Source organism: Rattus rattus, chromosome 2 (assembly GCF_011064425.1).
Source record: "Rattus rattus isolate New Zealand chromosome 2, Rrattus_CSIRO_v1, whole genome shotgun sequence".
NCBI lineage: Eukaryota > Metazoa > Chordata > Mammalia > Rodentia > Muridae > Rattus > Rattus rattus.
In genome coordinates this window covers 171845470-171917558 of record NC_046155.1, presented here as the reverse complement: position 1 = coordinate 171917558, position 72089 = coordinate 171845470, and the positions used below count along the sequence as shown (strand labels likewise).

The 72089-nt window shown below is 45.2% G+C and overlaps 1 protein-coding gene and 1 pseudogene across 1 annotated transcript; both read left to right on the top strand.

The window, feature by feature from the left end:
* Positions 1 to 17712: 17712 nt before the first annotated feature.
* On the top strand, positions 17713 to 18250 carry LOC116893400 (annotated as a pseudogene).
* Positions 18251 to 25098: 6848 nt separating this feature from the next.
* LOC116892580 (hereditary hemochromatosis protein homolog) lies at positions 25099 to 52745 on the top strand. The gene is made up of 6 exons (XM_032894360.1): positions 25099 to 25210; positions 35394 to 35486; positions 44839 to 45102; positions 45298 to 45570; positions 46876 to 47400; positions 51714 to 52745. The coding sequence occupies exons 1-5, from the start codon at positions 25120 to 25122 to the stop codon at positions 47364 to 47366; spliced, it is 1212 nt and encodes a 403-aa protein (XP_032750251.1). The 5' UTR covers positions 25099 to 25119; the 3' UTR covers positions 47367 to 47400; positions 51714 to 52745.
* Positions 52746 to 72089: the final 19344 nt, after the last annotated feature.

The window sequence follows — 72089 nt, the reverse complement described above, 5'->3', positions numbered from 1 at the left end:
CCTGTAATACAGGAGTATTGAAATGTTGACCAGGTTTGCAAAAAATTCCCAGCATGAGCTGTCAGGAAAGCACCTATGGCACTGTGCCAGACCAGCAGAAACGCATGGGAACTCCTCCTCCGCATGACACCAGCACCACGCCACACCCATCACAGGTTAGAACAGAGCCTACATTCTCAGACCTCAACCTCTGTCTTAGGATTTCCATTGCTGGGAAGAAACACCGTGACCAAGGCGACTCTGATGAAAGCTAACGTTTAATTAGGGCTGGCTTATAGTTTCATGGATTTAGTCAGTCCATTATCAGTATGGCAGGAAGAGAAGCAGCTGACAGGCAGACATGGTTCTGGAGGAGCCAACAGTTCTACATCTTTTTTTTTTTTTTTATTAACTTGAGTATTTCTTATATACATTTCGAGTGTTATTCCCTTTCCCAGTTTCCGGGCAAATATCCCCCTCCCTCCCCTTTTTATGGGTGTTCCCTCCCATCCTCCCCCATTGCTGCCCTCCCCCCGACAGTCTAGTTCACTGGGGGTTCAGTCTTAGCAGGACCCAGGGCTTCCCCTTCCACTGGTGCTCTTACTAGGCTATTCATTGCTACCTATGAGGTCAGAGTCCAGGGTCAGTCCATGTATAGTCTTTGGGTAGTGGCTTAGTCCCTGGAAGCTCTGGTTGCTTGGCATTGTTGTTCATATGGGGTCTTGAGCCCCTTCAAGCTCTTCCAGTTCTTTCTCTGATTCCTTCAACGGGGGTTCCGTTCTCAGTTCAGTGGTTTGCTGCTGGCATTCGCCTCTGTGTTTGCTGTATTCTGGCTGTGTCTCTCAGGAGAGATCTACATCCGGCTCCTATCGGCCTGCACTTCTTTGCTTCATCCATCTTGTCTAATTGGATGGCTGTATATGTATGGGCCACATGTAGGGCAGGCTCTGAATGGGTGTTCCTTCTGTGTCTGTTTTAATCTTTAGCCGGCACAAAACATAAGGACACAGACAAAGACAGATGCTATCTCACCTCCAAGTGGGTCTTCGGAGACGAGGGTGGTCGCTGATCCCGGACGAGCCCCCAAATGAAAGACCCCCAGAGTGGGGAGACCCTCACTCAAGTCTTGGGATGACGCGACCCCCCAAGAACTCACGTGAGACTGTCCTTGCTGTAATAAACATGAGGTTTATTGATAGGAACCAGTGCACTGGGGTCAAGACTTGTATCCCACTCAGGGGCAGTGGAGTTCGACCCCGAGAGGCTGGGAGAAAGGGTATTTAAAGGGAGAAACCACAACCCAAGGAGGCAGGGATGGCGTCAGAGTCGAGAATACCAGTGAAATATCATAAGGAGGAGCTTCCTGTTTCTCAAGATTGTTCTCTAAGGGCCTTATCTTAAGTCCTTTTATCTAGTTCCTGGGAGAGTAGGCTCAAGAAATGTGACCTTTTACTTACAGGTAGAGGGCAGGATCTGGAATTTGAGGTATTTAGGGCTTTTTTAAACTTCTGACTTCTTAGCTGCATTTTTTATTCTTTCAGTTCAAGTGAGTGCTACTGCCTAAAGTTACCAGATTTAGAAAGTAAAGGAAAACTGTGGAGAGCCTTGGTGGGCCACTTTCTTCTAGACACTTGATGGGAATTTGGCCAGGACAAAAGAAGTAGGCTCAGGGTGGAAATCTGATTTTGGGCCAGGACTCAGAAAATAGGCCCAGATTAAGAACATTTGCATTTGAGTTAATGCAAAGCTCAGAGAAGGCTCAGTGGAGACAGAGGTGTGTGGCACCTCTTGTCTTGGTCATCCTGACCAGCCCCTAGAAAGGTATTTATAGGATTTTGTTTATTGTCTTGTTTGTTCCTTGACCCAGAACTGATCTTATTATTCTGCATGTAATTGAAGTGGTATAAAAGCAGATTGGAAAACAATAAACCCACTTCAGTCTCAGAACTGGCTGGAGTCAAGTTATAATGTTGTCTGTCTTTTTTCTTTTTAATCCTCACTCTTGCCCTGAAGAACCTGTTGACTGACTGAGGTGTCTTGGTCAAAAAGCATAAAGGTATCAAAGATTGTATTAGTCAGCTTTTGTGACCATAACAAGATCACTTTGACCCAGAAAGAAGTCTCTTAGTTGGGAAGAAATCTGAGGCACAGGATTCAGCCATTCCAGTTCAATGCTAGGTGACATATTTTGACCCCACTGAGATCCCTGGTGTCAGATTCTCCCAGACACAGGGAGATGTTTATAACAATGTGTCATTTGCTATAAACAGAAAGAAAGAAAGAGAGAGAGAGAGAGAGAGAGAGAGAAAGAAAGAAAGAAAGAAAGAAAGAAAGAAAGAAAGAAAGAAAGAAAGAAAGAAAGAAAGGAGAAAGAGAAGGATGCTCAAGACAAACAGGTGCTAGTGTAAGATTCAAACTCAAGGACAAAGGCCGCTTTAGGGAAACACCAGGTGGCTGGGACTTTAACACCCTGTCCAAAGAATTTAGGATAACACTTTGTTCCAGGAAATGAACTAACCTTGAAGAGGGAAGAGCCCTTAGCTGTCCCCCATCCGAGTACCAAAGATACCTCTCCATTAAGGAGTGTACATTGTGCATCATCAAGGACCAACTTGTGCTGTTGCCAAAGGCTGTCCTCTACAAGTGTATAAAAAATGTGTGCTTTTGTCATTTGGGGATGCCTCTGTCCCAGCTACAGGGTCACCCCTGTGCACTGGATCATTAAACCTCTTGCTTGATTGCATCACTCTCCGTCTCCGTGTTTTCGTGAGTGGGACCTCTGGGACATAGGGCTGATCAGGTCCTACACTAGAGAAAGAGAAGAATGCTCAGGACAAACAGGTGCCAGAGCCTCCGTTATTGCTCAAGACAATGACCCCTCCTGGGGCATTCAGGCAAGTTTCTACTTAGTATTTTGAATCTTCAACATCTTTTCTCCTTGAATCTTTAGATATTTGTATTTTATATGTATGGGTGTCTTGAGCATATATGTGTGTATATATCGCATCCATCCTGGAACAGGAGTTACTGATGGCCTTGAGCTACAACATGAATGCTGGGAATTGAACCCACGTTCTCTACAAGAGCAAGTGCTCATAACTGCTGGGCCATCTCTTTAGTCCTGAGTCTCCAACACCATCAATGAACATGTCTTAGTGCAGGAATTGATCCATAAGATTAAGGTTCTCATAGTCATATATAATCCTTATCATAAGGTCCAAAGCCACATTAATATTTTCATTTAAATTCACTTCATTGTCCAGAAAAAAAATAATAGCTTGCCTTTGTAACTCTGAACCTAAAAGAAAGACTAAGAACATGGGTGAATGTGGATGACTGGCAGCAATAGAGGACTCAGATACAGGGCCATTATGATACAACTGGGAGTCTGGTGTCAGGAGCAGACTGGGAGAATTGAATGTTTTTAAATATATTTTTGAAATTATGATACATTTATATCATTTTCTCCTACACTTTCCACCCTCTATACATTCTCCCATGTACCTTCCATTCATGTATTTCAATTTCATACCCCCTTCTTATTTCTCTCTCTCTCTCTCTCTCTCTCACTCTCTCTCTCTCTCTCTCTCTCTCTCTCTCCCCACCTCACACACACACACACACCCCACAAATATGTATTCCTAAATACAAGTTGGGGTTTGAAAGAACAGGCTCTGATCAGTTCCTGTATTTATGAGACAACAGCCTCAAGGAGAGAGCATACTTGGAGGACTTTAAGTCTTCACTGCAAATCTTCTACCCTCAGTCATTGTATGACCCATCCTGTATCAGTTCCATGTCTAGAATCATGTCCAGGAAAGGATAATTCAACTCAATTTGTAATTGAAAATCTTATAGACAAAGTAAAAAACAATGACAGTAAATTAGAACGCTGGAAAGATCAAGTGAATAACAGGGCCACTTGGCCAGGGCATGTTCGCACAAGACTGGAGATGGAATGAACGACTTTCAGTTCCAACCTGGGCCTCAGGAAGTGACCTTCTCAAGAAATCCCAAGAGCTTAGTGATGAGCAGTCTGCCAAGAAAATCTCTTTGCTGTCTCAGACATGGGGGTGGTGTAGCCACAGATGACGACTCTGGAAATGGAACAGTGCAGCAAAGGGATAAAACACTTTCATTTTAGTTTTTATTGTTTTTGGAATTTCATACAGGAGTATTTACATAATTCATACCCTTTCCTCTCCCAATTCCTTCTGTGCCCTCCATTACCTCTCCAATAAAGAATCTATTCTATCTGTGTATTTTACATTATTATGCATATTATATAATATTATATAACATATAATATTCAGTCTTTTTAGTGTTGCTAGCATGTTCATAGGTTTAGGGTTGGCCACATGGGATTGGATAACTGTAGGGAGCGGCGCAGCAGCTGTATGATAATGAGGTGAATCTGCCGCCCTCCTAACAACAGTACTGAGCATGCGTGGGGTTTTGCACCTGGCATCAGTCTGGCTGGGGCGTTACTATGTTAATGGAGGTTCATGCAGGTTCATGCCGCGCCAATCTCTGGAGGACAAGTAGCTGGGATGGCAGTGGGGTGACTGGTGCCCGACCAATCCCTGCGGTAATACTGAGAGCTGTAACACTTGGAGCTGTAACACTTGGAGCTGTAACACTTAGGGCTGGCTGCCGCCGCCTCCCTGTATCAACAAAGAAGGTGTCCTGCAGTAAAGGCTGTTGAGAAGAATCCAACCGTGTTGCGTCTTCCTTGCCGGCCGAGGTGGGCGCGACAAAGTGGTGGCCCGTACGGGGACGAGGACATCCTCGTGGATCTCAGAACTCTTCAGCTTCAGGATGAGCGACGTCGGAAAAATTCCCGGATAAGGGAGGTAAGATAAATAAAGTTCTCTGGAGGTAAGCAGAGACGATGGGAGCCTTGGGTTAGAGGCTAAAAGGTCTGCGGTCTGCAGCAATGTTTCAAGTTGATCCTTTGTGGGCAGGATTTATAATTTTGTTTCTTTTTTTCTTTGTGTGGGATAGAGAAGCCACAGACAGCAAGCTTAAGCCCGGACCAAAACCTCTTTGGCGAATGGTCCGTGCCTGCTTAGAGGATGAACGATGTGAGGAAGCTGTTAGGACAGGCCAGAGAGTCCTTGCAGAGCAACAAGAAAGTATGTCGGAGGGAGAAAAGGTCTCGAAAGAAAAAAAGAAAAGGAGATAAAAGGAACAGAGAGAAGGCAGAGATAAAAAAGGATAATCAGGACCAGGAAACAAATAAGATATATTCTTCTTTAAAAGCCTTGACCTTAGAAATGTCAGACAATCTAGAAAGCATCACCAACAGCTTAGAGAAAGTGAAACTAAAGGTAGAACCATCGGGTCCGGGGCCTCCTGCAGAGCAATAAAAGGAAGCGCAGGACTCGACCTCAGTTCCACCACCAGACTCCTATTGACCCCTGGAATGGGAACTCAGGTGGTGGATATAGATTTTAAAGGCCCCAGTAAGCAGAATTCAGAAGGATCACAGAAATTGAAAACATGTGCAAAGATAAAGATTTTGTAGTGGTAGTGGTCAAAAGGGGACAAGGTAATAATGGTAAAATGTTCTTGTGTATATGTTCTTTTAGAGTTATGTTAAAATCTAGAGAAGCAAAGTCGATTCTCATAGATGCTTTTAGTCTTTGGACCCTGACTAGAGACAGTTTACACCCTGGACAAGAGAGAGAATGGGTTTGAGAAAAACAGTCCTCCGAACTCTCACAGATGCTTTGGGAAAAGAAGGAAATGAGCTTAAACTTTTTTGGAGCTCTCCCAACAGAACGTCTTGCCTCCTTGCTGGCTCCTATTGGAGAAGTGCTTATTTCTGGTTCTGGGTTCTTTAGGTAGGATGTCTGGGTCCTTTTGGTGGAACACCATCTAGTTCTTTCTGTGTCTATTGTTTGTCCTTGGTGCACCAAGCTGTGGATATATGTCAATTTATGTCTGGGTTTTGCTTCTCGTTGCTTGAATGTTTTGTGTTTCATGTTTAAAAGAAAAAAAAAATGGTTAAAACTTTAAATGCTGGTTGATTCACCCACTGATGTAGCTTTAACTCCTTTCAAGAAAGGAACAAATAAATAAAAAGTTTCAATTGGCTTAAGTCGGCTGGGCAAGCTCCCCAGGGGGCTGGCTAAATGTTTATACTAGCCGCCCTAGAAGCAGCCTATACAAAGGTGGTTAAGGTGCTTGAAAACAATCAATTGTTCATAGCACCTGAAAAAGTTCAAATGGGCCAAATGGGAGAATATTTAGGAACAAAAATCACTCCTCATAATATTTCTCCTCAAAAAATCGAATTACGAAAAGACCATTTAAAAACATTAAATGACTTTCAAAAATTACTAGGAAGCATAAATTGATTCTCACCCTATATTAAAATGCCCAATGATTTACAACCACTTTTATGAGATCCTGAAAGGGATTCTCAGCTTACTTCACCCCGTGTTTTAACTAAGGAAGCTTTTGATTATCCTTGAGGAAAGAGAAGAGATTAGAAAGGCAATACTAAAAAGGTACAAGGAAGAGGAAGATCTGCTTTTGTGTATACTGAGAACTTTTTCAAACCTACAGGAGTATTATGGCAACAAGGTCCACTTCTTTGGATATATCCCCATATTTCTCCCTAATAAAACTCTTGAATATTACCCTTCTGCTGTTGCACAGCTTGCTGTGTTAGGCGTTAAATCTTGCATTCAGCATTTGGTATTTCACCAAAGAAAATTATTATACCATATACAACTGCTCAGATAGAAACATTGTGTGTGCATTAATAGATGATTGGGCCATATTTGTTTAACGCTGTAGTTTTGATGGAGAGTTTGACAATCATTATCCTAAGGATCCGTTGCTACAATTTTTACTGAACATCCAGTGATCTTTCCTAAGATCACTGCCTCAGAGCCTTTTGTCTGGAGCGTTAGATATTTATACAGATGGCTCCAAAACAGGTGTAGGTGCCTATATGGTTGATTCTCAGGAACCAGTATTAATTCAATATGGTCCAGGTAATTTCAAATTACAGAATGTAAAATTGTATTGGAAGTTTTCAAAAGATTTCATGATTCTTTTAATTTAATTTCTGACTCTGCTTATGTAGTTAATGCGTGCGCTCACTTGAAATTGCAGGGCCAATTGGGTTAAACTAGTACTGTATGTCAAATTCTTTTAGAATTACAAAATTTGATTTGGGCCAGAAAAAATAAATTTTTTCATACAACATATTCGAGCTCATACTAATTTGCCTGGTCAATGACCAGTAATAACGCCCTAGTGGATGCTAGTACTGTAGAGAGTTTATTTTTCATGCTGCTCGTTGACCTCGCTAGAGAATTTCATCAAAAGTTTCATGTACCTGCCTTTACTCTTCAACAAAAATTTAAAATCTCTAGAGCTGCAGCTCGTGATGTGGTGTTACGTTGCCAAAATTGTATTCAATTTCACCACCCTCCTCATGTGGGGATTAACCCTCGTGGTCTGATCCCATTAAAACTTTGGCAGATGGATGTCACGCACATATCTCAATTTGGAAATTTAAAATATGCTCATGTTTCTGTTGATACATGTTCTGGTATTATACATGCTACTCTGATGACTGGTGAAAAGGCTCGTAATGCCATTAGTCATTGCTTAGAGGCGTGGGCAGCCTGGGGAAAGCCTGATAGTCTCAAGACAGACAACGGGCCTGCCTACACTGCAAAGTCCTTTCAGGCATTTTGTCAGACAATGCAGGTCAAACATACTACAGGATTACCATACAATCCCCAAGGTCAAGGAATTGTGGAAAGAGTACATCGTACCTTAAAAGAGCTTATAAAAAAACAAAAAGAGGGAATTGCCAGTGGCCGAACACCAAAAGAACAACTTTCTTTAGCTCTTTTTACTCTAAATTTCTTAATTTTGGATGTGCATGGCCGCTCTGCCGCGGATCGCCATGCTGCTACTACACCTATAACTAATGCAGAAGTAAAGTGGAAGGATGTCTTAACCGATAATGGTGTGGCCCAGATCCCGTGATCTCTAGATCTAGGGAGCTGTTTGTGTTTTTTCGCAGAATCAAGAAAATCCAATTTGGGTGCCTGAGACTCAAAATTGCCTTCTGCTCTTCCTGAAGATGAAACTACGAACCCTACTATTACTGGGAATGGTAATCCAGGTTGATTCACTCATCTTGTGGGCTATTGCCAGATCCTGGTCAGTATCCATGCCAGTTCACTGCAATTCTAATGTTTTGCCAAACTTTTCCACTACCTCCTGTTTACGTGATGTTCCCTGTATAGTGCCAACTGGAGAAATGCCCCAACGGTATGCCGCCACTAACGTTTCTCTGTTGCATACCTTATGTTTTACCATTAAAGACTCATCCCTACCCTGTATTTGGTTACGTAGAGCCACATTAGCTAATTGGTTGAATCCTATAAGTGACAGCGCAATGAACACCGGGATTATCCTGGCTGCTTTGTCAAATCAGGGAGTCTCTTCACCCAGCGAGGACATGTCAGTCGATAATTCTGCTGATCTGAACATTACAACACTAATTGTGATGCATAATTGTAGTGTTCCATCACGCCCAGGGCAAGGTAACTATGCACAGAATAGCTCACCATCGTGAGAGTCTTACCTGCTTGCCCCCCCATCAAGGGTTTCCACCTAATTTTACCCCATGTCAGAGTCCATTCCATAGAACAAAACAATTCCTATCCGGGATTTGAATTTTCCCCTCCTCTTGGCCATGTACAGTATGATTGGGGGAAAATAAGACTGTTTCTGGCCTTGGTTTCAATGGGTGTGTCCAATGAGCAAGGGCATACATCCCTGACCCCCTTTTGCTAGGGTTGATGGGTGAGAACTTCACGCCTGTATAATGTTTCGCTACCAGAAAAAAATGATACCAGGTTGACCAATGTTCAATATAATAACCTCTTGGAACATAATACTGCCACTAGTACTTCAGTATGTGTTAGATCACCCTTTTCTTTCTGATAAGCACTAATGTCAGTAATGGTGTTTTAAATTGTAAATAGCTCTGATGTAGTCTGCTATTTAGCTGAATGTTGGGATGGCAACAATGACACTGCAGTGATGGTCAAGATTCCCTCCTTTGTGCTAATCCCAGTGGAGGCAAAACCCAGATAGCTTCCTATTCTTAATTTGTGAGAACTAAAAAGAGATTTTGGAATTACGGCCATAATTTCAGCCATCGTATGTCTGCTGCTGCAGCTACTACAGCTGCAATATGACCAATCAAATACAGACGCTGAGACTGTCAATCAGATTGTAGAAAGAACTGCAATGGCGCTTAGAGATACAAGAAGAATTTAATACTCATTTGGCATCTGGCCTCTATTAGCCAATCAAAGGATAGATTTAGTTCAAGAACAAATTGAAGCATGTATCATATGACACAGCTGTCTTCATGCTTCCTCCCTAAGAGGTTTATGCATTACCCTTGCAAGCTAATTTTCAGCATTCTCAACAGAGCAAAGAAATCTCAATTATCTGAAAGGAAACTGGTCCATGAAAGCAGAGCAACTATCAAGACAATTGTTGATGCAGATTGCTGTCCTCAACAGACTAGGCTGGACCCCATCACAATTGAAGACTTTACCTCATGGGTTACCAATGCTTTCTCCTTTTTTTAAGGAGTGGGCGGCATGTTTGCCTGGGGAGCTATTGTCCTCCTGGGATGTGGAGGCGTCTCGGCTTATTGGCCGCTTAAAAGGAACATGCCAGACACAAAAAGCGTTGTTTACCAGGCTATGACCGCCATTGACAATGGTGCTTCTCCCAATATATGGTTGGCCTGAAAGATTAAGAGTCCGCCTAGATCATTTTTGTTTCCAGTCATGGGGGTCATTGTATCCAGGGGACGGGCAACTTTCTCAGCTCGACCAACCTAAGACACGTCGGGCCCGTGGCTTATAGGGGTGACCCAACGACGGGGCCGAGTCATCGGAACATGACAGGAGCAATGACAAGATTGACGTGATGATGACCAGTCATTTTATTAAACAAAAGGGGAGATGTTGTATGATAATGAGGTGAATCAACAACAGTACCTGAGTATGCGCGTTTTGCACCTGAGCCAGTCTGGCTGGGCGCATTATGTTAATGGAGGTTCATGCAGGTCATGTCGTCAATCTCTGGAGGACAAGTAGCTGATGGCAGGGGGTGACTTCAGCCCCACCAATCCCTGAAAGGATATTAGCATGGTTCAAAAGGAGAGCGGTTTTGTCAAGCCGCACAGTAATACTGAGAGCCTGAGCGCCGGTAATACTGAGAGAGCCACTTGAGCTGTAACACTTGAGCTGTAACATCTTAGGGCGTCACTGCCTCCCTGTATCAACAAAGAAGGTGTCCTGCAGTAAAGGCTGTTGAGAAGAATCCAACCGTGTTGCGTCTTCCTTGCCGGACGAGGTGGGCGCGACAGATAACCAATCAGAGAACTTAATCCCAGGGGAAACCTGATTTTTCCCTCTCTCTCAACACTTACTGATTACTGACAGCTCTTTATCTAGTCCATACGAATCTTTTCCCACATACGGTGGCATGTCAACTGATGCCAGTCAGGTTTGTTGGACAAACATGGTTGAGAATTAATGGAAATACCTGCTCATAGGCATCCTGATTCTCTGGTTCTTACAAACTACTCCTCCTCTTGCTGCTCCTCCTTTTTTTTTTCTCTTCCTCCTCCTCCTTTTCTTTCTCTTCCTCCTCATCCTGCCCCTCCTTCTTCCCTCACTCTTCTTCCTTGTTCTCTTCTTCCCCTCTCTTCCCCTCCCCTCCTTCCCTCCTTCCCTTCTTCCCTCCTCCCTTCTTCTCTTTCTCCATGACACTCCCTTAGAGCTAGGATTGCACTGTAGCTGTGCAGCCCACAATCACTTAGTCTTCACATTTTACAAATTTTGAATCTCTGTATCTTCTCCAACTGTTTCAAAAAGAAAGTTCTTTCATGGGGCATGAGCGAGAGCTTTGGGTATAAGGAAAAGGTTTCAGAACACTAGAATTATATTGGTTTAGGAGAATGGCCGCAGTAAGTCTTCTTCTGGTGTCTATGGCTTTCACAATATTACACAGCCCAGCCCTAGGTGAGCTAACATCCCCCATCATTCTGCAGACCCTCCTGGCTATCTCTAGAAAGGTGGACTGTATGACAGTTACCAGTAAGGAAAATGGAGCACTTTGAAATGCTTCAAGCAAAGACACTGACCAAATACGGTGATGGACAATCACATAGGCAAAGATCGTGATCACATCATAAATCAAGGTGGCATTGCCCACATGGATGGAGCCACTCTGTCTAATGAGTCACTCAGCTGTTCAGACTCCATAGCACCACTGTACACTGAGACATCCTCATGTGGGCAGCACTTCAAGGCCAGCTCATTTGTGTAACAATGTCCTCTGAATCAAAACACACCATCAGGAAGAAAGCTTGATCTTACTCAGATCTAAAGAGAAGTTCCTCAAGACTAGAAAGAAATTAACTCACAAATCTCAGGAAGTCCCTGAAACCTTCTGCATTCACAAGGTCCCTTGCCCTCCCAAGGCTGTATAAGGGACAAGAACTTCTGGGGAGGAGAATCCCAACTGTTGAGCTTGCTCAGAGTCCTGAAGTGAGCTCCAGGCTTCTAACGTCTGAGAGTTCCAACTTTGATTGGGTTGACTTTTGGTATGCAACCATCTTTGTGTCACACATGCTCCTATAGGTGACCCACCATTCCTTCCTCCTGTGATGACAAAAAATCCATTGGTTCACCGAGATAGATTCAGTGGTACCATTACTGTTGAGGCCTGCTCCCCTAGCACAGATGTAATCATTTTGTTCCATGCCTGACAGTCATTGGCACAGAAAAACAGTTTGACTCAGAGCAGGGTCAAGCTGCCCCACATACCCTGTTGTGTACTGTATGTTCTGAGCATAGTGAATGTTATGAAATTCCACAACCATAAACTCCACTTAGGACCAATCAGAACAGTTAGAACTGTTCCATCTAGCTAGCCAAACACCAAGCAGCACTTCCTGCACCTGCACATGAGCTCATTGTGGGGTTTGTGGGGTTTTCTTCCTTTATAAGCTGGCCCCGACATGTGTTCCACATTCCACATCAGCTCCCAAAGGCTATGACCCTGACAGATCAGTCTTGGGGTGTGCATTCAATAAACTATCCCTATCTAACTGAGATTGATGTTCATGTGGTTTATAAAGTGATTGCTGAACCCCCAACGATTACTTTGGTTTGCCTTCAGTACCCCACATGGAGTGAGTGTTGTGTGCTCACATCTCCCAGGTATGAAGTCACACAACAGTCTCCATTCCCCTTTTCCTGTTTCTTCATTTCAGTTCCCAGAGGAGCACCAGGATAATAAATATGGTGGACTCAGATGTGATGCTGACAAAAACATCTCCCACCTGTACTCTCATCACACACACAGGGATGTCCCCCTGGACCCACCTCTGCTTTGGTATGGAAGTCAGAGGTCAGAGCTAGCATAATACAAATGCTGGCTCCATCACACAAGGGTTCCAATGCCTCTTGCTTTTACCAAGAACCTCTAGACTCCCATCCAACTTATAGTAATAGTTGTTGATGGAGTGGGAATTTAACCACTGGGGTCCTGTATAAGCGAGCACGGAGCAAAACACAAACAGTGGCACAGGCCGCTGAGGCAGGGAGTCAGAAAAAATACTGTCCAGGGTCTAAGTTCCTAAATCTATCACTTGTCAACAAGAGGTGAACAACTAGGTGTCGGGGAGCTGTGTGCTCTCTCTCTCTCTCTCTCTCTCTCTCTCTCTCTCTCTCTCTCTCTCCCTCCCTCCCTCCCTCCCTCCCCCTCAGGGCTCCTAGTTCACAGTGCTTCATGCTGTGCTACCATTATGCCCTGTTTATTTCTGCTTCTTCCAACTGGATCTGCTGTCAAATCCTCACTGTTTACTACTACAGACATTTCTAGCCCTGAGGGAAAGGATTTAGCTTCCAGGTAAGAAGGCATTCCCCTGGGCATGAAGTTCAATTGGGGGGAACTACCAGGCAATGCACTTTTTTTTAATATTTTTTATTAATTTTTTATTAAGTATTTCTTATTTACATTTCGAGTGTTATTCTTTCCTTTCCCGGTTTCCGGGCCAACATCCCCCTAACCCGGCCCCCTCCCCTTCTTTATGGGTGTTCCTCCCCATCCTCTCCCCCATTGCCGCCTCCCCCAACAATCACGCTTCACTGGGGGTTCAGTCTTAGCAGGACCCAGGGCTTCCCTTCCACTGGTGATCTTGTTAGATATTCATTGCTACCTATGAGGTTGGAGCTCAGGTCAGTCCATGTATAGTCTTTAGGTAGTGGCTTAGTCCCTGGAAGCTCTGGTTGCTTGGCATTGTTGTTCATAAGGGGTCTCGAACTCCTTCAAGCTCTTCTAGTTCTTTCTCTGATTCCTTCAACGGGGTCCTATTCTCAGTTCAGTGGTTTGCTGCTGCATTTGCCTATGTATTTGCCATATTCTGGCTGTCTCTCAGAGAGATCTACATCCGCTCCTGTCGGCCTGCACTTTTTGCTTCATCCATCTTGTCTAATTGGGTGGCTGTATGTATGGCAGGCAATGCACTATTAAGAATCTAAAATAGAAGCTGGCTCCAGGGTCATGAGAGCAGGAGAGCTGTCCCTAACCCTCACCATCTACAGCATTCAGGAGAGCTGGCCCCATATCTCCTAGGGACAGCACAGTAGAGCAAATACTGGTGGCAGGGGACAAGATGAGGCAAGCCCAAGGGCATGAGCACGGAAGAGCTGGCCCTCTTCCTTGATGCTAGTCTGCCCTGAGGTGGCATGGACAAGGGAGAGAGAACCCATTTTGCCCCTTTCAGCAGGAAGGGGAGCTGGCCCTTAGATCTTGAGAGCTGGCTGTGGTGCTGAGTGAGCTAGCTAAGTCAGTGCTGGAGAGCTTCCCCTGGTGCTTGGCAAGCTAACTGACTCAGCCACCAGCCAGGCTCAGATCCAGGTCTTTGTGAGCTGACTCACCCCAACATCTACCCCATCTATGGACACCTAGAGCATATGAAGGTTGAAGTATTGAAAGAGTTGAAGGATCTCCATGACACAGGGCAACAACAGGATATCCAACCGAAGTCCCAGATGAGGATCTAGTACTAATAGTGTAACCTGAAGCCAGTCATCCTCAAACCAGACGGATGACTCAATGCAATGAGCATTTGCAAATAAAGATGTGTGAACCAAAGGGCATACTGTGTGATACGCTACACCTGTCATGAACATACTTTGGGGGTTGGCTGGTTTAGTTTGGTTTTCTATTTTTGGTGTTTTATTTTGAGGGGGACAGGTTGCATGGGTGGAGGGTAAAAAGGAAGGGATGCAGAGATGAGTGGGATGGAGGTACAGGATGGGAAATTCACAAAGAATCAATAAAAATTTAAGTTATTTTATTTATTTACATTCAGGTCATTACCCCCTCCCCAGGTCCCTTCCCACAATTCCTCATCCCATTCCTCTTCCCCCTTGCCTCTGAGAGTGTGTACACACACACACACACACACACACACACACACACACACACACACACACACACCCCCCTAAGCCTCCCCTTCCCAAGGACCTCAAGTCTCTCTGGGATCAAGCACCTCTTCTCCCACTGCGGTCAGACCAGGCAGACTTCTGCTACCTATGTGCCAGGGGCCTTGGACCAGCCCGTGTATGCTCCTGGTTGATGGCTCAGTCTCTGGGAACTCCCTGGGATCTGGGTTAGTTGAGTCTGCTGGTCTTCCTATGGGGTTGCTCTCCCTTTCAGCTTCTTCAGTCCTTCCCCTAATTCAACCTTAGGGATCCCCAACTTCAGTCCAACGGTTGGGTGTAAGTATCTGCCTCTGTCTCAGTCAGCTGCTGGGAGGGCCTCTCAGAGGACAGCCATGTCAAGCCTCTGTCTGTAAGCACACCATAGCATCAGTAATAGTGTCAGTCCTCAGTGCCACCCAGGAGCTACAACCCAAGTTGGGCTGGTCACTGGACCGCCTTCCCTTCAGTCTCTTCTCCATTTTGTCCCTGCAGTTCTTTTAGACAGGAACAATTCTGAGTAAGAAATTTTGACTGTAGGTTAGTAACCCTGTCCCTCCACGTGAGGCCCTGTCTATTTACTGGAAGTGGACTCTTCAAGTTCCTTCTCCCCAGTGTTGAGCATTTGGGCTAAGGTTACTCCCAATGAGTCCTAAGAGTCTCTCACCTCCCTGGTCTCACTTTCTAGAGGGGCCCCCCAACTCCCACCCACCAAGTCTGCTTATTTCCATTCATTCTCTTGGCCCTCTGGGCTTCTCTCCTCCCCTCTCTGACCCAGGTCCCTCCCTCCCTTTGCCTCCTGTGATTATTTCCTTCCCCGTCTAAGTGGGATTGAAGCCTCCTCACTTGGGCCTTCCTGTTTGTTCAACATCTTATGGTCTGTCGGTTGTATCCTATGTATTCTGTAGTTTTTGGCTAATATCCACTTATCAGTGAGTGCATACCATGCATGTTTTGTATTGTTTTGGTTTGTGGGGGGGATGTTTAATTTTCTGCAGTTCTTTATACGTCCTACATATAAATCTTTGTCTGCTGTCTAGTTGGCCAAGACTTTCTCACTCCTTTAATCTGAACCGTAAGGAGTCTGAGGCAGAAGGATGCCAGTTCAAAGCCAGCCTGTGCTTCTTCACCAGACCGTACTAATAATTTTTTTAATTGAGCGTTCCAGCATTGGGAGAGCACTGAGATGGTACCTGGTTGTGACCTGACACAGTTTCAGTCTCTCAGGAGGACTGCATCAGAAAAGAGAGCAGTCACTTCTTCCCATCAGTAGGGTGCAGCATCAGATGGAGCCTTTCCAGGTGTTCCAGTTCTCATGGGTGGCTGGCTGTGGTCAGCTGACCTACATTCACAACAGATATGTGGCCAGATGCCCAGGGCAGAAAATCTGAGACTGATTGCACGTAGCCTGTGTCACTGGTCCTGGGGGAAGATAGATAGCATTGCTACAACACAGAACAACAAACCACTGTACTCCACACGTTTACCTCTCCATCTGACCACTGCACACTCTTGTAAACAGTGTGGAATGGAGCTGAGAATACAGCTCAGTGAGAGAGCATTCATGAGGCCCTAGGGTCAATGCCCAGTGTCACAAATAAAGATAAGAATGTGGGGCTGGGTATATGGCTTAGATGGATCCTCTTCCAGAAGACCTAGATTCAACTCCCAGCACCCACATGGTGGCTCACAACCATCTGTAACCCCAGCCCCGGGGGATTCAATGACCTCTTTTGCACTGCTGGGGCACCAAGCACACACACATAGTGAATTTACCTGCATTCAAGCAAAGCACCAATATACATAAAATAAATTTAAAATCTTTAAAAAAAAAAAGAAGCAGAAGGGGAAGCAGGGGAGGAAGAAGAGGAAAAGGAAAAATAAAAGTGTGGAACCAGTGTTCAGGCAGCACCTCACTGCAGACAGTGAAAACATGGACACGAAGCAATGCTTCTTTTATTCTTTCCTTTTAAAATATTATCACACATTCATTGTACAGAACAAGCAACTCAATGGTGTCATTTTATTGCATTTTACCCCATTGCTCTCTCTTGTCTTCTCCCCACCCCTGGCCCCAGTCTTCTGGTGATTAGCACACAGCTGGTTTGCCAAGGGGAATTAAGTAAAGGGTTTATAAGGTGCCAGCAGAGGTGACCAGGTCAAAGGCTCAAAGCTTGTTAACTCCTTGTGAACTAGAGAAAAAAAAATAAAGGAAAAGAATTTAAATCTTTTACAGAGGCAATATGCACGCGTGAACACACACACACACACACACACACACACACACATTCTGGCTAAGCTTGACCATTTGTCTCAACTCTATGTGTTCTTGCACACTTACATACATACACATGTATTTACACACATACGTATAGATAAACAGACATATGCTTATATACATTTGGTGGACAGGGCTGAGCCCAGAATACCACATTTGGATGGATGGGTGGGTAGGTGGGTGGCTGGAAGGATGAATGGATGGGGCAGATTTTTTCCTTTCTCTGTCCTTTTAATAGTCAAAAGTTCTTAGAAACTTACCTCATAGATAAAATGCTCCACAAAAGGAGAGTTACAGAAGGATGCTGATATGAAGTCCAAAGCAGTGTGTCATTCTCTGACCTCGCAGTTCTGTGATTATAAGTTCAAGGCCACAGCTGCACATGGACCTGCTTTACCACAGTGCACAGCTGTGGCTTGATCCTGGGATCTGACCTAGAACGAACGGTTTTTCCTTGAACACTATTATTCGGAAGTCTATTTCTCTTTTCAGTGTAATTGTGAAAGCTTATTTTACAATTGCTTATTATGCTGCCTTTACTTCCTATTGTATGAGGAGTGGGCACATTCTATTCTGATTCTAACTTTATTACATCTTTCTGGCAAAACAACTAAGACCATCTCTTAAAACTTTCTGCCTGCTTTTGTACGTTTGCTGTCACAGCACAGGTGTGAAAAACACCCATGATTGAAAGCCAAAATGGGGGCTGGAGTGATGGCTCAGAGATGGCTCTGCTCTTCCAGAGGTCCTGAGTTCAATTCCCAGCAACCACATGGTGGCTCACAGCCATCTATATGGGATCTGATGCCCTCTTTGGTGTGCCTGAAGACAGCCACAGTGTACTTATATGTAATAAATAAATAAATATGGAAATGGACAACATTGTCCTACTTGCATGTAGATTCATGCAAGTCCACCACAACCAGCCACCTAATCTACAAATGTGGCGGAATTGACAAATGAACCATCAAAAAGTTTGAAAAGAAGGCTGCCGAAATGGGAAAAGGCTCCTTCAAGTACACCTGGGTCTTGGACAAGCTGAAAGCTGACCGTGAGCATGGTATCACTATTGGCATCTCCCTGTGGAAACTTGAGACCAGCAAATACTTTTGATACCCCAGGACACAAAGACTTCACCAAAAACATGATTACAGGCACATCTCATGCCAACTGTGCCACCCTGATTGCTACTGCTGGTGCCGATGAATTTGAAGCTGGTATCTCTAAGAACGGGCAGACCCGGGAGCATGCTCTTCCGGCTTACACCGTGGGTGTGAAACAGCTCATTGTTAGTGTGAACAAAATGGATTCCACTGAGCCACCCTACAGTCAGAAGAGCTATGAGGAAATCGTTAAGGAAGTGGGCAGCAGCATTAAGAAGCATGGCTACAACTGTGACTCTACTATACTTACAGGTCCTGTCGTTCAGAGATAATTGTATTGGTCTCACATCCATGCCAAATTCACATGCTTGCTACTTGGGACCACCTACCTGCTGAAGCACAGCCAGACTAAAAATAGAACCAAAATCTCTGAGGAGCTGCTTGGGGACTCACTGAGAGCCTGGTGCATTCATTTGCTTCTCAAACACCGAGTCAAAATTCCCACTGGATTTGTGTTTCCCTCTTTACCTTGGTAATAATTGTTTTTAAAACTCACCTTTTACTGTTTAGGTATGGTCCAAAGCTCGGGACCTGCTTGAGGGTTTTGAAACACCTTCCACATAGAACTACCCAATAATGAGAATTGCTGAGTGGAAGCTTTTCAGTACAGACCTCCTCGCTCTCATCACCTTCTGTCAGAGTTCCTGGATTGAATGTGTAGCCCGGGACGATCCTTCTTCCAGAAGCATCAGGAGGTTGGGCACCCTGGCTCGGAAGCTCTGCCGCCTTGCTTCGGCCTCCACAGGTTGTACTACAACCCACGGGGAGACAAAGAGGAACAATACTACACTATTCATGTCTAAACTACATTTTCATCACAGGCAATCAAGATGGAGATGACAAAATAACAGTACAACACATTACAGAGTGTTTCTTTGCACAAGGGACCCCCCCCCACAAGCGAACTAACAAGCCAACAAGAGCACTGTCTTTCCGCCTATTTCGTGAGTCTCAGGGGTCTTCCCTAAAACTATATCCTTCTTTTCATTCTCACTAGCATGGATTCTGAAGACTCTCTTCTTTGGATCATATTCCAACTTCATGCTCTTCACTAAATAACTAAAGAACTTTAAACTACAGAATTTAGGGTTGGGCAGGTTGAGGGCATGGTGAGCCCTTAAAATTTCCAAGGTGTGGAGTTTGAGGAGCCTAGAAATCGCCGAGTGTTTTTGGTTGGCAGACTGCACACAGGGGATAGATATCTCTTGCAATAGGATTTTCCTCTCTTGCTTTCCAAGAGACGTTTGCTTGAGTTAGAACGTTAAGCGGTGTTACAGAATCTTCATGCTGAGAGATCTTGGCGCAGGCTCCTGAATTTTTTATGGGTTTTCCCCCACCCACCATTACCCTTCCTGAGTCACCCCTATGAGATCACTTGTATAAATACCAGCCAAAGTTTCCAGAGTCTTTATGACTGAGGCTCCTGCTCCCCTTCCACCTCCTACAGTGCTACAGCAGAGACAGACCATGGTGGCTAGGGTCTTAGGTAAAGAGATAGTAGCCCAAGGGAACATAGATGTTATAGCATCAGTCTTTACCACTAAACCTCAAACATGTCTTTCTTACCAGCTGCATTCTCAGCTCCACGCCTGTACCCCAACCCCGGTCAAACATCCTTGCTAGCCTCCCAACTGTGCTGCAAGCCTTGTGTCTGTGACTTTTAAAGTCACCCAAGAGCCTTCCCTGCACTTCCTCACAGGTCATCCCAGACCTGCACCACCACTCAGGGTCAATCTCAAACCTACCATGAGCTGTCTGCATCAAATAAATGACTCGGTGGCACCGTCTTGTGGCCTCCATCCTGGCTGCACCTTACACATCCTCCTTTCCTCCATTCTCTGTCTGGGCTGCAGCCCTGGTTTCTGCCCTCCTGCACTCAGCAGGAGCCACAGGCGAAAAGGACCACACAGTGAGGAGGAAGAGAATGGCTATGGATGGGGGTCCTAAGCTGGCCCGTGTAGATCATCCAGCTGCCCCTCTTCCCAGATACTGGTCTACTGTTTTGCCAGCCAGCAACAGATGTGGAGACCAGATGTATAACCCCTTGACGAAGTGCTGTGACAATGACACCACCCTCACTATGCCTACTGGCCCTGTTTCCAGCATTGCTGTCTGGCGTCCCAGAATCAGAGCATTATTGTTAGGTTAATGGTCTCAGGCATGAAGTCCAATTGCAGAACCTCCCCCATCTACACAATTTGTGCCAAGGTGAGTTTTCTGGAGAAGGCAAGGACAGACAGAGCATGTATGCTATTGGTACAGAGACAGGCAGATAGATCAGTGGAACAGAATTGAAGACCCAGAAATGAACCCACACACCTATGGTCACTTGATCTTTGACAAAGGAGCTAAAACCATCCAATGGAAGAAAGATAGCATTTTCAACAAATGGTGTTGGTTCAACTGGAGGTCAGCATGTAGAAGAATGCAGATCAATTCATTCTTATCACCATGTACAAAGCTTAAAGTCCAAGTGGATCAAGGACCTTCACATAAAACCAGATACACTCAAACTAATAGAAGAAAAAGTGGGGAAGAGTCTCAAACACATAGCTACTGGGGAAATTTTCCTGAACAAAACACCAATGGCTTATGCTCTAAGAACGAGAATCAACAAACAGGACTTCATAAAACTGCAAAGCTTCTGTAAGGCAAAAGACACTGTCATTAGGACAAAATGGCACCCAACAGATTGGGAAAAGATCTTTACCAATCCTACATATGATAGAAGGCTAATATCCAAAATATACAAAGAACTCAAGAAGTTAAACTCCAGAAAGCCAAATAACCCTATTAAAAATGGGGTACAGAGCTAAACAAAATATTCTCGGCTGGATTATTAAATGGCCAAAAAGCACCTAAAGAAATATTAAACATCCTTAGACATCAGGGAAATGCAAACCAAAACAACCCTGAGATTCCACCTCACACCAGTCAGAATGGCTAAGATCAAAAACTCAGGTGACAACAGATGCTGGCAAGGATGTGGAGAAAAAGGAACACTCCTCCATTGTTGGTGGGATTGCAGACTGGTACAACCACTCTGGAAATCAGTCTAGAGTTTCCTCAGAAAATTGGACATTCCACTACCTGAGGACCCAGCTATACCTCTCTTGGGCATATACCCAAAAGATGCTCCAACATACAACAAAGACACATGCTCCTCTATGTTCATAGCAGCCTTATTTATAATATCCAGAAGCTGGAAAGAACCCAGATGCCCTTCAACAGAGGAATGGATTCAAAAAATGTGGTACATCTACACAATGGAGTACTACTCAGCTACCAAAAACAATGACTTCATGAAATTCATAAGCAAATGGAATGAACAAGAAAATATCATCCTGAGTGAGGTAACCCAATCACAGAAAAACACACTTGGTATGCACTCATTGATAAATGGATATTAGCTCAAAAGCTGGAACTAAATAAGATGCAATCCACAGACCACAGGAAGCTCAAGAAGAAGGATGACTAAAATGCCAATGCTTAAAAGGGGGAAAAATATCCATAGGCAGGGATATAGAAGCAAAGTTTAGAGCATGACTCAAGGAAGGGCCATTCAGAGCCTGCCCCACATGTGGCCCATATATATACAACAACCAAAACTAGATAAGATTGGTGAAGCTAAAAAGTGCATGCTGAAAGGGACGGATAGAGATCTCTTCTGAGAGACACATCCAGAGCACATCCAATACAGAGGTCAATGCTAGCAGCAAACCACTGAACTGAGAACAGGACCCCCTTGGGGGGAATTAGAGGAAGGATTGAAAGAGTTGAAGGAGCTTGCAACCCCATAAAAACAACAATGCCAACCAACCAGAGCTTCAAGGGATTAAACCACTACTGCAAGACTATACATGGACTGACCCAGGGCTCCAACTGCATATGTAGCAGAGAATAGCCTTGTTGGGGCACCAGTGGAAGGGGAAGCCCTTGGTCCTGCCAAGGTTGGACCCCCGTACAGGGGAATATGTTGGGGGCACTAAGGGGGATGGATGCGGGGAATACCCATATGGGGGAGGGGGAGAGGATAGGGCTTATGGACAGGAAACCGGGAAAGGGAATAACATTTGAAATATAAGTAAAGAAATATATCTAATAAAAGATAAAAAGAAAAAGAAAAAAAGAAAAAATCTCAAGTTTAATCCTCCTGGCCCATGCACATGGTCTCTTCACCTCTTCTCCTCCTCCTCATCCTGGTTTCTTGGGACACTGTGACTGAGATCAGAAGTCCTGCCCTGTTGTAGTTAACTGGCTGATCAACTCTTTATCAACCAATCATAGGTGGCAGAAAACAACTTTTACATAACATTGAGACTACCTGGACTGCAACCAGATGCCTGGGCATAGAAATCAGCTTCTGATCTTTTTCCGGGTGGAACCATGGAGGCTGTACCAGAGAAGAAAACGAAGGTGTGCCTAAAAACCCTTAAGAAAAAGTGAAGGAATTTCGCAGAGTTGAAGGTGAAGCGTCTGAAGAAGAAGTTTGCCCTGAAGACGCTGCGAAAGGCAAGGAGGAAGCTCATCCATGAGAAGGCAAAGCACTCTCACGAGGAGGGCAGGCAGATGTACCGGACTGAGATGTGCATGGCTAGGATGGCAAGAGAGATAGGAGCGTCTATGTGCCAGCAGAACCAAAATTGGCATTCGTCATCAGAATCCGAGGTATCAGTGGAGTAAGCCCAAAGGTGCGTGAGGTGTTGCAGCTGCTTGTCTGGGGCAGATCCTCAATGGCACCGTTGTTAGGCTCGACAAGACTCCAATCGACACGCTGAGGATTGTGGGATGGTACATTGCATGGGAACACTCCAACCTGAAGTCAGTAAATGCGCTCGTCTACAAGCAAGGCTATGGCAAAATCAATAAAAAGCAGATTGCCTGGACAGATAATTCCTTGATTGCAAATAACTTCCTGTGACCCTTCAAATTATCTTCCCCATGAGGTGGAAAGAAGAAAAAGACAACTCTCTTTGTAGAAAATGGAGATGCTGGCAACAGGGAAGACCAGATAAACAGGCTTATTAGACGGATGAAGTAAGGTGTCACCCACGGTGTTTTTTATAATCTGGTCAGTTAACAAATAGTCACAGCTTGGCAAATTGAAAAAAAAAAGAAAGAAAGAAAGAAAGAAATCAGCTTCTGAGTACACAGTACACAAAACTATGCCCCAAACGACTTCCATCCCAGATCTGTCTCATCTCCATACTGGCTTATGGCTGTACCAGCTAGCACATGGATAAGGGAACCAGATAGAGCACCCTTGGAGCAATGTGAAATGACATCATTCTACCAGGAATGGTACTCGTTTTGGTAACCGGCAGCATCACCGGGCTATCTTCGCAGCATGCTGTCTGAAGTCCTAGGATTCCCCGAATCAGTGTTGCACAGCTCAGAGTCTCGGGCCCAAATCCTGATGGCACGTCCTCTCCCATTTCTAGTGTCCAGGCCCAGTTGGGGACTCGTATTCCTAGCCAGACTTGTAGAGAATGGAGCAGGGATAGTGTAGTCGAGTATCCCCGGAAGTCTCTGCTGAGACCCACCTTCACATCCCTGGATGACCACGTGGTGTTCCTTCTCATGTCTCTGTCCCTCCCCACGTTTGTGTCTCTCCTGCTCTCCCTCTCTGGGGAGAGGATACTTGTTACCACTGAAGCCACTCTCTGTCAGATCCGATTTTATCTACATCATTTTTCGTGATGGATTTGCAGGTCACACAGAATCTGATACGGGTTGAAAACGGTTTTTTTTAGCCATCAGTATGATCTGTGTGTGTTCCCTGTTGCCGGGACATTTATGTAATGCAATCTTAATTTCTCAGTGTTGGAGAATGTGGAAAGGAGGAGCTTATGGGGAGATGTTAAGGGCATGAGAGCAGAACCATTCTAACTGGAGTAATGCCATCTGGTGAGAATGAGCGAGTTTCCACCTACAATGGACAAGTTGCCTAGGCTGTGGGCTCTTACAAACCTCTCTGTCTCTATCTCTCCGTCTCCCCTCTCCTCTCTCTCCTCTCTTCCCTCTCCCCTTTCCCCTCTCCCCTCTCTCCTCTTTCCTCTCTCTCTCCCCTCTCCTCTCTCAGAAGAAATCTCTCTACAGAGTCCTGAAACTCTGTAGGGTGTCCAGGCTGGCATGAAACTCTCACAGAGATCTGCCTGCCTCTGCCTGGAATTAAAGTGCTGAGATTGAAGGCATGGGCCACCACCCTCAGTTCCTTGGTTTCTAAACTACTCAGAAATTATACAAACTGCCCTAGTGTCTCCTTTTGCTATAACTACTTATATTTCATTGTTCTGCTTTAAAATGCTTAAGACCTGGGTGGGCAGTGTTTACTCAGCAGCAGAGGGTGGTGAGTTTAGTCCTCCGGGCTCAGCTCAATTCAGGCAGCAGCAAAGCTAAATCCAAAGATCAAACATCAGTTACATTGTTTCCAGTTTCCCTCCAGAGTCTTCCGCCTTCAGGTACTCCCAGTCAGTAGTTTACAGAAAACACACGTGACTTGTTTTTGTAGTTGTAGAGGGGAACTTTCCCAAGTCCTGTGTGAGCATGCACAGATAGTTGAGTGGGAAGCTGGAATCTTGATACAGGGAGCAGGTAATGATTCCCCGGTTGAGATATCTGGCTGTTCGGGGTTTACATGTATTCCAGACCCCTATCCAAAACGTTCAGAAGAAACCTTCCCGTCAACTGCAACTGTAGGGAATGCAGTAGGGATAGCTGTAAAGGAGCGCTTTGATGATTTCAGGAAGGAGCAGTACAGGGTTTGAATCAGGGCTACCTGACCCCAAAGCTTCTGCGGCAGCTGTGTTTCTCACATTATCTGCACCAGCAGCCCTCAGCTCAGCCACTTCACTGTCACAGTAGGATCTCCTCCGTCTGAAGTCAGTCCCTTGTGATACTCTTAATTAATTAATTAATTTACATCCAGATCGTAGTTTTTCCTCCCTCCTCTCCACTCAGCCCTTCCCTCCTTTTTTTTTTTTTAATTTTATTTTTCTTGGATATTTTATGTATTTACATTTCAAATGTTATCCCTCTTCCCCCTCTCCCTGCTTCTCGGATTCTGGTGTGGGTGGAGCCAGTAAGAGGTTGTTGCTTTGACTTCAAAGTGAACTCAGGAGTCTCAGAAAGGCAGAAGAAGATGATGTTGTCCAGGGACCTCAGAGCTGAAGCTGCAGTTCGGCTGTGGATAATGTTCTTGCTCCTGGAGGATTTACTGGGCGCTTGTGCAGGTGAGCACTGAGCAGGAAGAGGGACTCCCTCTGTGGAGTGTAGCATGAGCAAACTTGTGTGTGCGTGTGTGTGTGTGTGTGTGTGTGTGTGGTGGTGTATGTATCTGTGTGTATGTCTATGTAGTGTGTGTCTGTGTACGTATATGTATGTCTCTCTATGCATATGTCTGTGTATGTTATGTTTGTGTCTCTGTGTCTGTATTATATGTGTGTGCTGCATTTGTGCCTCTGTATGTCTGTGCCTGTGTGTGTGTCTGTGTTATATGTGTGTGTTGTGCTTGTGTCTTTGTGTCTGTGTCTATGTGTGTGTCTGTGTTATATGTGTGTATGTGGTGTGTGTGTGTCTATGTATTTCTGTGTGGTATGTGTCTCTGTGTGTCTGTGTGTATCTCTGTGTATGTCTGTGTATGGTATATGTGTCTCTGTGTGTATATCTGTGTCTGTCTGTATGTGTTGTATGTGTGTGATCTGTGTGTGTGTGTGTGGTGTTATTGTGTGTATGTCTGTGTGTTTGTGCGTGTCTCTATTTGTCTGTGTTTGTGCCTGTGTGTCTGTGTATGTACCTGTGTGTATTATCTAGTTAAGTCCCTGGAAATGTGCATATCTTGTAGCCTTTGGGGGAACTTTGGAACACTGACTTTTGGAGAAATTATCTGTGGCTGGCTAGTATAGTAGTTTAATCACAGACTCCTGTGAACTTGATGGGGCAGGATGATCAATGGTTATCCAGAGCTGATGGCTCACGCTTTGCTAGCACTGAGTTTGGGAAGCAACTCAGTTTCTATGGCAACAAGAACAAGTGCAGTGTACAAAGAAAGGTGCATTGAGTGTTCAGCTTGGTGGTAGGCACAGTTGAGGGTTTTAAGAGTCCACATCCTGAGACCTACAGAGGAGTCAATGATCATCTTAGGGACTCTTTGTAGCCTGAGGTCTGGGTATAAAATCTTCAGGGTCTTTAGGACCTCGACAGGAGAGAGTGAGTATGGTAGTGGTAGTTAGGGTATATTTGACCTGAGGCTGAGTGAATCAGCAAGATTCAAAGTGGGGGAACCCGGCATGAGAAATACAGATAAAGAGTGAGTGGAACCATGGGGTCTCACACAACTGGTCCTTCTGCCAGGCATATATAATAAATAGAAATATAATATAAATATAAAATATATTATATAATATAAATATAAAATAAAATATAATATTTTAACCACAGAGGGGGCAACAACCACGGAAAAGAACAGTGTGGTCAAAGAACATGGAAGACCTCAGACCCAGATGATGAAAGACTCCAAGAAGGAGTCGGTTCCAAGAAACTGTAACCTTGACTCCTCCATGGGAGTTTCTCCAGGCTCAAACCAGCCTTGCAAATCTGATCCTGAACAAGGATACCAAACCAAAACCCTTTTAATTCCTTTCATAGAAGCCAAGTATTTAAAATAAACCTTGATTTGACATGCATTAAAGCTAGGGGGTTTTTTTGGAATTATTGATATTAGACCTTAGAAACTTTAATATATATATTATCTTTAAGTCTTTTCACAATTTTATATACTTTAAACAACCTACTCAGACCTTTATAACTCATAAAAAGTTTTTAGTTATCTATGTTGTAAAAAGCCCATCTTTACATATAAATTATTTATTAAAACGATTTCTTTTTTATAACTTGTATTCATTAAAGTGATTTTCTCCTTATAACTTTTTTTTGGTTTTTTTGCAACTAATTTTATTCATCAACAATTTCATTTTATCAGTAAGTCACTCCCAGATCTAAATCCCCAAGCAGATGCCTCAGAAGCCCCAATAGACCAAAAATACACACGCGTGCGCACACACACATACACACACACACACAAACATATACACACACATACACATACACACACAAACATATATACACACATACACATACACACACGTACACATGCACACACACACAAACACACACGCGAACACACATACACACACACATGCACACACATACACACACACACACACACACACACACACACACACACACACACACACACACACACACACACACACACACACACACACACACAACACACACACAAACACACACACACACACACACACACACGCACACACACACACGCACACACACACACACACAACACACACACACACACACAAACACACACACACAAACACACACACACAAACACACACACACAAACACAGGCACACACACACACACACATACACACACACACACGCACTAAAATACTCATTGATGGATGAACACAAAACAAATGATCAAGGTCTCAGAGGGAAAAAAAAAAGCTAGCAGTGTTAGCCAGTTAATCTCACAACTATGCCTGCCACCAAGCTGAACACTCAAAGCACTTTTCTTTGTACACTGCTTACACAATGTATCTGGCAGTATATGTTAGTCTGTAATCAGGCCATGGGAAAGGAGGCAAGACGTCATACTGTCCTGCGTAATTGAGTTGATAGTTCACCTTTGAGGAGAGGCTGTTAAAAGAAGGAACCATAGGCTTCCCTCAGAGATTGGTCACCATTTCTGACCAATGCCATCTGTCAGGGCACCCAGGTATTCAGACACTGACCCTGAGGTTTCTGGAATGCATCCACCATTTGTTGAGTCTGGTGCAGCTAGGAGTCTGGAAAGGAGGGGTGTTGTGAGGGAGGTTTTTGTGCTACATGTTGAAGTGGCCCCATGGGGAAGGAGGATCAGCACTGTGCCTGCAGCTGGTTGAGGACTCCGGGGGGGTTGATGGGAACGAGCCTGTACTTCCAGCTTGGCGGCAGCAGAGGGCTTTGTGGGTAGCAGAAGAGGTATGGTCCCGGGCAGACTGCTGCAGCCTGGGAGGGCGCGTCTCCTGCTCCAAGGATCGCTGGATGAACCAAGTCTCAACTTGCTTCTCCTTTAGTTTGAGTCTGGTAGCCATGATTGTTCGATCCTGGAGGTCCGGGTACGGTTCCATCTTGAAGTTTTATTCCAGGTCCCAAAGCTTCTCCCAACTGTACTTCTGGTCAAGGGGAGCCATGGTATAGGAGGTCAGAGAACACAGAAATGCTTCCATCTCTCCTATAGACCGCTTCTCTGTCCTGGGTCATGTGGGCCACCGGACTCTGATGAGGAGGAGAGTTGAACAGAGCAGACCAGGAAAATGCACGATGTGCGTAAAAGCAGCTACAGAGTAAGTTTTCCCAGTACAGATCACCCGCTGCTCATCTCGTACAGTTCTTAGTTTTAACTCTCCAAATCCTCCCCTCTCTCATATCTCTAAAACTTTTGCTAAAGTATAAATTTTAAAGTATAAATTGTAAGACTACATGTGTGAACTCTATCTTAGGATTTGTAAGTTCATTGGGAGTTGTTTTAAAAATTTATAAAACAGAACAAATTTAGCTTAAAACTTATAACAAATGGTTCATATTTTCAAATCTATACACAAGTGATATAACACTTATAATATATAATATATATAATATAATATAATGCAACAAGGGGATACCTTTAGTGGGCCAAAGCCAAGGTGCACCTTTGAGAAATTACACCACACAACAGATCTGGTGTAAAAGGGACTTTACTGGGGGAGTGGAGGGGATTGAGGACCTGGGAAAGGGCCAGAGATAGCAAGAGACCCATGAGGACAGAGAGAGAGGGCAGAAAGGGGGCATGCACAAGGAATATAGAGAGGAAAATCTGAGAACAGACAGAGAAGGGGCAGAGAAGAAGATCTGGGATAGGTGGGGATGTTGTTGTAAAATTATAAAAAATAAATGACTGTCTTTATCTCCCATTAGGTTAGACACCGCAGTGCCCCGAGGTACCTGCTAGATATCTTCCTCTCAGTCAGCAAAGCCTCTCTCCCACTTTGCTCCATCCCATATCCCACTGCCTAAGGCCTCTCTCTGAGCCTGGCAGCAATCTCTCTACCCATCTAGTTCCCAAGGCAGGTTTCCATGCCAGAAACACACGTCCCAACTCCGCAGCGTCCCACACACTCTCATAAATTCAATTCTCCACATGAAAAACCACACGACACAATAAGCTTTGATCCAATTGATAAGATATAATTGCCCACCTAAACATACAAAGCCCAGTACACATCCATCCCTTAAGAACATTCATAACTACCTGTAAAGGTACAGCGTGGAATCTTAATATCAGTCGTCTCTCCGCGGCTACTCGGCAGTCTCCTCCTCTTCCTTCAAACTTTTCTCCCGCCCATCCTTCCTTCTCATCCAATGACAGGCCTCATTCTATCTTGTGCCTGCCTCATCTGTGACATCATCCCACATGGGGGTCCTTTTATCACGGAACACATTTGGTGCACCTGGCAGGAGAGGCAGATGTTGATAGAAGCAGCTGCCAGCGAGCAGGCCAACAGAATTGGCTGCACACTCTCATATCCATAATAAAAAATCTTCCCTTTTTATTAATTTCTTTTAATAATATAAATATATTATGTACATATTTGTGTTATATATGTTAATATTATAATTAAATTAATTGTTAATTTTTATTCACCCATATTAAAAAGTTCCTCCCTTTTTTTTTTATTTTTTTCCTCCATCTTTATTAAGTTGGGTATTTCTTATTTACATTTCGATTGTTATTCCCTTTCCCGGTTTCCAGGCCAACGTTCCCCCTAGCCCCTCCCCCTCCCCTTCGATATGGGTTCTCCCCTCCCCATCCTCCCCCCATTTCCGCCCTCCCCCAACAATTCTGTTCACTGGGGGTTCAGTCTTGGCAAGGTTCCTCCCTTTTTGTTGAATTAGGAGGGAGTAAGGATGCAGGAGGAATGAGGGCATTGTGTCCTTTAGACAGCTTCCTACTGTCTGGGGCATCCACATTCTTGGGGACCCTAAGGAAACTGGGAAATTTGCCAAGTTCTAGGAGAACTTGCTGTCCAGGTTCTGTGGGACAATATGGGGCTAGAAAAGTACAGGCCCAGTTGAGTCAGTCTGTGAGGCCAGACCCAAGCACCTGGGGCTAGTTGCTTTGAAGCAGTCCTGGATGCAGCTGGACTCGGCAGGATGCCATATAAAGGCCGGTGGTCTTGGTAGTTGAAGAAGGGAACTCCCAAAACCAGGGAAAGAAGAGATCCCACCCTCCATAACAGGCATGTAGGGAAACAAGCTATTGATTGACAGGTACTTGTCTGGAGTCCATTTGACCTATGAAGGAGGTAAATTCAAGTCAATTCTCTGAAGCTTGCAAGAATTTAATGAGTTTACAAAATAGAGAACTTTTAGACACGTTAGCATTACCATTGTAATCTGTTCTGAGACCCACATATCCACAGCTTGGTGTCATAGTAGAAGCTTAAGAAACACTTTTGGGTTGAGGGAATGAACACTTTTTAAGGCAAGCTCGGGGAGGACAGGAATCTTCTGTGGAGCAGAAGGGGCGAAAGCTTGCTTGATCTTGGTCTTTAGTATGACTACCAACTGTGAAAGAGGGGTTTCTTCCCTTGATCCAGAAGACTGGATGTATAGGAAATTAGTACACGGAGAAGTCCCTTTTAGGTATATATTTAGAAAACAACCAAAGTAAATTTAAAATCTTGAGCTTGTGACTATACTAGCAGACCACACGGTGGATGGATTTTTTTTGCAGAAGTACACTAATAGCTTATCAAAACTCCACTGATTAATGGTTAAAACTCTGAACTTTCGAAGTCTTAATACAACACCAGCATAGCTAAAAGAAACCTAAAGCACTTTTTAATTTCTCTTATATACCTTAAATCTCCTTCTTATCGTCATTTAAGCTTTCACCTCCTCCAACCTTTATAACCTACATTGACCAACCTTAAAACACCTTCTTAGACCCTAAAACACTTTCTTAGATCTTCACAACTTAAGCCTCTGTACCCCCAGATCTTACCTAAACTTTACACTTTTTTCCTAATTATCTACCATGAGACACAGGTGGTTGATTACTGGAAGCCACCACTGTGAAATGAGTTTCTTTAGATGAGGGAACAGTAAACGGTTCCTTTGAAACTTATTTTCTGAGTCTGGTACCAGGGTAGTTTGTGTCTAGACTTAGTAGTGGCAGTTCCAGGAGGCCAAGACCTATGGGCTGATTTTTACACCTGAAGGGGAGTGAGAAGGCATCTGATACCTTGGTCTCTGATGTTAAACTGATAAGTCTTTCACAAATCCAGTCTTCAAACCCACCAGAGACCTGAGAAGGATAAATTTCACCTGAAGAAGCAGGGTGTGCAGACCAAGCACCTTCCAAGTCTATTCAAAAGGATGGAGGCTTATCAACTACCCGGACGGTTACCCAAGGTGGCAGGCATCCCTCGACAACTGCCAGGTCTGGAAGATCTGACAGACTTTTCTCTGAAGCAGAAATTTTGAAGGACTGCCCTACCTTTGTCCAGGCAAAGTAAGGCAGTCAACTTCCCAGGTTCCTGCCTGTCCACAGTTTGGACAGAGCACTGTCAGTAGCAGAGGCAAGGGCAGCTACAGCCCAGTGGCCAGCTTTGCCACATTCGAAGCAAGGTCCAGGTAGTTGTTCTTCAATGCCCATCATCTTCTTGGGAGGAAGGGGTACTGCCAAGAGCTGATGTGCCTATCAGGAAAAGCTTCTCTATTAAACACGTTAAATGCCCTATTCTGCAGATATCTGAAATGTTAGAGGACCATCAGTCTAAAGTATGCCTAAATAGACGAACTTTGCTGTTTCCAGTGATTTACTTTAAACGCAGATAAAGGAGGCTTAATAAGGCTTGTTCCTGTAATCAATTGCTTCAGTTCTTAGTGTGACTACAAATATATTTCTGAACACATTGAAGGATTTATATTTTTTATAAGGTAACTGACTACTGACTTGCATTTAATTATCCCTAAGAGTTTATGATAACATAGTAGCTTCCCTAAAGACTGGGACTTTATATTACATCCCTGTTAGGTTTAACAATTTTGAGTTGAAGCCTTTCTAGTATCAAAGTGAAATTTTTAATTGTAAATATTTTAAATTAAAAATTGTAGACAATTTTTTTTTTTGGTTCTTTTTTTCGGAGCTGGGGACCGAAGACAATTTTTAATTGTCCATAGAGAGGCTGGTGGCCTTACTGCTCCTACTGTACTACGTTATACGCCACTGTCCTTTTCTGTGTGGCTTAGTTTATTCAAAGACTAAATCTTAAAAGACAAAAAAGCTATATAAATATTACTGCAAATCTCATTAGACTTTGGAAGTTTATAGATTATTGATTATTAAACATAACTTATTCATCAAACATATGTTGTTACTTACCTGTTTCTCTAGCAGCCTGGTGTTGAGCAATTAGAAAAGACTTAAGTAACTAGACATGCACCTTAAATTAGCTTTTGTTAATCTGAATGGACCTTCGTAGCCATGAAATTTCATCATCATATTCTAAGCCAGAGTTGAATCATATATACAGCATGTTGTAGCAAATACAACTTTGAATTTTTACCATCATACAAAACTCCATACCAATCTAAAACATTTAAGACTTGTTGTTGTTTTCCTAGTCTAAGAGGAGATACAATAATAAACAGAGAAGTTTTACAACTGTTGCTTTAAACTATGTGGTCATCTTAAAATGGTGAAATCATATGGCAGGTTGCAAGCCATGTGGCCGACATGGTTGCTTCTTAAAAGTGTGTGTGTGTGTGTGTGTGTGTGTGTGTGTGTGTGTGTGTGTGTGTTTTGTTGAGAGAGAGAGAGGAGAGAGAGAGAGAGAGAGAGAGAGAGATTGAATCCAAGTTATATGCTCATCTACATACAGAGTTAAATCCTAGTTACATACATATAGAGTTGAATTTGAGTTAGATACACGCATACATACATGAACATATATGTGTGTGTGTCTTAAACAAGAGTTAAATCATATATATGCTTATGTATATAGATTTTAATTACAAACCTTTTGTTATATAAGTTCAAAGCCAAATAATCGTTGCAGATTATACAGATTTGAAACAATACCAATGAGCAACTTTCGAATCCTTTAAAAGGTGTTTACAGCATAATCTTAAGATTTTTTTTTTGAGAGCAGACTGCAAAAAGATTAAGATTTAAAAAAATTTTAAGAGTGTGGAAATAGAACCTTAAGCATAGAGCAGAGCAAGTTTAGATGAAAGATGTTTTGGAATCATTTGTCTGTGGGAGTGAAAATTTGGAAATCAGATGTGCCAGTTTCTGGCCTTTGAATGGGGCCACGTTGTTGTGATAAAACCTGAGTTCACGAAGGAACAGAGCATGCTTCTCTTAGAGCAGGCTGACTGAAGAAAGCCAGGAGGTAAGAGAGCCTGGCTCACATGGGCAGGCTGTAGGAGCCAGAGCCATGGGGAGGACACGGTAGACTCTAGAGTTTGGAATCAAATTCACAGACAAATGATCTGTACTCATCTCCGGAGGGGCTAGTTTCTGCAGTTGCTGCAGTTTCTGCTCCTATCTGGCTCCGACTTGTTCCAAACTTACCGGGAAGACATTGACAGAGTGCAGGTAGGGAAACCAGATAGAATCAAGCAGGGCTTGGAGTAAGGAAAACAGGATAAAAAAGGAGAACTTTTTCCATGTTCCCCTCCAATCGCTTAGGTGATATATTGAAGCCATATTTGATAAGTTTGGAAGCTAAGTGTATCAGGACACAGTTTTAATGGACAGAGGTATGGAGGAGTCCCAAGCTTGGGTCTGAGGTGTCCCAGGAACTGGAGGTTGAGCTGAGGAGGCACAAGACATCCAGGCGACTTTTCATTCAGTGGACAGTGAACAGTACCAAAGCACAAGCAGACAAGGCTCATCTGGTACCAGGATTTCTTAGAGAAGTCAAGTGAGCGAGAAACTACTGGAGAAACGGAGCCTCAACCAGGGAAGTTGTCAGTTCAGAGAAACTCTTAAACTGAGTAAGAGAGAGAACTCACCTATTGTCAGTGTTGGATGGAATGCCTAGCAATCAGTGGACCAGACTGCAGATCTGTTGCAGGTGCAGTGGGCAGGTAGGATCCCAGTGTGGATGGACACCAAGAGAGCCCCCTGAGGACGTGTCACCAGTGTTATGAAATATAATGTGTTCAGGGGATACTTTGGGTGAACCGAGCTAAGGTACTCGCCGAGAAAATACACCATGTAATGGATCTGGTGTAGAGGAAATGCCAGGAGCAGAGAGAGAGAGAGAACCAGAGAGGGGGGGGGGAGAGGGAGATCTGGGATGTTTGGGGGCTCTTCAAGCATTGCACACATCTGGCACACCTGGCAGGAACCTTAGGTGAGTATGTAAGCAGCTACTAGGTCCCCAAGGGCAGACCAGTGAAATCGTGTGTGTATGCTAACAGAGAGGTGGCTTGAATAAAAATGGCCCCCATAGGCTCATAGATTTTAATGTCTGGTCACCAGAGAGTGGTGCTACTTGAAAGGATTAGGAGGTGTGGCCTTGTTGGAGGAAGTTTGTGGTGGTGGACCTTGAAGTTTCAAAAGCCCAAGCAAGCTAGGTCCATCTCAGTCGTCTCAGTCTCTCTCTCTATCTCTATCTCTATCTCTCTCTCTCTCTCTCTCTCTCTCTCTCTCTCTCTCTCTCTCTCCCTCCTCCTCCCTCCCTCCCTCCCCTCCCTCTCTCTCTCTCTCTCTCTCTCTCTCTCTCTCCCTTCCTCTCTCCCCTCCCTTCCCTCCACTCCCCCCTCCCCCCCCTTTCCCTCTCCTTCTCCCTCTCCCTCTCCCTCTTCTCCCACGCCCCCGCCTATGGATCTGGATGTAGAATTCTCAACTCCTGTATCGTATCTGCCTGATTCATGCCATGCTTCCTACCATGATACAATGCACTAAACCTGGAAACCTTTAAATAAGGCCCACTTAAATGCTTTCCCTTATAAGAGTTGTCATGGTCAACAGGTGGTGGTGATTCATGCCTTTAATTACAGCACTTGGGAGGCAGAGATAGGAGGAGCTCTGCATTTGAGGCCAGCCAGGTCTACACAGCAAGTTCCAGGACAGCCGAGGCTACACAGAGAAACCCTGTCTTGAAAAACCAAATTTAAAAATAAAAAAGGAGCTATAGTCATGATGTTTCTTCACAGCACTGGAACAATGGCTAACACAATATGTAAACTTAGTTTGCTACCATCTGCCTGCATGTAACTTGGATTCAATTCATTTTGAAGATAGATCTGCCATAGCATTCTGTGTATATAACTTGATTCAACTTTTGTCTAGTGGGTGACTACAAAAGACGAGTGCCTTCTGCCCCCAACACAGACATCAGGAACACTCTAGAGAAGCCTAGAGTAACCACACAGGAGGTAGCAGGTACGTCTCTGCCATTTCAATTGGTACCTGGGCCATTTGGATTATACTTCCTGTGCCAGAGGCCAGATCTAACATTCTTGTTCTTTCTTGACGGTAGGGGAGGAGGAGGAGAGCTTTAGCGGGGGCAAAACTTGGTCTTGGGAGATATTATGGATGCTTTTATTATAATAGCATTTACCTATCTTGATACTTTGCTGCGGTACCCATCCCACCTGTCTGAGTTCCTCTGAGGCCAGAAACTGCAGAGTCTTTGGTATTTAGCACCTCATCATAAAACAGAGAGGAAGTAAGTAAATACTTATTGCTAGGGCTACAGCCAGGGCCACAGGCCCCCAAGGAGACCTGCAGCAACCCAGGGACACAGCAGGCAGGCTTCAGACAGACACCCAGGCCAATTAACAGCAGAGATAACCAGATGTCGAGAGGCAAAAGCAAGACCATAAATAACAGAAACCAATATACTCTGGCACCATCAGAACCCAGTTCTCCCACCACAGCAAGCCCAGGATACACCAATGCACCTGAAAACCAGGATGCTAATATAAAATCCTATATCATGAAGATAATAGAATCCTTTAAGGAGGATATAAATAACTCACTGAAAGAAATACAGGAAAACACAAGTAAACAGATGAAGGAATTGAACAAAGTAGTCCAAGACCCAAAAGTGGAAATAGAAACAATAAAAAAAAAACACAAATAGAGGTAACCCTGGAAATGGAAAACCTAGGAAAGAGGTCAGGAGTCACAACAACAGAACACAAGAGATAGAAGAGAGAATCTCAGGCATAGAAGATACCTTAGACGAGACTGATACAAAGGTCAAAGAAAATTCAAAACATAAAAACCTCTTAAGCCAAAACATCCAGGAAATTTAGGATGCAATGAAAAGACCAAACTTAAGAATAATAGGACTAGAAGAAAGCAAAGATTCCCAGATCAAAGCACCCAAAAATGTCTTCAGCAAAATCATAGAAGAAAACTTTCCCAACCTAAAGAAAGAGATGGCCAGGCTGGAGAGATGGCTCAGTGGTTAAGAGCACAGACTGCTCTTCCAGAAGTCCTGAGTTCAATTCCCAGCAACCACATGGTGACTCACAACCCTCTGTAATGGGATCCGATGCCCTCTTCTGGTGTGTCTGAAGACAGCAACAACGTACTCATAAACATAAAATAAATAAGAGAGAGAGAGATGGCCATAATGTACAAGAAGCCTGTAGAACACCAAGTAGACTGGACCTGAAAAGAAAATCTTCTCATCACATAATAATCAAAACACTAAATGCACGAAACAAAGAAAAATATTAAAAGATGTTAAGAGAAAAGAGCAAGTAACACATAAAGGCAAACTTATCAGATGTTTTGCCAGAGCGGACAGTTGAGAGGATGCGTGCTGTTTGAAAAGAGTGTAAGTGGCTTTGCCTCCAGCCATGGTGGCTGCAGAGCAACTTCCAGATAGCGAAGTGGCCTCAGCTTCAAGCTGAGGTGGCGGCAGTGCCAGGACCCTCAGGACACCCACAGATCATCTTTTCCCCCACAACTTTGCCATGGCTGAGTGTCCTGTACCTGTATGCCCATGGCCAATGTGTATCCCTCCACCTTATGCTGACCTTGGCAAAGCTGCCAGAGATATTTTCAACAAAGGATTCAGCTTTGGGTTGGTAGAATTGAATGTGAAAACAAAGTCATGCAGCAGTGTGGAATTTTCAATGTCTGGCTCATCTAATACAGACACTGGTAAAGTTAGTGGGATCCTGGAGCAAGTACAAATGGTATGAGTATGGTCTGACTTACACAGAGAAACAGAACACTGATAACACTTTGGGGACAGAGATTGCAACTGAAGACCAGATTTGTCAAGGTTTGAAACTGACCTTTGACACCACCTTTTCACTGAACACAGGAAAGAAAAGTGGTAAATATATATATATATATATCCACTTATCAATGAGTGCATACCATGTGTGTTTTTCTGTGATTGAATAACCTCACTCACGATGATATTTTCCAGTTCCATCCATTTGCCTATGAATTTCATAAAGTCATTGTTTTTGATAACTGAGTAGTACTCCATTGTGTAGATGTACCACATTTTTTGGATCCATTCCTCTGTTGAAGGGCATCTGAGTTCTTTCCAGCTTCTGGCTATTATAAATAAGGCTGCTATGAACATAGTGGAGCACGTGTCTTTGTTACATGTTGGGGCATCTTTTGGGTATATGCCCAAGAGAGGTATAGCTGGATCCTCAGGTAGTTCAATGCTCGAATTGCCCTAGATGCACAGAACACATGAAACTCAAGACGGATGACCAAAATATGGATGCTTCACTCCTTCTTTAAAAGGGGAACAAGAATACCCTTGGGAGGGAATAGAGAGGCAAAGATTAAAACAGACACAGAAGGAACACCCATTCAAAGCCTGCCCCACATGTGGCCCATACATATACAGTCACCCAATTAGACAAGATGGATGAAGCAAAGAAGTGCAGGCCGACAGGAGCCGAATGTAGATCACTCCTGAGAGACACAGCCAGAATACGGCAAATACAGAGGCAAATGCCAGCAACAAACCACTGAACTGAGAATAGGACCCCCGTTGAAAGAATCAGAGAAAGGACTGAGAGCTGAAGGGGCTTGAGACCCCATATGAACAACAATGCTAACCAACCAGAGCTTCCAGGGACTAAGCCACTACCTAAAGACTATACATGGACTGACCCTGGGCTCCAACCTCATAGGTAGCAATGAATAGCCTAGTAAGAGCACCAGTGGAAGGGGAAGCCCTTGGTCCTGCCAAGGATGGACCCCCAGTAAACAGGATTCTTGGGGGAAGGGTGGTAATGGGGGGAGGATTGTGAGGGGAACACCCATATAGAAGGGGTGGGGAAGGGATTAGGGGAATGTTGGCATGGAAACCGGGAAAGGGAATAACATTTGAAATGTAAGTAAGAAATACCCAATTTAATAAAAATGAAAAAATTACAAAGAAAAAAATTCTCACAAACAGAATCCAAGAACACATCAAAACTATCATCTGTCTTGATGAGGGATGCAGGGATGGTTCAATGTCCGGAAATCCATCAATGTAATCCACAATATAAACAAAGTCAAAGAAAAAAACACATGACCATCGCATTAGGTGCGGAGAAGGCATTTGACTAAATTCAACACCCCTGCATGTTAAAAGTCTTGGAAAGATCAGGAATTCAAGGCCCATATCTAAACATAGTAAAAGCCATATACAGCAAACCAGTAGCCAACATCAAACTAAATGGAGAGAAACTTGAAGCAATCCCACTAAAATCAGGAAGTAGACAATGCTGCCCACTCTCTCCCTACTTATTCAATATAGTACTTGAAGTCCTAGCCAGAGCAATCAGACAACAAAATGAGATCAAGGGATACAGATTGGAAAGAGAGAAGTCAAAATATTCCTGTTTGCAGATGATATGATAGTATATTTAAGTGATCCCAAAAGTTCCACCAAAGAATTCCTAAGCCTGATAAATAACTTCAGCAAAGTGGCTAGGTATAAAATTAAATCAAACAAATCAGTAGCCTTCCTCTACTCAAAGGATAAACAGGCTGAGAAAGAAATTAAGGAAAAGACACCCTTCACAATAGTTGCAAGTAACATAAAATACCTTGATGTGATTCTAACCAAGCAAGTGAAAGATCTGTATGACAAGAACTTCAAGCCTCTGAAGAAAGAAATTGAAGAAGACCTCAGAAGATGGAAAGACCTCCCATGCTCATGGATTGACAGGATTAATATAGTAAAAATGGCCATCTTGCCAAAAAGCAATCTACAGATTAAATGTAATCCCCATCAAAATTCCAACTCAATTCTTCCATAGAGTTAGAAAGAGCAATTTGCAAATTCATTCAGAATAACAAAAAACCCAGGATAGGGAAAACTCCTCAACAATAAAAGGACTTCCGGGGGAATCATCATCCCTGACCTCAAACAGTATTACAGAGCGATAGTGATTAAAAACTGTATGGTATTGGGACAGAGACAGGCAGGTAAATCAATGGAATCGAATTGAAGACCCAGAAATGGACCCACACACCTATGGTCACTTGATCTTTGACAAAGGAGCTAAAACTATCCAGTGGAAAAAAGACAGCATTTTCAACAAATGGTGCTAGTTCAATTGGTAGTCAGCATGTAGAAGAATGCAGATCGATCCATGCTTATCACCCTGTACAAGGCTTAAGTCCAAGTGGATCAAGGACCACTACATAAAACCAGATACACTCAAACTAATAGAAGAAAAAGTGGGGAAGCATCTTGAACACATGGGCACTGGGGAAAACTGGACAAATGGGACCTCATACAACTGCAAAGCTTCTGTAAGGCAAAGGACACTGTCATTAGGACAAAATGGCAATCAACAGATTGGGAAAAGATCTTTACCAATCCTACATCTGATACAGGGGTAATATCCAAAATATACAAAGAACTCAAGAAGTTAGACTCCAGAGAATCAAATATCCCTATTTAAAAATGGGGTATGGAACTGAACAAAAGAATTCTCAACTGAGGAATATGAAATTGCTGAGAAGTACCTAAAGAAATATTCAACATCCTTAGTCATCAGGGAAATGCAAATCAAAACAACCCTGAGATTCTACCTCACACCAGTCAGACTGGCTAAGATCAAAAACTCAGGTGACAGCAGATGCAGGGAAGGATATGCAGAAAGAGGAACACTCCTCCATTGTTGGTGGGTTTGCAAACTGGCACAACCACTCTGGAAATCAGTATCAAGGTTTCTACTCCTGGGCATATACCCAAAAGATGCTCCAACTTATTAACAAGGACACATGCTCCACTATGTTCATAGCAGCCTTATTTATTATAGTCAGTAGCTGGAAAGAACCCAGATATCCTTCAACAGTGGAATGGATACAGAAAATGTGGGGGAATGTTAGAGTGGGGAGGCGGGAAAAGGTGGGTGGATGGGTGGGAGAAAACCCTCATGGAAGAAGGGGGAGAGGGGATGGGTGGTTGTTTAGTCCCTGGGAGCTCTGGTTGGTTGCTATTGTTGTTCTTATGGAGTTGTAAGCCCCTTCAGCTCCTTCAATCCTTTCTCTAACTCCTCCAGGGGGAACCCCATCCTCAGTTCAGTGGTTGGCAGTGAGCATTCGCCTCTGTATTTGTCACACTCTGTCAGAGCCTCTCAAGAGACAGCTGTATCAGGCTCCTGTCAGCGTGCACCACTTGGCATCAGCAAATTGTCTGAGTTTGGTGTCTGTGTGTCTATGGGCTGGATCCTCAGGTGGGGCAGGCTCTGAATGACCTTTCCTTCAGTCTCTGCTCCAAACTTTGTCTCCATATCTATCTCCTACGAATATTTCCCCCTTCTAAGAAGGACTGAAGCATCCACACTTTGGTCATCCTTCTCCTTGAGCTTCATGTGTTCTGTGGATTGTATAATTTGGTAAACCGAGCTTTTGGGCTAATATCCACTTATCAATGAGTGCATACCATGTGTGTTTTTTTGTGATTGGGTTACCTCACTCAGGATGATATTTTCTAGTTCCATCCATTTGCCTATGAATTTCATGAAGTCATTGTTTTTAATAGCTGATTAGTACTCCATTGTGTGGATGTACACCATTTTTAATAGGATTATTTGGCTCTTGGCTTTAGTTGGAGTCTAACTTCTTGGTATATATTGGCTATTAGTCCTCTATCGGATGTAGGATGGTAAGGATCTTTTCCTAATCTGTTGGTTGCTGTTTTGTCCTAATGACAGTGTCCTTTGCCTTACAGAAGCTTTGAAGTTTTATGAGGACCCATTTGTCCATTCTTGATCAGAGCATAGGCCATTGGTGTCCTGTTCAGGAAATTTTCCTCAGTGCCCAGTGTGTCCAAGGCTCTTCTATTAGTTTGAGTGTATCTGGTTTTATGTGGCGGTCTTTGAGCTACTTGGACTTGAGCTTTGTACAGGGCAATAAGAATGGTTCGATTTGCATTCTTCTACATGATGACCACCAGTTGAACCAGCACCATTTGTTGAAAATCTTTCTTTTTTCCACTACATGGTTTTAGCTCCTTTGTGAAAGATCAAGTGACCATAGGTGTGTGGGTCCACTTTCGGGTGTTCAATTCTATTCCATTGCTCTACCTGCCTGTCTCTGTACCAATACCATGCAGTTTTTATGACTATTGCTCTGTAATACAGCTTGAGGTCAGGGATGGTGACTCCCCCAGTATTTGCTATTTTCATGCAGTCTTCTACTCTGGCTCACTGATTTTGCGTATGTGAGTACACTGTAGCTGTCTTTAGACGCACCAGAAGAGGGCATCAGATCCCATTACAGATGGTTGTGAGCCACCATGCGGTTGCTGGGATTTGAACTCAGGACCTCTGGAAGAGCAGCCAGTGTTCTTAACCTCTGAGCCATCTCTCCAGCCCTACTCAGACTCTTTTTAATCTATATATCATTGCCCTACTCACTCCTGATGATTTCTCCCATATCAGTGCCCTGCATGTGGGCACCACTTGTACCAGACCTGCAGGAATAAGAATCTCAAACAGTGGGGTGATGAGTGTGAGGACCAGGGGTGAGAAATAGAGAAAATGGGAGGCAGACGAGACCAAAGCCATAGCTGATGCCTTGTGCCAAGCCAGTTTATGAAGAAGCACAACATCTCATACATTGTTTGCCCAGTAAAACAGCCAAGGTCAGCAGAGAGCTCAGTCAGACATTGGAGCAAAGAACATGGGATACCTCAGACCCAGCTGCCTTAGGACTGAGAACCATGGCACAGAGGGGAGTCCAGTCCCCAGAAACCACAACCTCAACTCCTCGAGACACTGGCTCCAGCCTCAGACCAACCTTGCCAAGTCCACCCCTGGACAAGGCCACGGAACCTGAGTTCCCTCTGTCCTTCCTTCAGGGCCTCTGAGGAAGTCTTGGGTTACCTGGTTACTCACAGTATCATAGTGGCCATGGCTGTCTCCCACTGTGGAGGTAAAGGAATTATGCAAGTGGGGGTATCGGTGTTGGGGAGGGGTGTGCAGAGGTTAAGGACCTAGGCAGGTGTTGGCAGGGAGGCAAATAGAAGTTACGGGGCAGCTTAATCGTTATGAATCCCATGGTCCATGTTCTGCTAGAGTTTAGATAAGATCATTTAGGTATCTGGAAGACTAAACCAATTGATCTCAGAGACCAGCGAAACCCAGTTTAGTTTGCTCAGTGGCAAATTTTTTGAAATCTTACATGACTCTCTCTGACAGTTTCTCACTCTGTGGGAACCCTAAAGCCCTGTCATCCTCCTGCCTCAGCCTCTCAAGTGCACATGCCTCCACACTCACCTACAGGTTTGTTTTTTTAATTTGTTAATGTATTTTTAAGTGTATACATTACTGTCTATATGGTAGACTGTGTAACGCATGTGAGCAGTACCTTCAGAGGCCAGACCTACAGGTTAATTTCTTCGAAATTGATAATGTTTTTTCATCTGTATGGATGTATTATCTACATGCTAGTCTGTGTAACAGATGCATGCAATACCCTCATAGGCCAGAAGAGGGCATCAGACCCCCCTGGAACTGGAATTATAGATGGCTGTGAGCCACCATGTGGGTGGTAGCAATCAAATGCCATTTCTCTTCAAAAGCTGTCAAAAACCACTGAGCTATTTCTCCAGCCCTTGTGTTAATTTCTTAAATGTTTTAGAGACCTTGACTTTTTTATTCTTAATTCTTTTCTTTTTATTTCATGCATGTTGGTGTTCTGCCTGCATGTATGTCTGTGTGAGGGTGGGAGATCCCCTAGAACTGGAGTTACAGACATGTGTGAGCTACCATAACAGTGCTGGGAACTGAACCTGGGTCTTCTGGAAAAGCAGCCAGTGTTCTTATCCACCGAGTCATCTTTTCAACCCCTCAATTCTTTTTTTAATTCAATGATTTCTTTTCTTTCTTTCTTAATTTTGGTGTTTATCTTTAATATCTTCTTACTTCTTGTTTATGTATTTGGGGGCACAGCTCATACTCTTCATGTCTACTCCCAAGGACCAACCTTGGCTAGGTCTATGTTCCTGAGTGAGGGGTGTTTGGGAGCAGGAAAACAAACAACCAGAAGTCAAATCATGGGTTCAAGTTGGCAGCCTAGGTTCTGCTGACATGACTTCTCAAACTATTCTCTCTCTCTTTCTCTCTCTCTCTCTCTCTCTCTCTCTCTCTCTCTCTCTCTCTCTCTCCCTCTTTCTCTCTCTCCTCTGCTCTATACAGCTTTTTCTTGCTATTCTAAAAGCTCTTTGGTTGGCACGATTATCTTTCTGCTCTAGACAGCTCTCTCTGCTAATAAAACTTCTAAAAGCTCTCTGTAACAGCTCATGGGTTTTCTGATCGAAGTCAGAAAAGCTGCTATTAAAAAAAAAATTCTCGGATCTTCCAAATCTTATTAGAAAAATTCTCAAAGTTTCTCTATCAAAATCAGAAAGTCCGAAAAATTCTAAAAGGGCTGTGTCTGCTCTTCAGACAGCCTTCTCTGCATAGCTGCTAGCAAGCATTCTAAAAGAGCTGTGTCAGCCCTCTAAAGGAATTCTGACCAAGTCAGAAATCCTGTTAGAAAAAATTCCTGAAGAGCTGTTTTCACTCTCCAGAGATCTCTAGCCTGCTCAGCTCTTGCTAGAGAAAATTCTTAAAAGGGAGCTAACTGCTATCACTTTCTGCCAGCTCATCTCATACAGACCAAATGCCCCAGTTTTTTATTTATATATCAATTCAGATTCCCTTTTGATTATCCTAATAATCAGCATCCCACAACCCTGGCTCCTTAATTCGTAGTGAACAACAAGCACACATTTCCTTTTAACATTGCAAAAGAATTCAGAGATCTGCCTGCCTCTCTTACACACAGATGGTAAACTAGCTGGACCCAGTCCTGAAATTACAATTTCTACCACACCTGGGCCTGGACTCAGTGTGTCCCAGGCTGACCTTGAACTCAGGAATCTGCCTGTCTTTGTATCTTTCTGACAAGCTGGCTCGTGGTCCAGCTGCCTCTGTTCCTTTAGATCTGTGAAGTTCCTATGAATTCATATTGCATCTTTACATTTTTGCATAGTTAAGATATTATATTATTTTTGAACTCATGCTTTTAGAGTTCTTTTCCACAGCCTTAAGGGCTATTGTGAAGGTCCCAATGTATACCATTTTGCTGAGACATTAGCTACACCTTCCCCTCCTGTGAAAACAGATACATTAATATACAACCAGGCTTTATGCCCCAAGCAGCTATTGATGCTTGTGGACTCAGTAATCTACCTGGGAGACACTGAGGCATGGAGTAGTCTGGTTTCAATCCTTCAATGAACCTGTCTCCTCAGGACCCCACACTCTGCGCTATGACCTCATGGCCTTGTCTCTGAAGTTGCCTGAGTTGCCCCAGGTCCTGATCTGGAGATACTTTGATGAGGAGCCCTTCCTACACTATAATGAAAGCAGCAACAGAACAGACTCCTGGGAACCTAGGATCAAGAGACATTGGAGAGCGATGGCTTGGGCAAGAGAGACTGAGGATCTGCAGGAAATGGTGGAGCAACTGGAAAGGATGCTAGCTGAGGTCACAGGCCAGAAAGGCCAGGATAAGGGTGAGTGGATGGAGCTCAGTGCATGCAGATCCAGCACTGGTTCCTGAAGTCCGGGTGGGGGCGGGGTGTGGCTAAGCTGACTGAACAGACCAGTGGTCTTCCCCTAAAAGAGCAAGATCAGCACACTTTGGTGGCCCCACTGAGAAATGAGGTCCAGAGACACGAAGTTAACAGGTCATTGCCTGGGTGAGCCAGGCCTTCACATCCTTCAGGCAACCCTGGGCTGTGAGCTTCAAAGAAACGGAAGCACTAGAGGCTTCTGGCACCTGGGCTACGACGGGCGGAACCTCCTCACCTTCGACCAGAGGACTCTCACATGGACGATGGATGTGCCCTTCACCCAGCAGAAGACGTTCTGGGAGCCACGTGCACCCAGGGCTGACCTAGTTAAGACGTTCTTGGATGACACATGTCCTGCTCAGCTCCAGAGACACCTGGCTTCCTTGAGAAGTGAACCACTTGACACAGGTACGGACTGTCACCAGAGTTGGTTCCCAGAACCCAGGGGAGCATTCCTGTGGCCCAGTGGCTCCTTCCATGGTATTTGTGGTGGTCTGAATTCTCACTTGTACGTACAATGGTGGCACAGCCTATGGTGGTGCCTGGAAGTGGGGACATAGAGTCTCTTCCAGAGCCACTACTAGTGCCCTCAGATCCGAAAGGAGGGGTTCCCAGAGTTTGGCTGGATCTCAGACACAGGGGCCTCACATGCAGCATAAAAAGCACTCCCCTCTTTCCAACAACCCCCACTCTAGGATGGAGATTGTCCTGGAGGAGGGGAGAGCCCTGGGTGGGACTGGGTGGGTTCAGAGCCACCCTTACCAGCAGCTATAATAGGAGAGGAGGACATAACCCTGGGGCTGTGCTACAGATTCAAACACAAGCTACCCCATGTCACATGACCTGATCTAGGTCCTCTTACTGTTGCTCAACTCTTACTTTTAAAAAAGTCAACCTGGGGCTGGAGAGATGAGCTCCACAGGTAACAGCTCTGGTTGCTCTTGCAGAGGACCCACGCTGACTTCCCAGCACCGGGCAGTGGCTTAAAACCATTTGTAACTCCAGTTCTGGGGAATCCAGTGCCCTCTGTTGTTTTCCATGGGCGCTGGGTGTACACATGGTGCACACACATTCATGCAGGCAAAACAGTCATACACATAAAATGAAGCAAGTAAATATAAAATGTTTAAAAGGTTGTGTTTTCTTTTTAAATAGCTTTGTCTTTTGTAAAAACAGTCTCATGATGCCTGTGATACACACACACACACACACACACACACACACACACACACACACACACACACACATCTCCTACCTCTGGGAAATCTGTGGAGGAAGAAAGACAGGAGGCAGACACTGGTCAATTCCAGACTCAGGGCTACAGTCAGTTGACTGTACTTCAGGAGTCCCTCACTTGTCCCTTAAGGCTTGTAAAGCTGGCTTTGTCATAGAAACGAGGCACATCCCACCCAGGTTGGATCTGTAGCCTCTGTAACCCTGAGCCCCTGTCCTCTTGGTGCCTGGTGCTCCCTGTGCTGGATCGAGGACCTGTTGGCCGCTGAGAGCAGGGACATCGTGTTCTCTCATCGTGCAAATCAGAGCCTGACCCTAAAAAGCACTGGGAGCCCCAGCCTCCTTCAATCCTACAGCCACTGGGAGCCTCTCGGGAGGGGAAATGGGAGGCGAATATGAACAGGGTGGTTCTTCTAGGCAACCTACCGTGCTGAGATAGAGGGATCCTCACCCTCACTGACTCACTTTCTCTTCTCCCAGGTTCCCCGATGGTGATCGTGACCTTCAGGAATTATCCACTGGGCAGAGTCACACTGACATGCCGGGCTTTTAATCTGTATCCCCATGTGGCCACCAGGGGCACCCTGGCCTGGCTTCAGGATAGGAAGCTGGTAAAGCAGAAAGCCTTTGAACCAGGGACCGTCCTGCCCAGTGGGGACAGGACCTACCAGATCTGGGTGTCCATTTGGGTTCTTCCTGGACAGGAACCACAGTTCACCTGTAATCTGAGTTACCATGGCGGCAACATAGAGAAGCGTGCTGTTACTGTGAACAATGTCTCGGGTGAGAAAACAAGACAACCTTCCATCTTAGGTGCGGGAGGCAGGGTCAAGAAAAGCCTGTGCACTACAATGACCACAGCTTTTATGGTGACCTCCTGGACCAGGAAAACTGGTGGGGACTCCACTCTGCTTCTGCTCTGGTGGCTTCTGTTCTTTTCTACAGCGTTGGCAGTTCTGACCCTCGTCTAGAGCAGCACGAACACCCAAGACAGCAAGAAACCAGGTGAGCATCCCTGCAGGCTGTAAGAGAAGGTGGCAGGAGTGGCGAGAGGCCTTGTATACTGTACGAGTAGAAAGGTAGCCACCCACCCACCATTTTATCAGGCTGGTGAACGGAGGCTAAGGAGTCACCATCCCTGGCCTGTTAACCTGCCCTGCTGTTGAAAGGCACCGCCCCCTGGTGGAAGGACAGTGCTACTTCGGATGTGTTCTTCCATACATTATGGAATACAGGGACAGGGAAGCAGGCTGGACACTCACAACAAAGTACTGGTTGTGGCAACCTACAAATGTCCCTGTCTCTTCACCAAATACATAGAAAACAAACAGCCAAACAAGACAGAGGGAGAACTGATAGCCCGTGAGGTGATCGAGAGTCATTTTACCAGGTGATGATGTCTTCTCCAATTTCATCTTGATTCAAACATGGAAACTTCTCCTCAAAATATATCCATGAAACACCTGGGGGAGGTATCGTACATATATATATATATATATATATATATATATATATATATATATATATACATATAAACATATGTATACATATATATATATACATATATACATATATATATATATAAACATCTAAAAGATTTTGAAGATATTTTATTCTCTATGGACTCCTTAAATCTATACTAATAATCAAATGGATTTTTAGGGTCCAATACAGGATTTCTGCCCCATTTTCAAAGTTAAACTATTATTCTCCTGCCTTCACCATGCCAGTCTGAAATGATCACAGCAAACCTTGTTAGATGTTAATACCCCTCCACAATAAAAGAAGAACAAATCGTCCCAACCAATTTTATGTGAAAAATAAAATAAATTAAAATTAAAAATTATATTTCTATAATGGTTTTTAAAAATAAAAATGTTATAAATAAGAATATAAGTATCATAATAATAAAATGTTATTAAAATATTAAAAATTATTTTAGTAAAGATTTATGCGTAAAGATTAAATGGATATATGGTTACAGAATAAAACACTGAAAATTTTAGAAGTTATGAGTAACTAGTTTAATGTATATAAAGGATAAGTTTTTAGGTCTGTGATTAACAATTATTTTTAAAATGGATATAATGTACATCAAGTCAAGGTTCATTTTAAAATACCTGGCTTTAAGGCAAGACCTCTAGTAGAGGGATAAGGACAACAACCCACTCACAAAATTTTGACCCAAAATTTGTCCTTTCTAAAAGAAATACAGAGACAAAGATGGAGCAGAGACTGAAGCAATGACCAACCAATAATCAGCTCAACTCAAGACCCTTCCCGTGGAGTAGCACCAATCCCTGACGTTATCAATGATATCCCGTAATGCTTGCAGCCACAAGCCTAGCATAACTACTCTTTTAGATGCCCCACCCAACAGCTGACCAAAACAGATGCAGACATCCACAGCCAAGCATTGTACAATGGTCTGGGGCTCTCATGGAAAGGATTGAAAGCATTGAAGGGATAGGAACGCCACAGGGAGACCAAAAGAGTCAAATATCCTGGACTCTTGGGCTCTCAGAGACAGAACAACCAACCAAAGAGCATACATGGGCTGGACCAAGGCCCCCTGCACATATAAAGCAAACATGCAGCTCAGTCTCCATGGCTGCCTTGTCTGGCCTCAATGGAGGAGGATACATCTAACCCTGCAGAGACTTGATGTGCCAGGATAGGAGGATACCTAGTGGAAGTCCAACTCTCTCAGGGGTAAAGGGGAGGGGAGGGGGAAGGGACTCTGGGAGGGAGCACTGTGAGGGGAGACAGCTTTGGAATGTAAAAAAAAAATCTGGCTTCTAAAATATTGCATCATAGTTATAAGTATCAGAATGAGGTCATTGATCTTCTTCAGTGTCTCTTCACCTGTGGCTCACAAGCTCCAGATATCATGCATATCAGATATTTACATTATTACTCATAAGAGTAACAAATTTACCATTACAGCCTAGCAACAGCATGTTGTGGGGTCACTAAAATGTAGGGAACTGTACTAAATGGTCACAGCACTATAGAGTTTGAGAACAGTAGTTCTAGATGTTTCCCATGTGGGGCCTGCACTGACTTTTTTAACTGTCCTGGGATATTACCCATCCTTCCTATTTGTCATTGGTGGGTCAGCACAGATGTGTCCTGTTAGGCCTATAGGTACTATACCTGTTGGGGTATAGTAAGGGTTGGATAGGCGTTATCAATTCATTCATCACTTGAGTTTTCCAGTCTCTAATCACCCACAAGTTACCTCATTGGATGGACCTTTTCCAGTACACGGTGAAAATCTGGTGCCCTGGTTTCACAGTGGGATTCTTCCTTCAGTGGCGTAGTCCGGAATTCTAAAGAAAACTCCGTGCCTCTGAACAAAAACAAAAAAAAAAAAAAAAAAAAACCCACCTGAGGAACTGGTCAACTGGTCGACCTGTCCTGCAAATGCCCACCAGGTCTTGCTGAAGGTGGCTTTTTAGGATGCCCTCATTGTCCACATCCTGATATAGTATCTCCCAGACTACACCCTGTTATAGTGTCTCCTAGGGAAAAGTTCAGCAAGACTTTTGACTATTAGCCCCAGGTAATGTGAGCATTTATGGGACATTTGGAGAAAATGAGCAACTATGACACAGACATTGTTTTATATTTGACCTCACTACCTGTATTACCTCTTCATGTTTGTTACTGGCTGGGAGTTCCTCTATTGGAGAGAATGGGGGACACTTCAAAATGACTTGCATCAATTTGTATCCCCTCTAATTGTATAAACGCCACCCCTCTGCTCATAACAACTTCTCTTGCTTCCACAGCCTTCCTTGGCAGGGGCCATGTTGTCTCTCCTGGGGAAGGTGCATGAATGTTCTGTGAATGACCTCCTTGAGGCAAGGTCCCTTGGAGTTTTTCTCCATTTTGGCAAGGACCAGTGGGAAAGATAACAAGAATGACTGCATCAATCCTTTGGAAATTTAACTATGATTTCTATTTATTCAAAAAGTTAAGATAGGACTGACTAAGACTTTTAATTTTTTATTTTTTATTGGTTATTTTATTTATTTACATTCCAAAAATTGGAATTGTTGTTCCCCTTCCCGGTTTCCCCTCTGCAAGCCCCCTAACCCATCCCCCATCCCCCTGCCTCTGTGAGGGTGCTCCCCCACCCACTCCTGCCTCACTACCCTAGCATCCCCTATGCTAGGGCATCAAGCTTCCACAGGACCAAGAGTCTTCCCTCCCATTGGTGCCAGATAAGACCATCCTCTGCTACATATGCAGCTGGAGCCATGGATCCCTCCACGTGTACTTTTTGGTTGATGATTTTGACTGAGACCTTTAAAGAAGATCCCTTATTGGATGGTCTCAGATTTGATAGGAATATATGAGGACAAAGGAAGGGGTTTGGAAACATCAACTACTTTTTCTGAGCACCTAAGCATGTCAATACATTCAAGAGAGGGAAAATTCGGGGTTGGGGATTTAGCTCAGTGGTAGAGCGCATGCCTAGCAAGCGCAAGGCCCTGGGTTCGGTCCCCAGCTCCGAAAAAAAGAAAAAAAAAGATAGGGAAAATTCAAAACTCACTTAGAAAAGATAGGGCCTAAAGGTCAACAGTAAATAGTTCATTCTCAGGACAAGTTACTTCATTCCTAGGATAAGTTAGTAAGTAAAATTTGCTGTGCTCTTAAAAGAAACATAAGTTGAATAGATTCATCTTTGCCTTAGGTAAGGGTTTATACAAAAGAAAGAACAGTATGTATGAGAGGACAGACAAGTGTTAATTGTCAGTTTCTGCTCTTTATAGAAAAGTTGTATAGGGCAGGACCATACTGTAAAACTAAGAGATTACGGCGCAAAGACAACTTGCATACGTTGTGAGCATCCTGAGTTAGGAGGTGATAAAACAGAGGTTGTATTCCTGTCAAATGCTTGGATCCCTGTTGCCTTTTACTTTGAAACTGCATGTCTGCTGCCGGCCTATGCACAAACTAGATGTGCCTGTCTGGATCTAATCATTTTGGCTTGCAATACAACACTTAAGTCATTATGGCTTGCAGTATTCAGGTGTGCTTAGCTATGACATAATCATCTGGATTGTAATGCTGCACTGCTTAGACGTGGGAAACGGTGATCTCTGACATCGACGAAGTAAGGGGAACTTAAAATGAGTTTTAGTAAACACTTTTTGAGATACTTAAATAATGATTAAGAAAAATCTAAAACTGTATGTGTTTGAATGCTCTGAAATTCTGTATAAATAAAGACAGCTTGAGCTATTCAGGGTCACTTTATTGAAGGGCGCCACGTAGTCAGTGTCGTTCACTCCACATCTCTGTTCCAGGTTACCGAACTCAATGGGCAAGGACTCCGGCACTTCCTGCATTCATTATGGCTCCTGTACTCCGTATGATTCCGAACAACAGATTCACAACAGATTCACAACAGATTCACATCAGGCTCCTTCCAGAAAAAGGAAGGTTCTCGGGTCTTGTTTTAACTAGCATGTTTGTAGTATCACTGTTATTAGTACCTAAAGCTGCTTCCATAGCGACCCAACAAGTACAAACTGCCCATTTTGTTAATTGGCAGATGCCATGCAGGAGTAGCAGCAGTGGTCAAGTGAGCTCCCTGGAGAAGGCCCACCATCTTGTCCTGCTGAGATGCGTGTGCTCTGGGGAGGCATTGCCCCAGAGACTTAGTCCCAGGGTTGTTCTTGCTCCTGATGTGTTTTCTCATGGTTGTCAGTACCGTGCTCCTCATTGATTTGGCTTGGTGAGAGTGGACTCTGGGAGACCCTCACTCACTGCCTACAGACTGCTGTGGTTGCTTCCTGGTTGCCAGCCACCCTATTGGGAAAATGTCCTGCAGATCAACATGAAGATGAGCTTTCGTGAATTAATGCCGTTTAGGTGGTTGTTTTGCCAGAAAGATGTAATAAAGTTAGAATCGAGAATAAATTGTGCCCCCTCCTCGTAGAATGGTTAAGTAAGGGCTGCATAACAAGGAGTACAATGAGCTTTCATACATTGCACTAAGAAGAGAAATAGGATTAAGACAGATTTGTGATGAAAGAAAAAACCTTCTTTCTAGGTCCAGTCCAAGGATGAGGTCACAGGTGTGCACTGTGCTAAAGCAAGGCCGTGTGGAACTGTTGCTTTGAACTTATAACGAGCTTACAGAATGAAAAGCTGCTTTGAACTTACTATCCCTTTGGACAACATCCTTTTGAACTCCCCTTTTATGTAACATTTTCTCTATGAGGTAATTTTATAAATAATTTTTTAATCTAAAAATGTATAAAAAGGCTAAGAAAAAAGTGTGGCTGTTGAGGCTCTGCCCCATCCAACAAGTGTGTGTGTGTGTGTGTGTGTGTGTGTGTGTGTGTGTGTCTGTCTGAATGTATGTATTACAATGTGTCTTTATGTATATATGCCTGTCTGTATGTATGTGTACATACATACATATGTAGATATGTGTGTATTTATATAAGTATTCATGTGCACTTGTGAAACAGGTGGTTGTCTGTGTGTGTGTGTGTGTGTGTGTGTGTATCTGACTTTCTTTATTTCCTTCCTCTGTGAAATTCCCATCAGCTTTTGGCGCCAGAACATCAAGACAGTTAAAAGCCAGAAGTCATTGGCCTTCGGCCTTTGGTTGTGTCCCACCTCAGTACCTGATCCTGTTGAAGCTGGCCCACAGCAGCTAATCAGCTTATAATCCTTCTGTAGCTTCTGCCTCACAGGAATGTATAGATACAAACCTAGAAGCTGTCTTGAATGCTTTAGAAACTATGTTATTGTACCTGGGAGATATAGTACAAACTGCACAGCATCCGTTAGTTACAGGATCCTGCTGCTGTTACATGTGTATGTTACTCTTTTAAGCTAAATGAAAATGAAATAAAATTTAAAATAACTTACAGGGAATGTGGCATCTTAAGAGTGTTTCTTTAAATTTATTAGCCCTCGGGCCATTAGTTACTGACCTAGGCTATACTCATCTCATTCTCAATTACACTTTGGTGCTATCCAACAATGTATTACAGAAGCTACAAGGATCGGACCCCTTTAACATCCTTCAACCTATGTTCGTCATTATGCTCAAAATACTGCTGACTCATTTGAAGGTGTTAGGAGGGATGTATTGGTAAAGGATATTGGGGGTCTCTAAGCATTCAGGTGCCAACCATACATCTAGCTGTAAAATATAAGAGAGGGGTGCTTATGTGGGGAGCTGGACAACCCAGGACATTCTCAGAGGCCCTGAGGACTGAGGAAGGGATGGCTATTCTATGTTGCACTGGGATGATAAGTAGAGCTAAGGAGGGAGATATGTGCTGTAGAACCTTCTGAGACACAATGGGAGGCAGTGTAGGGAGCGACTCGGCGAAGTAAAGATGGTGCCGACAGCCAGCCCGGTCCGAATGTGAATAACTTACTGCGCATGCACAGGCTTGTCCCCTCGTCGGGGCAGCTGTATGATAATGAGGTGAATCTGGCGCCCTCCTGTGGTGAACAACAGTACTGCGCATGCGTGGGGTTTTGCACCTGCCATCAGTCTGGCTGGGGCGGTACTATGCTAATGGAAGTTCATGCCGCACCAATCTCTGGAGGACAAGTAGCTGGGATGACAGTGGGGTGACTCGTGCCCCACCAATCCCTGAAAGAATATTAGCATACTGTTGTGTATATAAGGCGAGCGGCTTTGCCGCTCAGCGCGGTAACACTTGAAGCGGTAACATTTGAAGCTGTAACATTTGAAGCTGTAACACTTGGAGCTGTAACATTTGGAGCTGTAACACTTAGGGCTGGCTGCTGCCGCCTCCGCCTCCCTGTATCAAGAATGAAGGTGTCCTACAGTAAAGGCTGTTGAGAAGAATCCTACCGTGTTGCGTCTTCCTTGCCGGCCGAGGTGGGCGTGACAAGGCAGTTCTAGAAAGGCAGAACAAATAGACACCCATTCCTACTTACAGCTGTTCCAGGGAGATTGAGGGGGATCCTGTCCCCCTAGAATGAGCTTTAGGCAGAATGGGGATCATCCCTACAAGGAGAGAAGGGGTGAGGGGTGGGGCAGAGAACTTGAGAACTAGGGAAAGAGAGAAGAGAGGGAAAGGGTGAGGAAAGGGGCTTGGAAAGGCTTGTAGGGGTGCGGCAGGAGGGAAGCTTTAGTAACTAAAGGCAAAAACGTGCCCAGGATGACATAAGTGAGGTCACACTGGGGAGACTTTGTTGTCAGCTGGAGGACACATAACTATTAGGGTGCTCTGACTACTACCATGGAGTCAGGAGTCCCTGCAGGAAGGGACTGGTAGCCTTTTCTTAGAGCTGGGTGGGTGGTCTTCTGGGGAGGGAGTGGAGCAGCTACTGCTGGGGAAGGTTGCAGGAAATGCCTGATGTCGTGAGCAGAGGGGGGGAGAGCTTTTGGTGTCTCTTCCCTGAGGACACACACAGGGGGTTGGTGAGTGTCAGCACCCCATGGGCAGAGGTCTGGATGCTGTGTCTGGAGAGGGCCTGAGTGTTGTCTGTGCACCTTATCAGGGGACAGTGACTGCGCTGGCTCTAGGAGATGTCCTGAGAGTGGGAGGGGCCTGGGATGAGAGGAGCAGAGGGGGAGAAAGGGAAATACTGGTAGTAAACGTCCTGCCAGGGAGGCGAAAGGGAGCCTTGGCGACAGTGCAGACCAACTGGACAGTGACTGGGATGGTGTGCAGAAAGGGAGGAGCTGGGGATGGCGTGGGAGGGCAGCTTCAAGTCACCCAGCTGACAATTTCCCATCCAGCCCTTGTTGCAGGGGTAGTGTCTTAGGACGTTATTGCGGTGAAGAGAATGTGACCACAGCAACTCTTAGAAGGACAACATGTAATTGGGGCTGGCTTACAGATTCAGTGGTTCAGTCCATTATCATCAAGGGAGGAGCATGGCAGTGTCCAGGCAGGCATGGTGCAGGAGGAGCTGAGAGTTCTACATCTTCATCTGAAGGCCACTAAGAGAAGACTGGCTCCCGGGCAGTTAGGTTGAGAGTCTTAAAGCCCACGCCCACAGTGACACACTTCTTCCAACAAGGCCACACCACACTTCTTCCAACGAAGTCACACCTCCAAATAGAACCACTCCCTAGGCCAAGCACATTCCAACCACCAGAGGTTAGCTGACAGTTTCAGAGGTTTAACCCATCATCATTATGGCAAAGGCGTGGCAGCATGCTGGCAGACGCGGTGCTGGAGGAGGGCTGAGAATTCTACATCTTGATCCGCAGGCAGCAGATGGTCCCACTGGGTGTGGCTTGAGCACATACGAGACCTCAAAACCCACCTCTACAGTGATGCACTTCCTCCAACTAGGCCACACCTCCTAGTAGTGCCTTACGGGCCTGTGGGAGCTTGCTACATTCATACTGCCGCGGGTAATTGTGTAAAACTGTTCTTTTAACGTTTAGAAGAATTGTCCTTTTTTGTTTGTTTTTTTTTATTTTTGAAACAGGGTCTCACTACGTTGCTCTAGCTGTCATGAAACTCTCTACATAGACTGGGCTGGCCTCAAACTCCCAGAGATCTGCCTGCCTCTGCACCTGTCTCCCAGTGCTAGCATTAGTAGTGTATGCCACCAAGCCTGACTAGAAGAATTAAGATTATTTTTCATTCAAGATGATTTCACATCACAGAGAATACACCTAATGAACCTGCATAGACTCATCATTGTTATTCAGAGTCCACAGGCCACGTAACCCCCTGAAAGTATATTTGAACTAGACCCCAAAATATTTCTCTCTGTCTGATCTGCTCTAAATCCCATCCTGAGTCCTAAGATTCAGATGCTACACACGTCCAGTAAAATTCTCATCTTATATACTATGACATATTACACAATTGCTTTTTGTTTCAGTAACAGACAGCCGACGAGCATAAACGTCTTGGGCCTGCGAGATGGCCCAGTAGGCAAAGCACTTGTTGGACAGGCCCAACCCGTAGAACCTATGCAAAGGTAGAAGAGGACCATAGCGTTCCCTTTTAAGACTTCTTTTTATTTTCACTTCTGTGTATGTGTGAGTGTGTTTGTGAGTGTACGACACATGTGTGAAGATGCCTCTGGAGGCCAGAAGTGGGTCTCCAATCCCCTGGAGCCAGAGTTGCAGACAGTTGTGAGCTGGGTGCTGGGAACCAAACACTGGTCTTCTGCAGGAGCAGCAAGCACACGTCACCTCTGAGACGTCCCTTCAGCTCCCCCACAACCCTCTTGATTGCCAACCGCGGAGCATCATCCGTTCGTAGGGCTCTGTGCTCACACTGCATCCTAGACGCTGCGGGAAACACATTTAGCCTCTGCGGTGTTGTGCACCGTGGGTTTGCTCACACCTTCTGTTTAGCACCCAGTGCAAAGGCTGATCACTTGTCACTGAGGATGGAGCTATGTCAGCACTGGAGTCACAGTTGCAGAGACTCTGTGTGTGCAGCCTGGGATCTGTCATTCCTCTGTCGATCTAAGGAGACGCACACCAACCCTTTCTTCCCCTTTTCAATCTCTCTCTCTCTCTCTCTCTCCTCCTTCCTCTCCCTTCCTCTCTCTCTCTCCCTCTCTCTCTCTCTCTCTCCTCTCTCTCCTCTCTCCCTCCCTTTCTCTCTCTGTCTGTCTCTCCCTCTCCCTCTCTTCTCTCCCTTTTCTCTCTCTCTCCCCCTCTCCCTCTCCCCTTTTTTTTCTTTCATGGTATAACAAAACACTCCACTTGTCTCCTCCTCCTCTTCCTCCTCCTCCTTCTTTTCCTACTCCTCCTCTACCCTACACTCTCAGTCTTCTCCAACTCACAGGTTTCTCACCCCTCAGCCATGTCCTGTTTATAACATGCATGATTTTTCTACTTCTAGCCCTGACCATGGCCAGTCCACTGGTTTTTCTCTCTGCTCTGGACTCTCCCAGATACCTCGAGTTGTTCTCTCTTTCATATCCACAATTTAAAAAAAATCTTTCCCCCAACTCTTGAAGTGGCGATTTCAGTGGTTTCTCTACTGCATTCTTGTTTGCTACTGCATCCCTGTTTGCAGTATGAAGTTTCTCAGGGGCATGGGGTTTTCTGGACCCTGTATGAGAATGTTCTCAGGTAGAAAGCCAGAGGCGGGATGTAGGCAGCTCTGGCTGGTGGAGAATCTGAGTTCTAGATTCCTGTCAAATATGCCAAGAAAGAATTGATACCTGTTGGTTGCAGAGTGAGACAGGATGCTCTGTAAGAAACTGCATCACCCCTTCTGTATGGAACAGGACGGGACTTGCCAGGGCCATATCAGGAACTCTCAGCATCCACAGCACCCTAGACCTGCACCAGCTGCCTCTTCAGTAGCCAGGCTCTGTGTCACGATCCCCTCCACTGCCAGGCATCTGCCTCAGACTCGGTTTCCTTGGGAGTCAGGCGGGCATGAGTAACGGGTGCTGAGTCTGTCTCAATGTCAATCTGTGAACCCCCTGCTTTCTATTCAAGACAAGATCCAAACGCTGGTGGAGATGCATTGTTCTGGGGTGCTACACTCGTGGCCCAGCTGCTGGATGTGTGGCACTGTGAAAGTAGGCACTGGGCAGGAGGGGGAACTGGGCCGTCTGTGCCCGTGTGGTTCGAGTGTTCTGGAACCGGGTGGGGGGGGAGGGGGTATGGTGTACTCCCTGGGGAGAATTGTACCAAAGAGTGGTGGGAAGGCACTTCGACGTCTTAAGGACACTGCGTAACTTTAGAGAAAGTGGTCATTGGCTTTTCCTAGCCTGGTAATATGGTCTTAGACTCCTGGGGACTTGTTCTGTGCAAGGTAACTCCTGCTAATACTGGGTTCGTGGCAGGTCACAGGCTTCGGTGTTTTTCTGGTGCAGTTGACTTAGCATGCTTTGGGCCATGGGAAGGTTCCAGTAAATGTTCGTTCCACCGCACAAGTAGGTTGAGAATTTTGAAGTGTCCCTCACGACAGGGAAACACAGAGTAAATGATTAGTGTCAATGGGACTTTTTGCAGAGTGAGCATTTGGTGCAATGGCAGGAGGCGGGGTCTCTGACTCTCTGTGGGGGTGGTAGACAAGCTCTTGAGGTGATAATGGTTGGAGAGGCAGGTAATAAGTGAGGGAAGTAGAAGGTGTCCAGCACACCATGGAGGTAGAGAGGAGCCATGATGGGTGTAGGGACCAAGTGAAGGGGGAGTCAGGGAGGGGTGCAGAACAGAAGTGTCTGTACAAGTAAGGGCAGGGAGTCAGTAGAATCAAGAGTTTATTCTGGATTTATCAAACCATGTTGGGGTACCTCTACACACATTTTTAGTTAATTAAAATATAAATACATAATTTTCCCTTTCCATTTAACCCCACAGTCTGCCCCATCCCATCCTTTACCGTCCCTGCTTGTGTCTTGCTCCCACCCAAATTCATGGCTTCTTTTACTTTGTTATTACGTATATGTGCATAGATACACAAATATAACCTGATGAGTACCTTTAGGGAGCAGAGCCCTGAGTAAGCAAAGCTCTGTGCTGTGGACCTGTCAAAGACCCTTGGGCCTCAGACCCACGGAAAGCCTTCCTCAGAGAACTGAGTGCAGGTGTCGACCTATGCCCAGAAATGTCCGCCATAGCTTTCTCTTCCCCCTGGATATTTACAGCCTGAAGCTCCGCCCCTAAAGAGATTCCCCCAGCGATTAACTAAGCCTGTCTCCTGGATCAAGCTGTACGGCATAAATTCTTCCTCCTTGCCTATCTGCATGTGATGACTCCCCTTCTGCTCGGCTATAGGCAATGATCCTGCCTCTCTGTGCAGCTCTGTGTGATAAACAAACTGGACCTCTCTGGTGTCTCAGTTTCTCCAACAGAGTCACCAGTCCGCTCAGCCCCAGGGGGCTTCCTGTAACAGTCTGTCTGCTGCAAAGAGAGGTTCTTTGAGGAGAGGCAAGAGCTACACTTCTCTGTGGGTGCAGAATAAGTGTTTAGAATTTAGATGAGATTTTACCTCTCCTTCTCCATCTTGCAAGCCCTCTCATGCTCCCTCTAGAATGCATGGCCTCTTTTTCTTTAATTATTATTAAATTATTATTACGAATAAATATATAGACATAACCTGCTGAGTCCACTTAATGTTGCTCTCATATATATATATATATATATATATATATATATATATATATATATATATATACACACATATATATCTGTCACTCAGCACAGAGCTCTGTCAGCACTGGAGCTCAGCTGCAGAGACTCGGTATGTGCTGCTGGGGATCTGTCGTTCCCATGTCGGCTTCTGTCCAAATCCACACCTCCCTCTCTTCACTGTGTGCCTTTTCCATCGCTTGCTGCTCTGATCTCTCTCCCTCTCTCATTTGCAATCTTACTCTTTCCTTGTTTTCTCTTTCTTGTTATAACAAGACACTCCACTTGGCTTCTTAGAGTACTGAGCCACGCCCCCAGCCCCTCACTGGGGGATTCTAGGCAGGGGCTCTACCACTGAGCCACGCCCCCATCCCCTCACTGGGGGATTCTAGGCAGGGGCTCTACCACTGAGCCACGCCCCCATCCCCTCACTGGGGGATTCTAGGCAGGGGCTCTACCACTGAGCCACGCCCCCAGCCCCTCACTGAGGGATTCTAGGCAGGGGCTCTACCACTGAGCCATGCTCCCAGCCCCTCATTGGGAGGAGGGGGTTAAAGAATTTAGGCAGACTCTCTTAACATTGGATTTTGTCTTTTTCTCTCTCTTATTACTTGTGCTGTACTGCGATTGATTTTAATTAATTTCTTCAAAGATTCGACTTTTAGATTTGTTGGTTTTTCCATTCAAGTAACAACTAAAACCAATCATGCTTAGCTTCCAAGCCCAGGAGAAACCAGGCCCTTTCATGGTTGTCTGGCCACAGGCTTTGTTGGTTTCATACTAATTTTATATTCTACTTAACCGGGGGTTTTATTCATTTCTTTCTTTCCTTCCACTGTTCTCAGAGTACTGAGCAGGTAATTAAATTGGTTCCCAATGATCAACTTCTTGTGACCCAAGTACTTGTGACAGTGCAGAACTCTTGATGTGAATAGAGCCTTGTAGTGTCTGTCTGTCTAGGTTTGTGTGTATGTGTGTCTGTGTCTGTATTTGTCTGGTACAGTGTGTGTTTGTGTGTGTGTCTGTGTGTCTGTCTAGGTGTGTGTGCCTGTGTGTCTGTTTGTGTGTCTGTTATGGTATCTGTGTGTGTGTCTGTGTGTGTGTAGGTATGTGTCTAGGTGTGTGTGTCTGTCTGTCTGTGTTTGTCTGTTACAGTGTGATTGTATGTGTGTATGTCTGTCTAGGTGTGTGTATATGTGTGTGTCTGTTTGTCTGTGTGTCTGTTACAGTGTCTGTGTGTCTATGTCCTGGTGTGTATATGTGTGTCTGTGTTTGTCTGCCTAGGTGTGTGTGTATGTGTGCGTCTGTTTGTCTGTGTGACTGTTATGGTGTCTGTGTGTGTCTCTCTGTGTGTGTTTGTCTAAGTTTGTGTGTGTGTCTAAGTGTGTATGTGTATGTCTGTGTTTGTCTATCTAGGTGTGTGTGTATGTGTGTGTTTGTCTGTGTGACTGTTATGGTATCTGTGTGTGTGTGTCTCTGTGTGTGTTTGTCTAAGTTTGTGTGTGTGAGAGTAGGTGTGTTTGTGTGTGTCTGTGTTTGTCTGTCTAAGTGTGTGTCTGTCTATGTGTCTGTCACAGTGTCTGTGTGTGTTTGTTTAAGTTGGTGTGTGTGTCTGTCTGTCTATCTGTGGTGTTGCCTGTATATCAGTGCATGAGTGCATGCACCACAGTGTGCATATGTGGAAACCAGGGAAGGATATAAGGTGCCTTCGTCTATTATTCACCCCCTTATTCTTTGAGATGAAGGTTCATCCTGAACGAGATGCTCACCTCTTTCGCTAGGAAGGCTAGACAGGGAGCTCTCAGGATCTGCCTGTCTCTGCCCCTTCCTTCAGTCTCCTGCAGTTCCACACCAAACACTCTTCTCTTTCTCTCTCTTCTTCCTCTTTGATCCTTAAGACATTGACTCAGACAGAGGGGCTGGGACACTGTGTGACTTGGGATGTAGACACAACTGTGCGATTCATCCTTCCTGGTGTTTCTTATTATATTGTTACTGTCAATAACAGAGACTGCCCACTCAGGAGAGATGGGTCCTGGGTGGACCCGTAAGGAGAATCAAAGAGCTTGAAAGCTGCTTAGATTCCCTAGGTACCCATTATCAGAGACTAAGGAAGCTTAGGAATGAAGATGTCATTATGGCCATCAGGCACACGGGAGAGATCCAGGAAGTATCTGGTTTTCTCCTTTGAGAACCAACACTAAAACCATCATCAGGGCTGGTGCTGTCCTCCCCAGAGCCTGGCACTCCTAGGCACCATGCTAATGAAGTCACCAATCTGAATGTGACCTCTCTGTAATTTTATAAAATGGAGAGTAAGCCTGTGATGGTTGTCCCTGGTTATCATCGTCAACACAGCTGGAACTGACTAAACCCAAGCGGTTGAGCACACCTGCGTGGGAGCTTTTTGATTGGATCATTTGAGATGGGAGGACCCACCCCAAATCTCAGCCACAACTTCCAGTCATAGCCTACATAAAAGGGCACGAAAGAAGGAGGCTTTTGCCCTTTGCCTGCTTCCCCTCACTCTCAGTGACCAGTTCATCTACTCTGTTCTGAGGGCATAATGGCACTGTTGTTAGAACCTACTTCTTTGGGATTCCAATGAACACTGAAGGCTGGCAGCTCACTAGGATTTCCCTGGGACCCCAACAGTAGATTTGGGGATGCTGAGACATCCAGTCCCATTGACTGAACTACTGGATCCTTTGCTTTCTGTTAGGAGTCAGCCATTGTCAGACTAATGAGGTCACTGACTGCAAGCCACTCTAATAAACCCCCTTTGTAGATAGATAGATGATACATAGATAGATAGATAGATAGATAGATAGATAGATAGATAGATAGATAGATAGATAGATAGATTCATTCTGTTCTTCTAGAGAACTCTGACTAATAAAAGGCCCTTTTATTTGCTTACTGTCCTTCCTGGATGTTTCTCCATGTATAGAAATCTCACAGATTGTGCAGATAGCATGGGAGAATTACAATAGCACAATTGTGTGACCATATCCAAGCATCCAGCATCAGTGGCTTGCAAGGGGAAAGCAGCTGGATGTTAGGCGCCCCCTGCTGGAAGAATGAATGATGCTTCTGGCCTGGTATGTGTTTGTGTGTGTGTGTGTGTGTGTGTGTTTGTGTGTGTGTGTGTGTGTGTGTGTGTGTGTTACGTGCATGTATGTCTGTACACCACCTACATGCAGTAGCCAGGGATGCCAGAAGAGAGCAGTAGATCCCCTGAAACAAGCTACTTTTGTAAGCCACCATGTGAATGCTGGTGATTGAACCTGGGTTCCCTGCAAGAGCAATCAGTGCTCTTAACCTGAAGCACCTCTCCAGACCAAACTGAGGTGGTTTGAATAAGATGCCCAGCCTGCCTCCCCGTTTGAATGTTTGATCTATTGGTGAACTGTATGGGAAAGTTTAGGAGGTGTGGCCTTGGAGTAGGTGTGTCACTCGGGGTGGGCTTTGGGGTTTTTGAAAACTTGAGCGATTCCCAGTGTGCTCACCACCTTCAATGTGTTTATAAAAAGATAAAGAGAGAATATGTTTCAGCACCAATGTTGTGCTTATAAAGGATAAAGAGGGGGGATTATGTTTTATGGGGGTCTAGGGGATCGGAGTGCCTCAGCAGGTCCATGCTGAGACATCCCTTCCCCCTGAGGGACCAGCCACATGGTGGTATAGACATGGGGAGGGGAGTTAAGAGGGTAGTAGGGCAGAGAAAGAGAAAGAGTAGAGAAATAGAAGAGTAGAGGCCAGCCATGAGCATGTGGAGAGAAGTGGGGAGGGGGGTGGGGAGAGAAGGAACTAAGGGGGAAGAGGGAGCAAGAGAGTGAGGAGGGTGCAAGCAGCCCCTTTTATAATGTCAGGCATGCCTGGCTGTTGCCAGGTAACTGTGGGGGTGGAGCTTAGACGGATGCTAACAACTCTCTCCTTACCATTTGAGATGCAAGCTGATCCTGCTGCCATGACTTCATCCATGAACTTTAACCCTCTGGAGCAATGAGACCAATTAAACACTTTCTCTTCTAAGTTGCCTTGGCCGTGGTGTCTTAACTACACTGATAGGAAGTTAACTAACGCAGCAACTGACGTCAGAACACTCAGACATGTTCCCTTGCGTGGAGGTAGTGGAAGAGACTAAGGTGACAGACGTCAAAACTGATTGACCAGGTGGTTTTGAATATGCATTTTGCTGAATAAAATACATTTTAGTGCAAGTGTTACTTGCTGAAACTAGGACCAGGCATCCTAGGTCTTGTAAGAAGCGTGGTTCCTGATATCCTGACAAAATAAGGTAAAGGCGGTAAAGTCAGTGGGTAGAATAGAGTCATGAAGCATGGGAAAGGGATCACCTGAATGTCCACTCTTGTTTAGTCAGAGTCCTTGGCCCACGAGACACTCAGATTCAGGGTGTGTCTAACCCCTCAGGAGTGTCCTCACAGACGTGTCAGCAATGTGCCATACTTTCCGAGGTGCGTGGGTGGAAACCTCGGCACTGCTCCAGGAAACAGCATCTGGATGCTTCATGGGTGGCTCTCCTTGTGGGAAACACCCAAAGAGAAGCTTCAGATGCCTGACAAGGACCTGTGTGGCAGCATCTGCAGCCCAGGGTGTTTTTCCTGGGACTGGCTATAGGATGTTCCCTCCTCCTGTAGCATAACACTATCTGTGCTCTTGGCAGCTTGGTCTTTCAGTTTGCCTAAAATGGGTGCAGCAACGACATAAACAGAAACCTCTTAATAACTCTAAGGTAGCGCTATTAAAATTACATGTCAGGATTGGGGGTATGATTCCTGAGGCAACTCAAAACCCAAGAAAGTTTTAAGAATGACAAAACAGAAACCATACAGTCTCTCGGAGCACATAATTATTCTCAGAAAAGCACATAGAATCTTTTGACTCCAAAGACAGCCCTTGCAAGAATGGATCGGAGAAGGTAATGTGTGTACAAAAAAAAAAAAAATGTGAGGACATTAATTCAGGAATAAGGGACTCATTTGTTAGGTACCAGAACCTCAGGCTGTCAAGAAGCAGGAGGGGTTGGTCAAGAGTCGTCAAACAGCTCTTGTGCCAAGAGATTAAAACTCCTTATCTTGGCTGTGGCTGTCCAGGACAGAAATATACGTATTGTCAGAGTAGATTCAGATTTTAAAAACTTGTGAAGTTTGTTACATAGGCTGCTAGCTAGGCGTTTAAGATACAGCACACTAACCATGATGACTACAGAGATGTGCCTAACTATAAGGCCACACGGTTAAGTGACAGCCTAGGAAACAAAGCTTATGAAGAGAGAACTGGTGAAAAAAAAAAAAAAAAAAACACTTCCAGCAAATCATGATCTAGTGTCAGAGCTGTGCCAGTGTCCCCCACTGTGAAGGAGCCTCTACTGTGTCACTGTCCAGGAAACGTTTGTGCCCTTCACTATGGCTTACAAGGGAGGGCCTGAATCCAGGTGTTAGTGAGAAGGGATCAGGAAAGGCAGCCACTCCTGTGGGAAAGATAAGGGGACACCGGACTGGGTGGGATGGAGGCAGAACTGCCGGAACGAAGCGACAGGAGGCAAATGGCAGTGAAGGAACTGAAACAGCAGAAATGTGCAGGACAGTAACAGTGGGGGTTAAAATCACTTTCAGGGCTCCTAGGAACTCTAATCAACGGCTTGGAGTCGCATAGAGGACTGTCACTCTGAGAACTGCTGCCCACATCAGCTTCTTTATGTCCTCGTGTACTTCTCGTTCCCAGGTGACTTAAAAGATGGTCAGAGAGATGGAGCGAAGGTCTTAGCCTCTAGGATGGATGCTGCCTGTGCCCTGGACTGCCAGCTGCCCAACCCTACTTGCCCTTGAGGGTTGGAAATCAGGTGGCCCGGAACTGATGGCTCAGACTCTGAAAGTAGGTGTGGCATCATGCTCATACAAACACTGCCACAAGCTCGCTTACTAATCCACGGAGGGGGCCTCTATACCCTCCACCTGCGCCCCATTGGTCCCAAATGAACATCTCTTCTAAGCAGCAGTTCCCAACGGGCTGGCATCGTCTGTGTCAGCGAGCCTTGGTCTCTCAGGAAATCCTCAATTAGATCCTCCTGCTGGGGTTGCCTTTGCAGCTGCCCGGCCCCAGCGTTTATGCAGAAGAGGCCACTGTCGTTCCTCCTACAGATGGATAGAGTGGTCACTCTCAGACATACCAGCACTCTACATGTAGTTTGTAATCTCTGAAAGGTTTCCTTAACACCCACTCACCCACCCCCATCCATTCATAAACCCATCTACCACCCATCCATTTGTTCATTCATTACTCATTCCCTTCTTCCTTCATCACAGAAGTATTGAATGAGATGCACACTAGACCCTGTGACTTGCAGAATCTTGATGGAGGGGAAGGCTTTGCCTTATCCCCTATGCTCCAGGAGGAGTGGACCCACCACACTAGGAAACCTATTGTCTGAAGCCCAGAGCATCGGGTATGGGAATTGGGTTGGGGGGGGTCCAGAATTCAATTAAGGCTTCATTACAGAGTCAAACTGTTTTATCAATTTGGTTCTAATGCCTAGACCAGATTCTCCCTATGAGACGCTGGTGCCTAAGGTAAAATTATCTGAGCGAATAGCTCCCCTGTGTCTCACAGACACTAAATAATGTCTTCTAGGGTAAAGAAGTTGGGGCTGTGGCTATACAGAGACATCTTATACTTCTGATCTGTGTCACCCATGGGCTGTGTAACCTGCACTCAAGCAGGATCTTTGCTGTCTTTCAGTTTCCCTACAGTAGGACACAAGGTAAATCATCATTAACGTGACTGTAAACGAAACTTAAATGTTATTGATGACCTCAGTTTGGGACTAAGGAGCTGTTAAATTCAGTGGTGCCTATTTGCCTCCAGGAGAGAATTCCCTTAAGTTAGACCCCTGGGGACAAGCATTTGTCAGTAGGACCTGTATCCTCTGTTCCTCCCATTGGGGACCTGACCTTCCTGTGAAGTCGCATAAGCCCATCAAGACAGTGGCTTCTAGCCTAGGCACTTGTTGAACTATGCTGTTCAGACTGTCAGGAGGCAGAGATGCCCAGATGACTTTGCCTAACTCATTCCATGCACCCAGAGACTTAGACACAGAATAAAGCATTGCTTCTACTCAGCTCTCGAAGGCAGTCAAATGCAAACAGTGCCACCAAACTCCCTGGGGTCACCTGGAGTCCATTCTGGTGCCAGGGCTCCCTGGTGCTCTGCCAGAATTCCAGACTCTTTTCAACTTGTCACTGCTTGAGCCCCACTTGGTCTTCCTTGGGGCCACATTCATGGTTGAAGCCCAGAGAATCGGGGCTGACTGAGACTGACGTCCTTGGACCAAGTTACCATCCTCCACCCTGCAAGTTAAGAGTCAGATCATCTGGAGAGATGGCTCAGTGGTTAAGAGCACTTCCAGAGGTCCTGAGTTCAAATCCCAGCAACCACATGGTGACTCACAACCATCTGTAATGGGATCTGATGCCCTCCTCTGGTGTGTCTGAAGACAGCTACAGTGTACTTATATACAATAAATAAACACAAGTTGAGAGAGAGAGAGAGAGAGAGAGAGAGAGATTGTTCCTATCATGAGGGAGAGAGAGAGAGAGAGAGAGGAGAGGGCCTCAGAGGAGAGAATAAAGGGAGAGAGAGAGAGAGAGAGAGAGAGAGAGAGAGAGAGAGAGAGATCAAATATGTATCTGCAGATTGTTCCTATCATTGTGTCCTGCACTAAACCTCAGTGAGAGGACACAGGGCAGAGAGTAGGTACAGTTTGGCCTCACTGCCCTGTGTATACAGAAAAGAATAAACCCCATGTCACCCAGGAGTCACCAAGAATCACTTACATGAGGTGCATAGTGACCCACTGTGGTTCCAAATCCACAGATATGGATCACAGGGTGTAAATTCCTGCATCTTTCCGCGTGACATCCCAGAACAGCAGGCCCATATTGTCTCTCTACCATGACATGTACACACCAGCATGCTCGATTTAGTGAGGGCTGCACGGCTGGGATCTTTAAATGGTCAAGTGGAAGTGCCAACTTTGTCTCGAAGCCACAAAGCTTCTCCAGCAGATCCTGAACCAGTAGAACATCGTCCTCTGCAGCAACCATGGGTGGCACCAACCCAACTGTGAGCTGAGAAGGAGCAGGACGCTCCCAGCCACATTGCCACTGAGTCATCTCGACAGCTCTCCCTAGTTTGGTTTTTAATTGGAGAATCACCCTCTCAAGGTCCGGGACATCAGTCCTCAGGATATAGTTGTCCATGTGATTAACTTGGAAGAGCAAACAATGGGGCCTTTTCTCCACTGTGCTATCTTATGTCACTTTCTGGTGCTGATTGCTTGTCTCTGTCTGTGTCTTCTTCCCTCAGACTGAAAACAGAAACCCTGAGTCTCCCCTTCAAGCTCTTGTCTTCTCCAGGGGACTCCAGGCTCTGAGCTCCCCCTCCTCCTATACAGTGCTCCTCCCACACAGTGCTCCTCCCACACAGTGCTCCTCCCTCACAGTGCTCCTCCCACAGTGCTCCTCCCACACAGTGCTCCTCCCACACAGTGCTCCTTCCTCACAGTGCTCCTCCCACACAGTGCTCCTCCCACACAGTGCTCCTCACACACAGTGCTCCTCCCACACTCCTCCCACACAGTGCTCCTCCCACACAGTGCTCCTCCCTCACAGTGCTCCTTCCTCACAGTGCTCCTCCCTCACAGTGCTCCTCCCACACAGTGCTCCTCCCACACAGTGCTCCTCCCTCACAGTGCTCCTCCCACACAGTGCTCCTCCCACACAGTGCTCCTCCCACACAGTGCTCCTCCCACACAGTGCTCCTCACACACTGTGCTCCTCACACACAGTGCTCCTCACACACAGTGCTCCTCACACACACAGTGTGCTCCTCACACACTGTGCTCCTCACACACAGTGCTCCTCACACACAGTGCTCCTCCACACTGTGCTCCTCCCACACAGTGCTCCTCCCACACAGTGCTCCTCACACACAGTGCTCCTCACACACTGTGCTCCTCACACACAGTGCTCCTCACACACAGTGTGCTCCTCACACACAGTGCTCCTCACACACAGTGCTCCTCCTTCCACACTGTGCTCCTCACACACAGTGCTCCTCACACACAGTGCTCCTCACACACAGTGCTCCTCACACACTGTGCTCCTCACACACAGTGCTCCTCACACACAGTGCTCCTCCACACTGTGCTCCTCACACACTGTGCTCCTCACACACAGTGCTCCTCACACACTGTGCTCCTCACACACAGTGCTCCTCACACACTGTGCTCCTCACACACAGTGCTCCTCACACACAGTGCTCCTCACACACAGTGCTCCTCACACACAGTGCTCCTCACACACAGTGCTCCTCACACACAGTGCTCCTTCCACACTGTGCTCCTCACACACTGTGCTCCTCACACACAGTGCTCCTTCCACACTGTGCTCCTCACACACAGTGCTCCTTCCACACTGTGCTCCTCACACACAGTGCTCCTCACACACAGTGCTCCTCACACACAGTGCTCCTCACACACTGTGCTCCTCCCACACTGTGCTCCTCACACACTGTGCTCCTCACACACTGTGCTCCTCACACACTGTGCTCCTCACACACAGTGCTCCTTCCACACTGTGCTCCTCACACACAGTGCTCCTTCCACACTGTGCTCCTCACACACAGTGCTCCTCACACACAGTGCTCCTTCCACACTGTGCTCCTCACACACAGTGCCTAAGAGTGAGGAGGAGCCACTGCCAAGAGGTGCCGCCTTCAAAGAGGAATGAAACAAGCCCATTATGGCCCTTGCCACCTGCCACCTGCCACCTGCCACCTGCTTTGTCCTCCCTCTGTGGAAAAGAGCTTAGTTCCAGCACTGCTCCCATGCTCTGCCCTCCTCCCTTTTATATGAGTCTCCTCCCAGATAGGCATCTGTAGGCCTAATGTTTTTGTGCACTGTGTAAAGATGATCTTTACATTATTCAAATGCTGATGTCTCTACCCTCATATCTTGTTTCAGTCTGGGCATGGCACTGCAATGCTTATGTCAAGATTCTCCTGTCTCAAGTTTGTGTCAACAATGCTTTCAATTTATTCTCTGCCTTGTCAATAAACGCTGATCTATCACCCAATGGCTGGGCAGAAGAGAGAATAGGGTGGGACTTCCACCAGGCAGGGAAAAGAGGTGGGGGGGGGATTCGCCCACAATGAGGAAGGAGGAAGGAGTTCATGAGAATCCAGCCGGAGATATTCAGAGGCCCTAAATGCAGGATCCCCTATGGGGATTTTGGCTGGGAACTAGTCAGATTAGCTTTAAATAGATCAAATGATTGTCTATGCATTGAGGTAAAGCCTAAATAAATCTTGGTCTCTCTGTGCTGTTATTGTGGATCTAGCAAAGATAAAGAAAAACTGCCACTGTATTAATTTACTGTTTAAAATGACCATTTGCAGGAGCCCCTCCTAGAGTCACATGGGCTGTAGACATTGTCTGTGTCCAAGGCACATCAGTTCATTTCTCCCTATCTCCTGTCCCCTACCCTTCTCCCTTTCCTCTCTTTATGTCTCAGTCCACCAGACTGCACAGTGAGCAATAAAGCTGGTAAGTCTCCCTGTGCCCTAACAGAGCAGCACCCTACTGATGACCTCTGTCATGCCTTTGGCCTTGGGTGGTCAGCAACGAAGTCGGAGACCTGTCTGTCCTTGCTGTCTGTCCTTCCTGACAGAAGCCCAGCTGAATGCCCAGTAATCCCCATGTGCTCTGAGAAGGTGAGATTTACTTCCAGGAGGAAGGTGACAGAAATTCATATGGGAGTGGAAATGAACCGGCTGATTGATGCTTTGGGAAGGAGACCTAACCATTACCAGTCGCATCAACAGTCAGATGACCCTGAGAAACGGTGACAGGAGTTTCATGTCCTGAGTGTGCTGGAGGAAGTCACCAGAGTGTACTGGATAAGAGGACGTCAGGCCCCACCATCTTAGAAAGGATCTCGGGTAGCACCTCGAGCTTTGGTTGATCTGTGCCTTGGATCTTCACAACTCCTCTGTCTTCTGCCTTGGTGATGCCACTCTGGCAAATCTGCCTTTCCCCATGGGAGATGCCAGGTCACAGGGTTTGCACAGGGTCCCCTGGCAGAGTAGTATACTCAGAGACACAGGAAATAGCCAGTAACTCAGAGAACGCTTGTGAGAGCAACCTTGGGGGCTTTAGGGATGGGAATAAAAACCTCATTGAAAGTCAGTGTCTCCTGAAAATAATTCCGAGTGTTGATCGTGTGTCTGGAAGCCACACCTTGCTGAGATTTCCTGCAGAGACCTGCAGAGCTTTCCTGAGGCTACAGTAGGAATGGTGGCCAGACTCAAATGCTTTGAGTTGGCCTGATGCCCGGGCACAGGTGCATTGTGGGACCAATCATATTGCTCACTGTGGCTCTCTGTGTAAACCTCCTGGTTCCAGTGAGTGCTGGGTAAGTCTAGCGGGAGCTGGAGACTCTCAGAGCTTATGAGTCTACTTGCATCACACGGTGTGAAACTTCCCACTGTCCCTGTAAGGTTATAAAGATCAGACCTTTCCTATGTTCTGAAGCTCGGGAGAAGACTGCTCAATGGTGTGGCCCACAACTGAAGAGTGCTCTCAGAAGAGGCTTCTCAGAGCCCTTCACAATCACTCTCAGGACAACCATTTCTCCTTTCTTCCCTTTCCCTAGCTGTCTCTGATTTTCACTTTTTAGAAAAACTTTTTAAAGTATATTTTTCATTTCTAAATGCATACTGTACTCATTTCCATCCCTACCTCTCCCAGCCTACTTCCTCCCATGCCTTCCTCTCCTCAACAACATGATTTTGTCCTTATTATTTTCACATATAAATTTGTATACAAACTAATAAATATATGGATACCTTCTGCTGGGCCCATTTAGTGTTGCTCAAATGTATATGCGTTTATCTGACCACTTGGGGTTGGATAACCTATCAGGGACTCATCCCTAGAGAAAACTGATTCTCCCTCTCTCAACACTTATTAACTGACAATAGCTCTTTATTTATGGAGGAGCTCCATGAGATTTCCCCATCTTTGTTTGCATGCCAATTGGTGCTGTCATTGTTCAGATTTGTTTAGGTGGCTATAGGACTGAGATTCCTCAGATTCAGTTGCTCTCTCATCTATAGAAGACATAATTTCACGGCAGATGCCCTCTGGCTCTTATATTCTTATGTGGGGCACCTAGATCATGCCACAAGAGGAACTGGCATGGAACTGGTGAGGTAGTGCATGTTCAAACCCTGAACATCTCAAAATTTGAGACCGGCAAGAGTGGAACTAGTTCCCTCCCTGTTTCTGTGCCTGCCTCAGAGCACAGAACCCAGAGACCCTCGAACCAGGTGGCACAAGTATTCAGTCACATAGCACCTAGAATTCTTCCCCATGAAAATGACATCTCTCAGTAGGCTCAGCCTCAGCCAATGACCGTTTCTCTCCCCGCATAGTCTCACGTCCTCCTCCAAAACTATATAACCCTTGGTTCACCCCGAACAGACGCTATGCATTCAAACCCACTCCAAAAGAAGAAATGTGAGCAGGTTA

Bases quoted from the DNA above. Each gene is read 5' to 3' on its own strand.
- LOC116892580 (XM_032894360.1), top strand. From the start codon at position 25,120: ATGATGTTGTCCAGGGACCTCAGAGCTGAAGCTGCAGTTCGGCTGTGG. The intron at 25,211-35,393 runs GTGAGCACTGAG...ACTTTTGTCTAG, and splicing joins TTTACTGGGCGCTTGTGCAG to TGGGTGACTACAAAAGACGA. The intron at 45,571-46,875 runs GTACGGACTGTC...CTCTTCTCCCAG, and splicing joins AAGTGAACCACTTGACACAG to GTTCCCCGATGGTGATCGTG.